Source organism: Saccostrea cucullata, unplaced genomic scaffold (assembly GCF_032062105.1).
Source record: "Saccostrea cucullata isolate Sc308-1 unplaced genomic scaffold, CSIRO_AGI_Scuc_v1 ctg3757, whole genome shotgun sequence".
In the NCBI taxonomy this organism is placed as follows: domain Eukaryota; kingdom Metazoa; phylum Mollusca; class Bivalvia; order Ostreida; family Ostreidae; genus Saccostrea; species Saccostrea cuccullata.
The window spans coordinates 90,216-162,304 of NW_026919926.1; the positions used below are offsets into that span (position 1 = coordinate 90,216).

Sequence of the window (72,089 nt, forward strand, 5' to 3'; positions counted from 1 at the left end):
GTACAGATCTAAAACATTTTCACGTTTCCCGTTACTCCCAAAGTCATATTTTTTGTCCCCCGCTTTCGCGAAAGCGAGGGGACATTAAATCTCATTCGTCTGTCTGTCTGTCCGTCTGTCCGTCAGTCTGTCCGTCAGTCTGTCCGTCACAAAAACTTTAACCTTGCCCATAACTTTTGATTTAGTGGAGCTATGACTTTCATATTTCACATGTGTATTCCTTGTGACAAGACCTTTCTTTGGGTATCACCAAATCTGACCTTTTGACCTTGACCTTGGAGTTTGACCCACTTTTACACAAAAATTTCAAACCTTTACTTTGGCCATAACTTTTGAATAGTAGGTACTAGGACTTTAATATTTCACATATGTATTCCTTGTGGCAAGACATTTCATTGGATATCAACAACCTTGACCTTTTGACCTTAACCTTGGAGATTTACGTACTTATGAAAAAACTTTAACCTTGACCAGAACTTTTGAACGGTGGGGGCTAGGGCTTTTGTACTTTACATATGTAATACCTGTGAGAAGACCTTTCATTGGATATCAATAACTTTTACCCTTTGACCTTGACCTTGGAGTTTTAATTACTTTTTAAAAACTTTAACCTTGGTCACAACTTTTAAACAGTAGATAGTCGGACCTTAATATTTCACATATGTATTCCTTGTGGCAAGACATTTCATTGGATATCAACAACCTTAACCTTTTGACCTTGACCTTGGAGATTTACGTACTTATGAAAAATCTTTAACCTTGACCATAACTTTTGAACGGTGGGGGCTAGGGCTTTCGTACTTCACATATGTTTTCCTTTTGAGAAGACCTTTCATTGGATACCAACAACTTTTACCCTTTGACCTTGACATTTGAGTTTTAACTACTTTAATAAAAAACTTCAACTTTGAACACAACCTTTGAACGGTAAATACTAGGACTATTATATTTCAAATATGTATTCTTTGTGGCAAGTCCTTTCATTGGATATCAACAACTTTGATCATTTGACCTTGACCTTAAAGATTTACGTACTTATGAAAAAAACTTTAACCTTGACCATAAATTTTGAACAGTAAGGGCTAGGGCTTTCATACTTCACATATGTAATCCTTGTGAGAAAACATTTCATTGGATGTCAACAATTTTGACCCTTTGATCTTGACCTTGGAGTTGACCTACTTTTAAAAAACTTTTTACTTTGGTCATAACTTTTTAATGGTCAGGATTAGGGTTTTCATCATTAAAAAAAATCAACTTCAATGTTACTTTCTAAATAAATGACATATGATAGGATGTTCATATTACACACAATATGTCATAAAGATAACATCTCACCCACAAAGACACCGAAAGCGGGGGACCACAATTCTTTGAATTTGCTTGTTTAGATTAAATTTTTACATGAATAGCTATTTTTAACTCGTATACAAAGGGACAAATATACTTAGTTCCATTTTGTGACTCTTTGTTAAGCATCAAATGTATCAATATGTAAATATTAATCATCAAATATATTTTAAAATGTGATTGTACTCACAATATATGCAAGAATACGAGGGTCAGTCAAAAATACGTAGACAATTTCCTAATCAACATGTGCAAATAGTTTGAATAAGATCGTCCGCTTTTTCAAATTCTATACCGCGTAACTCTATAAGTTACGCGATAGTGACTCTTTTGACAAGATTTTAACTATAACTTATTTTTTGCACACTCTCTATCGTCCGATTCATACTTGCTACCACTTAAAAATTGAACTTTCCATTTTATACAAATACAATTCTTATTTTTCATACATTTCCTTGTATATACAGAATTTTAAAGATTGTTTTAAAAAAGTTTTATTGGTACTCGCTGCTCCGTGGCGTCCTCCAACATCATGATTTTTCCCCTTTTTTATCAATCCATATGTATTTAGAAACTGATTTATTTTGAACGGAGCGATAATTACACTACCTGATAGCATTTTATGTAATACAGCAAAACTTAATTTTAACATATATATTTTTTTTCATTTACCTGATAGCATTTTAAGTAATACAGCAAAACTTATTCTTCACATAATTTTTTAAAATTTCAGCTTCATTTATTACAGATGTGCTATACATACGTTTTTATAAATATGCTCAGATAATTTAAGGAATGAATTTAATACCTAACCATTTTATACGGTATAAACTGGGTTGAAACGGTTTACGCTTTATAAACCGCAAAGCGGTTTAGAGAAAGCGTTAAGTGTTCAAACCCAGTTTACACCGTATAAAATGGGTAGCTATTAAACTCATTTCTTATTATTTTATTTTCATTCATTTGATATAAGAAAAAAGATAACTGTTGACAAAATGCCTCAATTTGAACGTCACGTCATGCGGATTGATGCATTCTTGACAGAAAGTCATTGGGACGTAGACAACCAATTTTAAACGATATAAAGTAAGTTTTTTATCCAAGTAAATACAGCTTAACATCCAGAATTAAATTATTAGAATTTGTTGTTAAAATATTTGTACTAAATTTGTATATAATATGACGTTCAATAAAAAAGTTACGACAAAACTACGAACTCTTTGAAAAACACTCTTACATAAATTAATGCAGTCAGAAATCTGTACTTAGTCGATGTTGCAAAATGGTTTGTATTCGCCCGGCTTTCCGGGGATTCGGTGAATGGCCACAACATCAGTGTCTTGAATTTTAATCCCTACTTCTGCTAACGCATTATTATCAATTTTCAAAGGATTTTATCCCTGGTGTTTCAAGGAGTCCGTGAATTTAATATTATGTATCTGCAAATATTGCTCGTTTTGGTTAGCCTTTCACAGGGCAGCCTTAGCCACATTTCATTCTCTTCAATTCAAGTCGATTGTTCAAATAGTTTCAATAGCTCCATTGCTCTTGTCAACTTCACGTTTAATTGCCTTTTTATCTGCTTCAAGCTTTTCTTTACTCTCTTTCAGCTGTCGATTTTATTGTTTTAAGATCTCAGTTTTATCATTCAACTTTTTAAAAAATCTAATCTCGATGTTTTTGAAGCACATCCTCGATTTCATTTTTATGTGCTCCTTCACATCGTCAGCTTTCAAAGTTTTATTTAAATCACTTTTTATATCTTTTAATTGAACATTAATCAGTATCCACTCAGGCTAACCTTCTTTTGCTGGTGTTTTCAATACTGGACTCGGCTTCCAGTTAGATTTATTTGGTTTTTCGCCTCTTGTGCTCAAATTTCATGCGATGACACCTGCCTGACTAGTAGATATTGTCCATTTTTAGTAACACCTCTCACTTTTCACGGCCGGCAGATCTACAAATTCAGAACTTAAAAACACTTCTGAACAAGCCTGCAAATGAAATTTGTACGTTTGCAATAGTCCAGCAGTGACAAAGGAAGCCGGAAAGTGATAAAGGAAGAATTTATTAGAGGCCATCTTTACTAATCACTCATTCCTGGCCAAAAACTCCGCACCCTACAAACACGGCTTCAAGCGCCATTTACGAACTCTTCAGCTTAGGTTAATAATTGACAAACAGCTGATGAAACAAGAATGTCAGCAGTCTCGTTTAAAGTAATAATTTTGTAAGTTCTCAGTCGATACAATGACCTTGTCAAGAAATTTATCATTGAGTTCATTGATTTCTGACTAACATTTTTCATACTAATGTTTAGGCCATTCTTTTCATACTGAAATGTAGCTTGATTTTTCCGTTATTGCCTGATCGTGACAAGGAGCACGCGGCGGGTGTGACCGGTCGGGAGGGGATGCTCAGTCCTGCCAGGCGCCTGATCCCAACTCTGATGTTTCGGAGGACCGTGTTTGCTCTGCTCCTATTTTGTGTTGCTTACTGGATTTTGAGGTTAATTACTGTTCTGTCTCCATATATTTCATTATTTTACTCAATTTCGCATTATTGTTCACGCAGGGCTTATCGTTTGGTGTTCCCTCATGGGGTTAAAATGTTTTGTTAAAGACAAGTGTTGAGTTTAATTGTACAACTTTACTTGATATTATTAAAATTGAGATCATTTTGCAAAACTACAATTGTAGTATGAATACATGTAAACACAACGGTTGCTTGTTAAGTTCTGTATTTTTGGGCAGGACAGGTTTATACATAAAATATATGATTGCTTGATTGATTGTGTGTTGTTTTGCGTCCCGTTTACCATATAAAGACGTAACCATATTCTGTTGAAGGACTTCAAATTTAAACCTTACGGCCATTGAACAGTGAACAGTGCCTTAGCACGGGGCCTTGGTTTTTAGGGTCTCATTCGAAGGACCCGCAACTTTCACTTCAAGGTACCGAGTGCATGGCGAAGGAGCAGTTGCTACCCATTTTTTATCGACTTCAGTCAGTCTCAGCGAATATTCAAACTCGTGACCTCCCGATCTCAGAGCGAGCGTTCTACCAACTGAGATACCGTGAACGGTCCCAAAAATATATTGCCTCATTGTTTAAGAAACAATCAATTTTTTTTTTCTTTTATTTATTAGTTAATGCAACTTAGTCAACATTTTTAAAATAATATCTCTTACCATGTGTTAACAAAAAAGCTTTAGGTTTCACTTTATTCAAAAACTACTGACTTTTTACATGTACCAAATCACTCTGGTTGGTTTAAGTATTTGTCTCAATAATCTTTTTATATGACTGTCAACTGTCCTCTATGTTGATATTTGGAAATATTGCCATGCAACGCCTTGCACTTTCCTGCAGTTTTATGTATATTAAAATGATTAATCAGGGAAATTAATTTCTATGTTTTTCTTTTGAGTGACCCTGTCAAAATGACGTTATATACATTTACATCACAAGTATTCACAGCTACAAGCCGGTAACAAACTATGATTTTTCGTAATTTCTATGCTAGCTAGGCTTATTGTCTTTCCACAAATTTTATTTTGAAATAAACTTTGTTGTTATGACTACTAAAGTAGTAAAAAAAGCAAAGTTTATTTTTAAACTAGAGGTACTGTGAGCAATGAGCTCACTAAATGATAGCCCACCCCACCCCACCCCCATCCCACCCCGCATCCCATATGATTATAATGGCAAAGTCCGCTGGAAATTTGACCTACCCTGGTCACTTCCATTCGACGCCTTTTACAATAAAATTTTTCCTTTATATTTACGGGTATTTTGTTTATTTAATTTCATTATTGTATTTTCTAAATTTGAGCTTTTTTCCTAGTCTTAGAATTTATACCTTCTTCATACGCTTATTTTTATAATAAACAGTAAGTTTTTGTAGATTCTGTTATTCAAATATTACTAATTGCGTATAATTTAGAGTTTATTTTGTTAAAAATAATTTTAAATTTATGAACTTTAGAGGGTATGTTGTTACATATATCGTTTACCCCTCTGTATAGTAACGATACTTTAGTTTAAGAAATATCTTTATAAATTTAAAAGATTTTATATTTTATTTATAACTGGTGATTGATGTTTGTAAATATTACTTCCATGCGACATCTTGAACAATAATTTTTTTAATTTTTATAATCTTATTTTTCCTTTGGATTTACAGCCACGACAGATAGATCCAGAATCTACGTTAGTAGAGCTGTCATCAAGGAATATCACAAGCCAAGCAATCGAATCATGCCCCTCACCAAGGAATATCACAAGCCAAGCAATCGAATCATGCCCCGATATAATAAAAATATATTCCCTAATTATTTGTTAGTAGTACACGTTCAAAAAAGGCAAAGAATAGGACGTGTCATTATGTATACAAAAAGGGAAAGAACGTCAGCTTATATTGGGTCAAACTAAAAAGAAAAATCCCTACATGTAACCACAATAAAATATCATTTAGACAGTGGAAACCCTTGGAATAATTCAGCAATAATTATTCTTTAACAACACGCCCCTGAGCCACAACGCTCTTTTACAATGCATTTTAAAAATGTATCCACTGTGAAATTTATTCAAAGCGCTTTTAATTTTGTGACCAAGTAATATACAATTAATTACCCCTTGTGATGTCAACATGGTGAAATAAGGACCCGAGACCTGCCCCACCGTCACCAACATCCCTCAACTCAACACTTGGCCTGCACTCTGAGGTTTTCCCTCAAATATCTCATCTCACCCTCAAGTCACCGTCACCAAAAAAAATTGAGGGATTATCCTGAGGAAATCCTCAAATATTTAAGGATAACTTTATAGCAACCTTAAAAATTTCCTCAAGCAAATTGAAAATGGCTGGCAGACGTCGTAGATGACGTAGGTTTCAGAGATATCGCAATCGACCGTCAAAAAGGGTGATACGAGACCGACTGGACCCCTTAGAAGCCTACACAGACGATGAACTTTTTGACCGCTATCGATTTAGACAGGCTTCAGTCGTGTATTTACTGGACTTGATAGGTGGGACTTTGATAGATAGTAAAAAAAAACAGTGCCTTAACTCCGCTCTTACAGCTCTTCGTGTGTCTGAGGTTCTTTGCGACAGGCGCCTATCATTAACTGATAGGTGATAGCATGAATATGTCTGAGTCAACTGTCGGTAGATGCTGTAGATCAGTCACTAATGCCATCCTCACTGTAAGACAACAATTCATTCTTTTTCCTAGAGACGAACAAGCACGGAAAACGAAGCAAGAGTTCCTCAAAATTGCCGTTATGTTGTTCGTCGTTTTGTTTTCTTTTCTACTTTCTCTTTCAAAACTTACATGTAGGAAGGATAACTCGTTCTTTTCGATTTCGTGCATGTACAGGGTGCATCTCTGTGTCGAACCAGAGTTCTTATTGAACAAAGTTTTGGTAGTCTGAAACGGAGGTTTTTCTGTACTCAAGGAACTCTGAGGTAAAGAAGCTTTGCATTATTTAGATGAAATACATGCAACTTCTAAAATAACATATCGGGTATTTTGCTATATTCAGTAAATAGTACCCTCTATATTTTTTTAACAGATAAACCGTCTAAATATTTCATATTGGCTCCAACTAAAAATATTGACGGCCATCTCTTGGGGATTAACACAATCGAAATACATGTAATTAATTAAAAATTCAAATCTATTTTGATTTCTTTTTACAGAAAGGCCCCTGAACAGGCAGTAGCATACGTTGTCGCTTGCGTCATCCTTCATAATCTTGGGATTCGAACTGGTGATGTGATGGATAGATTGGACCAGCAAGTGGATGCATTTGATCCAACGCCCCCCCCCCCCCAAGTTGTGTGCAATTCTCCAGAGGGAAGTAACTTGCGAGACTATATCGCACAGACGTATTTCGGGTATGTAGATTTGCACATATTCATAAACACTTGCATATTTTTGAATTCATAATACCGAAAATCACACAACTTACGTGTATGTATACAACTATACATTGATTCAACCAATGACAAATGATTATTAATATAACAATCATTGTGCTGATAAACATTTTTTTTTTTGTCTATTTCAGGTCATCAGGTCAAGTGGTTGACGGTTTATAGCGACATATGTTTCAGAATTTCATTTGATATACTGAAGTACATGCGGTTCCCGATTACGAATACATTTTAAAATAAAAATTTAGTCGATATTTCCATTGCGCACCTTAACTGTGCTGCGCAGCTTGTTCAAAACGTCTCCAAAATTAATGTATGGTGTTTCGATCAAGTCCTGCTACGATATTCTGTGCCATTCCTGCTTGAAGCATTCCAACAGCAATATTACGTTGGTTTTCGCTGAGTCGTGGCATGACAGAATAGTAAATTTGGTCAAAACTAAAGTGCTTTCCTTAACGAATAGAGTCCAAGTAAACATTAAACCGTTATTTCTCCAAACAATATTGGCCAGTAAAACTCGTGCGTATGAACACTTAAAAAAAACATGTGATCACTAACCATAAAAAGTCCGTGCAACTGAGTCGGGTACTATCCGATATTGATAAAAAGAAACATCACCTTTATCGGTTGTTCAGATTGTTTTAATATGAACAATAAATATATGAATTTTTTTTACTAAATCTTATAATGCAGTTTCTTTTTTCCGTTAGTATACATTGAATTCTTAGAAAGCTTCCATCTGCGGTTTTTCCAGGATAAAGATTCTTGATTATTGTTTTTCCTATATGTATACATTCGGAGAGTCTTTAGTGTTGTAGTGTTATATACTAAAAATAGCGTCATGGAAATAAGATTTAAATCATTATAATCTTATACGGTATTCCTTTTTCATTTCAGCAATGAGCTAAAATCATTACATAATAAAGAACACTGTACCCAAGTTTAATCATCTGAAATTACATAGATAATAAAGCATTCAAATAAAAGCATAAGATTTACAGTAGCATAGAGAAAAAAAAATCGTATCCATGTAAAACAAAAGACACATTTGATCAGTAAAACTAAAAAAAAACTTACTTTGTATGGAAAATCGTTAAAAGAAATGTTTAGTTTATTGGAGATCAAATATTTAAAAAACTAAAGCAAAGCTCGTTGCAAAGCAACGAGTTGGTCTTCCGTCCTCTTTCACCAGAAGTAGCTTTCATTTTTAACAAAAATGAAAAATAACGCCCAAAAATGCTTTGAATCCTCTAAAGCTATGTTAATTAATGCAAAAAAGCCATTTTTTGCTACATCAGGTTTGACCGCAAGTGACGACAACGCACGAAAACTTGATTTTTAAGCTCCCAGAGACATATATTGCCCAAAAACTTGTCAAAACTGGCAAAAATACGGGTTTTCCGACTACTTCCGGTTTGGCAGGAAGTAACAACGCTGGATGTATTTTGACGACTGCATTAGATTAATCTTGATATTTTCAACAACTTTGCTTCTTTGATGTATAACAAATTCCCAATAATTTTTAGATATCTGGAAAAGAACTTTCGGCCCGTCTAGATCCATTAATTTAGGGGTCAGTCCTTTTTCCGACATATCATTTAAAAGATCTTCTAATTCTGCACAAATTATGCTGTATATATTATAACAAAATATTTCTAGTTTAGAAGATAAGAAACAAAATATGATTAATTTTTGGTTCTTTTAAGAGTTCTAATTTTTGACCCCTATATAGCACCATATTGAATAGAGAAATGGAAAAACAAAAACCAATGTGCACAACTTCAATCCATCTATTATCTAAAATCAGTAGAATTTCTTCTCCAGCTTTAGCCCTCTCTGAGCCTTTGTCTGGAAACGAAAGGCTATAAATATTCGTTTAAAGGGAACTAACTCAAAACCGGAAGTTACTTTTTGAAATTTTAGTCAGCATTCTGATAGAGTTTATTAATGTCTATAAGCTCTGAAAATTTGAGCGAAATCCGTTGAGAAATGAGTGAGATAAGAGGCTTCAAATTTGGCATCTAGGAAGCAGAAAAAAAAAAGAATAATAATCTTTACCAACAGAATCAGTAGAAGGTCTTTCGTTGGAAAAGGAAGACCTTAATTACATCTCTTCATGAGTAAGTGTATTAATTCTTAAAAGTGTCGCTTCCTGAATCCGGTTACATGGTATCTGCTGTAACGAAGATTGATAAGACTCCAGTGATCCCAAATAATCCCCACAGATTTGTTGACAGATACCAAGTATTTGCCATGAAGTATCTGTGATATAAGTATTTACATAAATCCCATCATCATAGAGTAGCAGAGACTTTAGATCCTGTAGAGATTGTTGTGACCTGACTGTGTCACCCAATCTGTGGTGATTCAGTATTAGCAACATGTGTAACATAACTAGGTTTTGAATATATAATACAGGCGTGCTATTCTTCTTACTGATCACCTGCTCTACCACTAATTCATCAATATAGGTGTGATCATTGTGTAATGTTATTTCTTTAACTACAGCTGTTCTTAATTTTTTATCCAGGGGCATCCAACTCACGCACTGTATGTACTTTTTTATATTTACAGCATTATATATTATATAGTGTGGTGACATTCTTTCCTGTGCTCTTTTTAAAATACTGAGTGAAAGTTCATGCCTACGTGCTCTGTAGAAGTACATAGCAAGATACAGAATGTCAGATACACATCCAAACGTGCAAGACACCTTCAGCAAAGTAGATATTTTATTAGTTTTGTAATACACCTTATTGCGATTTTTATTCAGAGGAATCAAGAAGGCAACATCACGTAAGACACCTGATGTTAAATATTGTAAAGTAACAATCTGGTGTGTTGTTAAGTTTCCAATAACAATGTTCGATATGTATTTCAAATAAACTTGGAATTCTTCAATTGTATGGATATAGAAATCTGTCTGTAGCTCTTTAAAGAAGCTGATATCTAACTCTGTGCTAGATATGATACTACTCTCGTCTGTAGAGACTCTTAATGTTCTGTATAAAATAGCCTGACTGAGGAATGGTCTCAGGGTTCGACTTAACAGAAGACATGATATCCCCTTACTATACAAATCGTACAACTGACTAAACAATGAAGTTTTTACAGAACCAGCGACTTTCACTCTGAACATGTTGTTTTGAGGAATGAAGAAGTTCGGACATTCTCCAATATGTACCCAGTGTAACAATAATGTAAAGCATTTCCAGAAACAAAATAACAAGCTATCAGGTTTCCAGACCAAGGAACGAACGTTCTGAATTACCCAAAATACAAGTGTTTTCATGAAATATGAACATAAAATAGTAGTATTACTTAACATATTAATAACTTCTTTCAGAAATAGTTTGAGAAGACCGTAACACAAAAACTGACAGTGATTCATTGAATACACAAGTAGTTGTTCTGCTTGAGAGAACGAGATTCTCCATTCTTCTCTATTTTCAGGTGTTGTACCGATAGGAACGACGTGGAATCCTGTGCCGACTATTTTTGAAAGAACAAATTCGAATGGCCAACCTTTTTGACGACATCTCTGTACCCATGGTCGAGCTAGTGATGGCCAGTGATGTGATTTGAAACAAAAAGCATGGTCAGATTCATCATTGTGGCCTAAAATGATTGTAGAACACGGTCCATGATGGAAAAAAGAGACGCCAAACATGGAATTAAGATCTCTTAAACAGGTTTCTCGGAATAGTGCACTAGATATATAAATTTTGCCTTTCATAAACACACAGGCGAATCTGAGTAATCTATTTTTTGAAGGACTCATCAGATTAAGTCTGGTAAATCCCGGTGGTACATCATCACACTCCATCAGAATCACAGTGTGTTGTCGGATACTGTAAAGACTGATCTGAGAAGGGTCACAGATGACATTGTGTCCTAATGGCCATATCATCCAATCTTTATCAGAAGTTGTCAGTCTAAATCCATCACGTGTACTTCCACTTAATATTTTATCACATTTTTCCATATTCGTAGGTTTCTCCGCCATCTCCATAGTGTCCATAACTTCTCTCCTTATCCTCACTTCTGTAGGACTCCCTATCTTATGACACAGTCCCACATAGACTGCATCTGAAAGTCGCGGAATGTGATCCATATTTCCCAAATATTATTGAAAATTAAGTAGCATTAATCTGTAAAAGAAAGTGATGCGTTATTTATTCTGCAATGAAAATTTTTGAAGACCACCGAATGTCATAATTATTTAAAATTTATCAATTTCTAGTGGGTAATGAAGAAGCATGTAAATGTTCTTAAAATTTTGTTGAAAGACAATTGGAATGATAATAATTTATCATGATACCAGAAAATTTTGACGGACACATAAATTCCCCGGAATTATAGGAAACCTTTTTCTAATCCATACAAACAATTATTGGAAGTGTTTAGGAAATAATGGAAATCTGTACCTGTTTTATTTTACAGGTGCAAAACATTAAATTATTGGAGTTGGAATATTTTTATACAAAATTAAGGATAGTTTTGTAATTCGTGAAATTCAGATCTCAATTTTTTTACTAGTAGGGCTACATATCAATGACTGCACTCCCTTGAATTGATTTATTTTGCATGCCATGGCATGCTTTTTTATAAATACGGAAAAAAATAAAAAATAAACATCAAGAAAAATATTAGACAATACACTTTTCCATTAAATACAATTAAAAGAAAAAGTAATAAATGATATTTTAGTTAACAAGCTTAAAATGTGTATACTGCATAGTTAATTTCTAATTTCTAAGACGTTCCACATTTATGTACATTCTTATTAAATAAATTATGAGTAACAAATAAGTACATATGTGTGAAGTTAAGGCCTTGATCGGAGCATAAAATCAACGAGCTGTTTGTAAAGACTAAAACCAACCACGACCCTACAAGACAAATTTCGATTTACAAAATGAATGGTAAGCAACGGCAACACAGTTGATCGAAATCAAAAACCGATACACAGAATTTGGTTTCTAAGTGTAGTCTACTTGTGTGCCAAGTTATATTGAAATCAGACAAAATCTGTAGGGAAGAAGTAATTTGAAAGAATTTAACTGAAATTTCTATTTTAGAAACCACGGCAACACCGTTCATAGGAATCAAAAACCTATTCAGATTTATGTATTTTATTGTAGTCTACTTCAGTGCCAAGTTATCTTGAAATCAAATCAAAACTATAGGAGAAACAGCTTTTGGAAAGAATTTCCCAGAAATTTCTATTTTTAGTTACCACACAACATCGTTCATCGAAATCAGAAACCGATAAACAGAATTATGTACTTAAGTGAAGTCTACCTTTGTACCAAGTTATGTTAAAATCAGACCAAAAATGAAGGAGGAGTAGCATTTTAAAAAACAATGTTTACAGACAGACAGACGGACGGACGCCGGACGCATTACTATTGCATAAGCTCTTCTGGTCTCTGACCAGTAGAGCTAAAAACTATAGAAGAAAATATTTTATAATACAGCATCTTGAAAGATTTCAAAGAATTTTTGTTTTTGTCCCCCGCTTTCGCGAAAGCGAGGGGACATTAAATCTCATTCGTCTGTCTGTCTGTCCGTCAGTCTGTCCGTCACAAAAACTTTAACCTTGCCCATAACTTTTGATTTAGTGGAGCTATGACTTTCATATTTCACATGTATATTCCTTGTGACAAGACCTTTCTTTGGGTACCACCAAATTTGACCTTTAGGCCTTGACCTTGGAGTTTGACCCACTTTTACACAAAAATTCCAAACTTTTACTTTGGCAATAACTTTTGAATAGTAGGTACTAAGACTTTCATATTTCACATATATATTGTTTGTGGCAAGATCTTTTATTGGATAACAATAACCTTGACCTTTTGACCTTGACCTTAGAGATTTACGTACTTATAAAAAAAACTTTAACTTTGACTATAACTTTTGAACGGTGAGGACTAAGGCTTTCGTACCTCACATATGCAATCCTTGTGAGAAGACCTTTCATTGGACACCAATAACTTTGACCCTTTGACCTTGACCCTGGAGTTTTAACTACTTTTAAAAAAACTTCAACCTTGGTCACAACTTTTTAACAGTTGATACTAGGACTTTTATATCTCACATATGTATTTCTTGTGGCAAGACATTTGATTTGATACCAACAACCTTGACCTTTTGACCTTGACCTTGGAGATTTACGTACTTATGATAAAACTTTAACCTTGACTATATTTTTTGAACGGAGAGGGCTAGGGCTTTCGTACTTCACATATGTAATCCTTTTGGGAAGACCTTTTATTGGATACCAACAACTTACCCTTTGACCTTGACATTGGAGTTTTAACTACTTTTTAGAAAAACTTTAACTTTTGTCACAACTTTTAAACGGTAGATACTAGGACTTTTATATTTTATATATGTATTCTTTGTGGCAAGTCCTTTCATTGGATATCAACAACTTTGACCTTTACGTACTTATGAAAAAACTTTAACCTTGACCATTACTTTTGAACAGTAAGGGCTAGGGCTTTCATACTTCACATTATTATCCTTGTGAGAAATACTTTCATTGAATAAAAATAAATTTGACCTTTTGATCTTGATCTTGGAGATGACCTACTTTTAAAATACTTTTTTACTTTGGCCATAACTTTTTAACAGTCAGGATTAGGGTTTTCATCCTTAAAAAAAAATCAATTTCAAAGAAAATTTCTACATAAATGACATATGATAGGATGTTCATATTAGACACAATATGTCATAAAAAATAACATCTCATCCACAAAGAAACCGAAAGCGGGGGACCAAAATTCTTTGAATTTGCTTGTCCAATTATCAGGTCTAGGTGGCCTCTGTTTTGGGGGGATATATTTTATCCTCTAGAAACAGAGGACAGAGGTGTCGCCATCTAACGGACTTTTCAAAACAAAGGGCTGTCTAAACCAAACAAATAACAGCAACTTTTGCATTTCTCAGTTTATGTAGGCCTACCGTAGGGTGATTTTTCAACCCTTTCAGGTCTGAAAATTAATTATAGCCAAGCTCATTTTCTGGTACCATTATTCTGTGTTAAAAAAAAATAAAAAAAAAAAACATATTTTTTTCAAAAATTCAGTTTCATTAAAATTTCATTTAATGACATGATAGAGGTGTTTTTCTTTGAATTTTGCTATTCTGCACTGGACTACAGTGGTCGGAGCTATTTTCCGTTCTGTATTAGTCTTCTATACAGTTGAATAAGCCAACTATTCTCCATCTAAAATACAGCACGGTCAAAAAACAAATCTGATTCAATTAATCAAAAGCACGTTCACATATTAAATGCTGAATTTTGTAGAAATATTCCCCTGGCCATTTACGAGTATAATGTCAAAATTTTTTAATCACTTAAAAAAAAATCCACACAGAATCTACACGTTGTATTTCGATCCAATCGAAAACGAATATTCAACGTTATGGAAAAAAAATCCTATGTCTGGTGCAGCATACATTAGATGAAATGTGCCCCTCCCCCTCCCCCCATTTTCCTCTCTTCCCGTGCAAACTCATTGAAGTCCATTTGTTAGACCCTTTTTAAAATTTTATCTTCAACCTTTATCGCTGACGACTGCCGTACATCTCTTTCACTTCGTTTTTAATGTCGCATTTGAATAACGCAATAAAAATCCGTGACATCAAAGTCCATCGAAGAACTTGGGATCAATCCCCATCTACAGCAAGGTTAGACCGCCCTCCTTATCAGTTAAGACTGACTTAAATTCAATTACGTCTACCTGTTGTCAATACTTATCTGACTGAAACTTACGTTGAAATATATATACTTGGGATGCATACTCCCCGTCGAGGCCTCATCTAGGAACTCTAGCGGAGGTTTGGATGCTGCACAGCTAAACAGTAGGGTTTTTTTTCTCTTGATTTCTCTTAATAATTTTTATTTTATCTTTGCTTAAATCATCAGACAGAGTGTATTTTGTCTTACAGTACGTTTTCTTTTGTGTTTTCCTTTTTCGCTAATTTTTGATTAAAAGAAAATATGAAAGTAAGGTTATTTATGTATTGTTTGAGCATTTAAGTGCCTTTTTATTTGTCTTGATAGGAACAAAAGCATAGAAATTAAACAAAATAACAAGAAACATAAAGTAGAAATGAAGCACGAGAGGTGCCAACTTTGAAAGCGTATTGTAAAAATTCTAGATATAGAATCTTAAATCGCCACATACAATCGATAGTTTAATGTTTGATCTTTTAGTTAATTGTACTCTGCTGCTTGTACTTTTTTATTAAAGATAGGCACGAGGTGTTTGAAAACTGAAATCAGAAGATAAACTATCCGACATTGCATTGCTATTTTCGTATATGGTAAAAAATTTGGCTGCCACATTGAATCTAGCTATCCTGCAAAATCGGAGGCCGCCCAGACCTGATTATGGCAACAAAATATTTGTTAATGTGGTAGTTGTACTTAGTATACTTTTATTCTATTTTAGTTAAAGCTATTTATTTTATTTCAGGAATTTCATTCATTCATTCATTCATGCATTTACACAAGCGCTGCGCCTTACTAATATTTTGTTTAAATTATAAACATCCCTATTTAAATAATGGTTTAACCCAAAGACTATTGGTTAAGGTAAGTTTATGGAAGAGTCTATTTATAAATAAGGGTGTAGTCTATATTCATCCTTTCTATTGGTCAGTTTTTATTGTGTGGTCTGAGTTGTTCACTCAGGCGGGAAAACCTTTGTTTCAATCTATTCATAGCTACCTTCTGAGAAGGGTGTTGTCTGAGATCTGTTTTTGTGTCTATTTTAAAACCTGACAATTTGGAGTAAATTAAACACCCATATACTGTAAGTAAACATTTTCTTAAACTGAATAAATGATCATAAACTGAAATTAAAAGATTATGAATGAATAAAGTATTTTAAACTTAAACTTACTAAACAAGTATGAATGTGATAGAGTGAAAGTTTTAAAGTTATCAAAGTAAAGACTGATATATTGATATATTGAAAAGTATAAGCAAGTTATATTTTAATCTAATTCATATCGATCTTTGGAATTAAGATCTGAGTTTGAATTATTATGATTTTATTATTTGTTAATTCATTAGGTCTGTCATCATGTAATTTACTGATTCTAAATCCTGATCAAGTGATAGATCACTCAGTTCCATACACTGGTATGTTTAAATTCATATTTTTAAAGTATTGTAAATATCGATAAATGATAACTGTAAAAGAAATGCAATCTATAGTCTATTTGAGTTTCAAAGAGTTATTGCCCTTTGAATGCGTTTTGTATGAAATGTAAAGTAATGGCCTAAATGAATGTTTTATGTGTTTAAATTGAAATCGTTTTGTGTTGTAAAGTGAATGTGCGTGTCTTTATGTTGTCTATGTGTTTATATGTTGTTATTGTTATTTTAGGATTGATTTCCATTGATTTCCACTTATTTCCATTGATTTTCATTTATAATTCAACAGTATTATCTCCATGGAATAAACGAATCCAACCCCGTACCGACTTGTTCATCTTAATTTCTACAAGAACCGGTTACATTAAAGTTAACAACTCTCATAATTATAATAAATGAATTATGTTGTAAAGAAGCAGATCGACGCTTCCTTCTTCATGCAGCAAGATAGAGCTTTATTACCACAAAGATCTGTTCAGATGACACTACACTGATGTTTTCGGTATGGCATTGACATTCAGTGACAAGGTTGGAGTTCCGATGTTCATGGAATGTGGGAGAAAAATTTGCACTAGACTTGATTTCAAAAACAAATTTGCCCCCAGCATCGAAAATAAAGCATGTTGGGAACTAGTTTAGTAGCACTCTTTCACTGGATACTTTAAGTGCATTTGCAGGGAAAGGAAAGCAAGTGCACTGAAACTGATGAATGGTAGCAAATATTGATGACCAAGTTAGAAGCATTTATTTGCCATCTTTAAGCTCCAAAGGCATCATCCAGAAAGGTTAAGTATCAAAGATCCGACCTATTGTGTGCTAAAAAGGGGGAATACTAGCTTCACCTTGCTTAGACTGTTTGAAGAAGCATACCTGAGAGCAATTTATTAGACAGTAGTTAGAGAAAGGTGTCTTTGGCAGTATCCTGAAGTACATAGTCCAGTCGGAAGAGGTTGAAAGATGGAAGAAAGTGTACAGCATTGAGTAGTGCATTGGATGGACTTTCAGCCAGCTCGTGAGGCATTACTTGATTTGTTAGTCTGTAACTGTGTAAAAATGTACATTTTTGGAATGTTTGTGTATGATAAATGGACTTAACTCTACTGAAACGTGTAAACTTGCTGAATGTGAAAATCGAGAATCACTTCACAAACTAAACAATAAACTGAGTGAGGATGAAAACACGGAGGACATTGATAATGAACATGATTGGTTATGATACATTGTGAATATGTCAGGTCTCAAGTAGAACCTTTATGTAAAATGTTTTATTTAATCTAAAGCTAAACCATGGTAATAATGAACACTCGTGTGTTCTAGCTTCTATCAAAAACTGGAAATTTGATTTACATTTTTGACATCAAAAATTGAGCAATACATGTGCACGATCATTTGTCTTAAAATATATTATGTTGTCGCTTATCTTGTTCGTTAAACAGAATTATGAGGTAAGTGTTGAATAAATGTTTAGAGAAATATGCATTTTTGTTAGACATACATCCAGTAACTCAGATAATGTTCCTTAAATCCTGCCATCCTCAAATTTTTGACTAATTTCACAATCAGTCTAGTACATGTAGAACTTTCTATTACGGTTGGCGACTGTGACATAAATTTTGGAGGTTGCAAATACTTAGCTCAAGATACCAAATTAAAACAAATTAAGGGCAATAACTCCGTCTCCAGCATTGGAGCCACAACGGATTCGATACTTTCATACATTTGCCCACTACAAGGTGGGTGTTTACCTTAAAATATATCGCCATTAAGTTTATTCAACCAAAATGGTACCAACCACTCCCACTGGCTCAGAACTAAAAGGACGTAATCATCAAACAAACAAAATGCATAGGTTGCATTAGAATGGGAATAACAATCTTTTAATTCGGTATTTTCGGCCGTTAATGCTGATTTAACGGTCGCAAACATCCATTTTAATGGCTCCGCTTAGGCGTCACCGGTAAAACTCAGTTTGCGACCGTTAAATCAGCATTAACTGTCGCATATCCCAAATTAGAAGATTGTTATTCTCTAATTCAATGCTCTATCAAGGTAGGACAAAACACCCGTGGATTCTGTTTTAACGCATTTCTCAAAAAGTACTGGAGGAAAAAAATATATCACTATAATAACAACAATTAACGATCCCTTAAAGAAAAGTAATAAGTTTGGCATATTTGCGTTATATTTTGTGAAAAAATCAGAGAATCCTATATATTGGTCATTTGGGGGCTTACATTTTTTAATGAGTTGACGCTATTTAAGTGCAGTAAACAAGCATGTAACAGTCTGTTATAAAATGCAGTGCAACTTCTGTTCCATAAATAGAGGCTTGATATTTGGACATATATATAAGGAATCTCCATTCGTTCTGTACTACAAAAGTCAAGGTCATATCAAGAGGTCAAAGGTCAAATATTGTGATGTCATCTACAGAATCTTTTAGTTTTTTTTGCCATTGATTTTTTTTAATCGCGAAAATGTCTGAAACCACCGGTTCAATTTTCTTTATTTTTACAAATTTTATTTTAAGACCCATTTGAAACATTCTGTTGATTTTTTGTAAAAATTGAATTATACATTTTCTCGTAAGAAAACTTAAACTGTCGGATATTTACATGTGAATTCTCAGTTTCTTACACAATGCATGTTCTATTTTACATAGTATTTTACCCAAATTTTCCAACATCAATGTGACTCCCTAATTTGAAGTAACAAAAAGGTTATCTCTATTATTCTCAAGTCGTATGTCCGATTTCACAGCCTTCTTAGAGGGGTCTGATAGGCCATATTTCAGACTATGTGAGCAAAAAATGTGTGGTTGAATTTCTTTCATATTATATAAAAAGAGAGATTTTGTATCCAAGAAAAAAATATCAAAGTTTCAAAAAAATGAATTTGAGGAAAAATTTGACCTATCTATTCGGTCCTACCTAAATTTAATGTCGCAAAACATTTTAAAATTTATAATAAAATTCTTTGCAGGCAACGAGTTTGTCTTCCGTTCGATTTTATATGAAAGATCTGATTTTTGCTTGAAATATTATATGTTCTGAAGTAACAGTTATTTTTTAAGATGAGACGTTGACACCTAGGTGTAATGTTCAGACAAACCTAACACATTTAAAAACATCATTTTAATGGTCATGAACGCAAGAGAATAATCTTTCAACTAAAATGTTCTTACTTTGGAGTATATGATCAAGTATCCAATCGTTCATCCAGGAAGAGGCGATTTCAGAAACTAATTTACTGTCATTATTTTTATATACAGTCTTTTGTCAGTTTCCTGTTAAATTAGATCGTAAAAAATTCGTATTTTTAGCTCTACTGGTCAGGGACCAGAAGAGCTTATGCGATAGTTATGCGTCCGTCAGTCTGTAACAGTTTTTTAAAATACTGCTCCTCCTTTTGGTTTGATTTCAATATAACTTTGCACACAAGTACACTATACTCAGATACATAATTCTATTTATCGGTTTTTGATTCCGATGAACGGTGTTGCGGTCGTTAAAGAAAATAGAAATTTCTGTGAAATTCTTTCAAAATGCTACCCCTCTTACAGTTATAGTCTGATTTCAATTCAACTTGGCACACAGGTAGACTATTGGAAGGAAAAACCATATCTTGAATATACACATTTTTAGTTAATTGAAATGAGGGAAACAGGGTTAAATGAAGAGAACAAGTCGGAAAACAATGTTACGCCACTACCTGTATATTTTATTCTCAAACATCATAAATAAGGCCAACTTTGAAATATCTTGTTGGCCCTCTCCAGATTCAGGATGATAAATAGGTAACATATTTACAAAAAATGTTACAAAAAAAAATTAAGTCGGGCCATTTTAGCCAGTCCTTTGGAAGAGGATATCCAGAGCTTTTTTTTAGCTGTCCTAAGCTTTTTCCTGTGTCACATGTAATTTTGTTTGTTTAAATATTTACAATTTAATTCATATCGCTTTCAAATTAAGAACCATATATAAGCGAAGGAAGTCACTGCCGAGGTTGAGAAGCATTGAGTCAGTGAAAATGTGTCAGTGGGGGTTGGGGGGAGGGCTCAAACCGTAGAAGACCTAGGCCTGTGTTCATTCAATAATTTCCGTGTGGTATATTTTAGTTTAATTGTATCCCGTTTAATAGAGATCGAAACAAAGTTTTTTTTCAATCCCCGTTTCGGAGGTCATGATTTTTTATTTATATTTTATATCAATATATATTTATTACAAAAGTACCTGGGGGTACTGGCACATACTTTCGGTGATTGATTTTAAAATAATTAAGGAAAAAAATCATTATGTAAATATTAATTGTCCATATTTCACAAATGTTACATATTTATGACTTTCAATAAAGGCAGTATATTTACATGAATTTAGATGAGCCTTGTAAAAAGAACGAAATTAATTTTGCCTAAATTTGCTTTTCCTGGATATTTTAATACCAAAAGTAAACATCGTTTCACGGTAGTTAAATATTTAATAAAGTTAATAAGAAATACCTTTGCTCATCAATTAATTCCTTATAATATATTTTTTTGCTATTGCATCCTTTGAACTATTGTTATAACAAAACCTGGGAAGTTTCACAATTCCTCGTATTGCGGAAGTCATGATTTTATATCAATACCTTTTAAAAACGTATGTATTGGAGGAGACTGACATAGGTTTCCTCTTAGCGACTAATATAGACATTACTCAGAAGGCAAACCTATTTCAAAATGTAAATATAGTTCATAAATTTTTTTTTGCTTTAATTTTGTCTTACGATAAATGTAGGATATGTATGCATAAAATTATGATGCTCACATAATTTTAAAAAAAAGCCACTTATCTCATTATGCATTTTATTCCCGTCTTCGTTGAAATATTATCCTATCCTTTAGTGAATCTTCTAAAATACCTTGTGACAGAAGCATAATTGAAGGGAACTTGCTTCGTGACCCAGAGGTTTTGGTTCGCTTCTCGTTTCGGGACAAAAACCACATGACTTTTCTATCAGCAAATTCCTCAGCTTGAAAAAGTTCTATAAAAGAAAACGAAGTGATCAAATATGAAGATAACGACCAGTCCTCAACCTCAGAAATCACTTCAAACAATATAAATCAGGAACAGAGAAAACACTGACCTCTAAAACATCAGAGGGATTCTTCTTACAAAAACCGCTTACGACCAGGCGTAATCATAGTCCTGATTTAAAAAGTAACAGCGCACAATTCAGGCTTAGTTGAGTTTCACAAAAGGGAGGAGAAACTTTGGCAGGATAAAAATTTGGGTTTAATTTTGAAAACTTCCAGAAATGTGCTGAATTCAATAAATTGTATGAGAAATGTAATTTAACAGAAAATATTATAGTTTTAAAGGAGTGTATTCACGATTTTTGTTTTTATGACGTCACAAACTAGTCCGATTTTATATCCTTTTTCAGAAAAATGACAAAATGGACAAAATTTCAACAATTTTAGCATTGAAATTTATAGAGTGCAAGTTTGTTCAGGAATAATATTGACATATTTCATTGATTTTATCATTCTACACATTATATCAAAATATTGATCCTGAACACACATGCACTCGGTGACTTTTACTCAGAATATCGACGAAATATGTACATTTTTTTCTGTAAAATTCATAAAAAACTGAAATTTACGTCATGTTTGTAACGTCATTACGTACATATGACGTCATTTCTTATGAAAATATTCAGTGCTTTGAAGTCAGCATATACTGCCCTGTTTAAGAAATTAATTAAATATACATGTATCTCCATCAAAGTTTGATTTAGGGGGCAGATATTGGTTATTACCGAATAAAGTTCTCTGGCTTAAATATACGCCAACTCATGAATATGCTTACATTTCTAATCTATACACATGAACTTTTTGTGTTTTTATCATTAAGAATGAAATGATACAAATATTTTATACATGTCGATGATCAGATTCAAAATAAAATATAAATTGCAAAAATTATGAAAAATAAAAATTAGAAGGTACATCGAAAGTATTTTCAAAATATCAGTCGATGATTAAGAAGTTTTTTTTTTTTTTTTTTTTTTTTGTATAAAACGTTGTATGAAACGTGATAAGTGAAGCAGAGTTATATATATAATGTCAAATTTTGAAACGTGGTAAAAAAACAAGAAATATCAAAGACAAACAACAAGCAAGTATGTATAGAACAAGAGGAGGATTTGCAATTCATAGTGTTAAAAATATCTATTAGTCCCTTGTCGGTGAAACCGGAGGGGACTAGAGGTTTCCTCTGAGTCCGTCCGTCCATCTGTATCTTACAGTTGATTTTCCAAACTTTTTTCATTAACGCCTGCAGATATTGAGCTGTTTTTGGTATGTAAATATATCTTGATGAGTTTACAGATCAAGATTTAATTCCAAAAGTTTGAAGTCAACAACATTATACATATAATATTTTTACATTCTTAATGTTTGGAAAAAGCTTTCACTAAATTACATAGACGTTATAAAGTAAATGTTCTAGTGAAGCCATAAATGCTTAACAAATTCATTATTTCCCCAAAAAAATCCACAAAATATTATTTTTGCTGCATTCTTCAATTTAGCTTATTTTGGTTTATTGAGGGTAATCGAAGTTCTGTGCATTCAACTCCCTGAATTACATTTTGTTTCAACAGATCATCTCACTGTTAAAATTCAAAAGTCCAGAACTGATCAGGTAGGTCTCCCAACTTTAGTCAAATTAACCAATCATTCTGACTATAAGATCCGCCCTATTTATCAGGTTAGAGAATATATCAAATCTAAGTCAAGCAACTGCAACTTGCTGCTTCTTCATGTGAACAGCAAACCCATCACACGTTTTCAATGTCAATCAGTTTTGCAAAAAGCACTTAATTTCTTGCAGGACTCCCTACTTCAAGACACAGTCCCACATACACAGACTCTGATAGTCGTGGTATGTGATCCATTGAAAGGCTATTTACTAAATAACTAAATAGCATAAACTTAAAAAAGAATAATGTTATTTTTTTTAAATTCCAATCTTAATTTTTTTTAATTCCCCTTTTTCGATTTGACGAGAACAAATTCAAGAAAAAAAAAATCACACACTGATAAATTTCTCAATTAGAAATTTAAAACGACTTTCTTAACCTTGCTTTGATTTAAAAAAAATGAACAAATCGTTACTACTAGGGAGTTTCATCTAAACAATTACAGGAACATGAAACTGATAATATACAGGACTGACTGACGAACGGGAATATAATGTTTACCTCAAAGTCAAATCACATCGATGAAGCATGTGGAGAAGGATATGGAGATAACGAACATAATTCAGTCTCAAAGTCCAAAACAATACAAAATAAGAGCAGAGTAAACAGGGACCCCCAAAACATCAGAGGTTGGATCAGGTGCCATGGAGGAGTGAGCATCCCCTGCCGACCGGTCACACCCGCCGTGTGCTCCTTGTCATGATCAGGAAACAACAGAAAAAAACATCTGTCGTCAATTCAGTGTATGAATGATGGACTAACGATTGGTATGAAAAACGTCAGTCAGCATTTGACTTAATTATAAATTGAATTTGCTGACAAGGTCATTGTATTGACCATAGAACTTACGAAATGATGACTTCAAACGAGACTGCTGATATTCTTGTTCCATAAACTTGCTTGTCAATAATTTACCTCGTTTCAGAAATTGTTCATACGTAGAGAATACTCTTGCGTATCGAATCAACCGAGATATATAAACGCTATATGCAGCTGATGAAGGTATATTGCTGCAAAAGTAAGGGGAGTTGACGATAAAGAAGTTAAAATCATCACATTTATCATATAGCTTGGTTGTTAATTACCATTAGTGTCTTTTTCAAGTATAAAATATCCAAGTATGAAACAGAAGTGTCGGACTCTGTGGTATCTTTTATCTCAAGCTTACCAGGATATATCGTATCGACGTAGGAATGGAAATTACCATTATTAATTGACAATACGTCGTCGATATATCTAAATGTCGAACTGAAGGCCAAGGCAAAAGGTTTCTTCTTTTCACACATAAGAATTTGCATAAATTTTGCTTTATATGCATATTTAAAAAAAAGTCTGCTAATAACGGAGCGCAATTTGTACCCATGGAAATTCCAATAGATTCTTGGAATGCCTGGTCTCCAAAAACCACATAGATACTTTCAATCAGAAACTCAAGCATCTTCTTGATGTCAATTTCAGAGTACTTATGTAGAAATCAGAATCTGTTTTAACTGAATAATTTTATAATTTTGCAATGACCAATGACGATGTAATTAAATTCACGAGTCCCATTTTTATATAAGAAGCAGCTGTCTATGATTTCAAAAAGCCTGGATTTTAATTGGTCGTGAAAATATCTTTTTTTATAAAGTTGAAAAGTCGTAAGTTTTTAAGTGGATGAAGGACCTTTAGCTGAAAAAATACCTGTCAATCAATTTTTTTCATATATTGTATATCTGATATTTAGTATGTTCCACATACCTCAAAGCAGATATATCAATAGGTTTCTAGATTTATTCCTGAGATATTGAGTGACAAATACTATGCCCACAATGTCTGAGTGAAGTTTTGATTCTCCGTATTTCTGGGCCCATTACTGGGTCCATAATGGATATTTTTTCATCATATATAAAAAATTATGTCAGCGAACATTTGTCTTTAGAATATTTCAGAGTATAAATAGGGTTAAAAATTCGAAAAATCAAGATTCGTTTGTTACACCGCATCTGCAGACGGAAAATTAAGTTCTTTTTAATACAACTTAAACGACCAAAAAAAATTAATTTACAAAAAAACTTATCATTCAACATTTGAAAAATTACGTCGAAATGGAAGTTTGTCATGTTATTGATTAACTGCAAAAATATTGATTGGTGAAGCTGAGCTCAATATTGCACAGGGTATACTTAAACAAGACATTAGCATGAGAAAAACGTGTCATGTTTACATTTCTCGAATACGGGAAAACCCTACTATGACGTCACACATTTGCGAAATAAGCTAAGTAAGACATAACTACAATATATTTCCGTCAACAACCATGTAAAATATTTTTTGTGTTCTGTAATTCATAAAATATCCCACCATGTACTGATCCTGACCCATTTTTATGATATTATACTACTTGTGTTTTACCTTGTATATAATCTTACTGTTCTGAGATCCACTATGACGTCAGAGACTCGTTGGACGCACAGTGTAGAGAAACAGAAGAGTGGATCAATCTATTCCGTAATTTGAAAATATTTGCAAGAAAGTTTGAATGTTTTTTGATATTTTTATACAAGATGGTGAACTCAAACAGTCATTTTTTCCACAAATACTGCGGTTTCAATCTACTTTTGTACATATTCTTTAAGAGATTATGACGTAATTAAACTGAGTCACGTGACCATACAAACATCCTTCGTCCGCTTAAACTGTTGATTTTTGTAAAGTCTTGCGATTTCAAATTGTCCAAATGTTCTTTAGAATTTTGTAGTATCCACATCTGATTCACAACACTTCGATAACGAGATAACGAACAGTAGACTCCGCTTAGGTGTCGCCGGTAAAACCAAGTTTGCGATCGTTAAATCAGAATTAACGGTCGCAAATACAAAATTAGAAGATTGTTACTCCCTAATTTAGTGCTCTATTAATTAAATGTCTTAAAATACTTAAAATTTATAATAAAAATCTCCTTGCAAGCAAATGACCAATGATGAGGTAAGTAAATGTACGAGTTCCATTTTCATTTAAGAAGCAACTGTCTATGATATCAAAAAAGCCTGGATTTTAATTTGTTGTGGGAAATTGTCGTGTACAAAGTTGAAAGTCGTAAGTTTTTTAAACTGTTGATTGTTTTTTTTTTAAAGTCTTGCGATTCAAATTGTCCAAATGTTCTTTAGAATTTTGTGGTATCCACGTCTGATTCACAACAATTCGATTACGAGATAACGAACACTAGACTCCGCTTATGTGTCGCCGGTAAAACCAAGTTTGCGACCGTTAAATCAGAATTTAAGGTCGCAAATAGCAAATTAGAAGATTGTTAATCCCTACTTTAATGCTTTTTTAATTAAATGTCGTAAAACACTTAAAACATTTATAGTAAAAATCTCTTGCAAGCAACGAGTTTGTCTTCCATTTATTTTATCTATGAAATAAGATCTAATTTTGTCTTTTAATATTATATGTTCTGAAGTTACAGGTTTTTTTTAGTTGAGACGTTTACACCAAGGTGTAATGTACAGTCAAATTTGACACGTTAAAACATAATTTTTAATGGTCATGAACACCTTCATATTAAGCCCTTTAATATTACAAGGCGATGTCCCGTGTGAGTATGAATAAATTTGGCAAGAGAAAAATCTATCAAACTAAAAAGTTCTTACTGGGAAAGATATGATCAAGTATCCAATTGTTCTTTCAGGAAGAGGCTAAGTCAGAAACTAATTTAATGTCATTATTTTTATACACAGTATTTTTTGTCAGTTTCCTGTTAAATGGATCGTAAAAATCGTATTTTTTGCTCTACTGGTCAGAGACCAGTTGATATTTATTGATATTTATTGAAATTTTATATCAAAATATATTTATTACAAAAGTACTACGGGGTACTGTCACATACTTTCAGTGATTGATTTAAAATTAATTAGGGAAGAAAATCATTATGCAAATATTAATTGTCAATATTTCACAAATATTACATGTTTTTAACTTTCAATAAAGGCAGTATATTTACATGAATTTAGATGAGCCTTGTAAAAAGAACGAAATTAATTTGCCTGAATTTGCTTTTCCTGGATATTTTAATACAAAGAGTAAACATCATTTCACATTAGTTAAGCATTTAATAAAAATAATAATAGTCTTTGCTACTTAATCTTTTTATAAACACTGTCGCTAATTTCTCATTTTATTTATTATTTTTTTTTTACAAATAAAAAATCTATTTATTTATATAGAGAAAATTCAACAACACTAAAATTAACTATTATTTATTTGTATGTGGCGAGTACTGTCGTGGCAATAATATTCGTGGGTCGCCGAGCAAATCAAAACAACATTGGCAGACCCACTTCAGCATCAGCAACAAATCAATCAATCAGTTCAGCAATGATATAAAATGTACCATCCCGGGCAATCCGCGGACAGTTAATTAATTAATCATTCCTGTATATACAACTTACATAATCATTTCAATACAAAATGCAGTTTTCATTTCAATACAAAATGCAGTTTTCATTTCAATACCAATTGCAGTTTTCATTTCAATACCAAATGCAGTTTTCATTTCAATACCAAATGCAGTTTTTATAAGTCACAAAGCAATGCAGTTCCCATCAGCACAAAATATTGACTCAAATGTTAATCAGTATTCAACTCATTTCACATTAATGAAACTTTATATAAATATCAGTTGACTTTAGTGTGCGCAAACGTGCGCCTATGCCACGACGCTCCAGGATTGATCTTTTCCTCTTTAGGACTCCTTGCCTCTCGATACTCATCTTGATTGCACCAGTCCATGTATATCAATCCAGGCTACGACCATATGACCTACAATTTAAATCAACAGAGCAGTATCTTTGGCCCAAACAAATAAATTTTAAAATAACAGTACATAATCGTCATCAGCTGATCTCGAATAACACAACATATCTTATCCTAAACTCTTCATACACCTAGAATGAGTTTACATCTTTTAAAATGGGATGGGAGGGTGGGCAATAATAAGTTTTTACCAGTCAATTTGTTGTATTTTTACCAATTTATCACTGTTTATTCTCTCGATGGACTTTTGCCTGTTTCCTGCACAGCAACCGGATATAAGAGGGAGCTCGAACCCGATGTTAATAATGGAATCCCTATACCATTCATTGAACCCGATTTCTTTTCTCATAAAATAAGTGCATCTATTTTTGATAATCAAATAGATGTTATTATTTATATAGAGAAAATTCAACAACACTAAAATTAACTATTATTTATTTGTATGTGGCGAGTACTGTCGTGGCAATAATATTCGTGGGTCGCCGAGCAAATCAAAACAACATTGGCAGACCCACTTCAGCATCAGCAACAAATCAATCAACAAATCAATCAATCAGTTCAGCAATGATATAAAAAGTACCATCCCGGGCAATCCGCGGACAGTTAATTAATTAATCATTCCTGTATATACAACTTACATAATCATTTCAATACAAAATGCAGTTTTCATTTCAATACAAATTGCAGTTTTCATTTCAATACCAAATGCAGTTTTCATTTCAATACCAAATGCAGTTTTCATTTCAATACCAAATGCAGTTTTTATAAGTCACAAAGCAATGCAGTTCCCATCAGCACAAAATATTGACTCAAATGTTAATCAGTATTCAACTCATTTCACATTAATAAAACTTTATATAAATATCAGTTGACTTTAGTGTGCGCAAACGCCAAATGGCTGCAAACGAGTAAACGTTTGCAGTCACCCCACAAGGGAGCACCAAGTCAACTGACCCACGACAATACTCAAGCCCCCTAGTTATTTCCTTCTGGATAGACTGTTCCTAATTTTAGAATAAAGTATTCCAGCCCCCCCTGAATTGTGTTAAGCAATACTGAATTACCCATGTCAGTGAGGTGAACACCGTCTTTCAACAAAAAGAGGGATATATCGCGAAGGAGTTCTGGATATTTTATATAGCAACCCCCCAAACTAAGGACATGTTTAGCAATTGCTCTATTAAAGCGAACTCGGGTTCTTTCCATTGCTTCATGATTCTGAGAGTACCTCCACTCTAACCTAGAAAGGACCTGAGACCATATGAATTTAGAATTGGGGAAGTGATGTACCAATGCTTTCAAGTCATTTTTTGTTTCATGGATAAGTTTACACACATTTTTATCTTTCCTACCTAAATCATTTCCTCCACAATGAATCAAAATAAACTGTGGTGGCAATTCTACTCGCTTCAGACAAAACAGTTTCATTTTCAAGTCAACAATCTTTAATCCAGAGTACCCTTGCCACCATATTCTCTGTCCTATTCTCTCTAGTCCTAGATTTAATCCCCCTGGTCGATTGCGTGCAGCCACAAATGCCCTCCGTATAATTGAGGAGCCTACACACCAAACTTGATATCTTTCTGTAATACTTAGCAAGATTAAAAAAGTGTTGATTCAAATTTTAGAGAGAATTAACCTTTTGTATTTACTATCTTAATATGGCATAACAAACAATTCAAAATATACAACATGTACAACTTAAGTTAATGCTTTTCATGGTTTGCACCCAAATAAAGCTTTTAGAATAGTTTAACGAGTGGGCAACGGATGTATGACTTGTACACTTGAGATTTCCATCTACCTGCCTCCCTTATTATCTCAGAAGAACAACCCAATTCATGTGCAGCAGTGGCTGCCCCTATTCTAAAGGAATGAGCTTTAAATTTCCCCCCAACTCCTATAACTTTTAAGGCTTTTTCCAGAATTGCAGTAAACTGATATCGTGTGATAGGCTTCCCCCCAAAATGACAAAACAATGGCCCCATGATTTTGGGTCTACCAGACAAGTATTTAGTCATGCATCCCACAGGACAAATATTGCTGCCCACTTTTTGTATTTGTATTGTCACACCTTTCCCATGTTGGTCTGATTTTGATCGGTGGATATTCAAAAATAATGTTCTCTGATCGGATTCAATTTTGATATCAGAAACCTGAATAATACTATGTACATCATTTCCTGTTGATAGAGCAAATTCTCCCACCCGTAAAAATCCAAAAAAGGCTAATGTAAATGCAGCACTAAAAAGGTTTGATTCGTATGTATTATAGCATATTGCGGGTACCACTTGCACAATTTTTGATAATAATGTGGGCGTAATGGGTAATCTTGTGTCAAGAGGGCTCTTTATCCTTTTCATACCTTCTAAAAGCTTCATTACAATGAAATTTTTTGTTTCATCCTGAATATTCTTCAACTTGCACTGAAAGCTGATAGCAGCAACATATGACCTAGCTGTTGAATATGATTTGCCTGAACAGGACAAGAATGCCACAAATTGTACTATATGATTTAATGGTGGTGGCCAGATTTGTTTATAATTAAAAGAGCAACGAAACTTTTGAAAAGAATCTAATCCAGTACTGTAAGACAATTTAGTGTTTGTGGACAAGGATGCTTCCAGTAATTTTTCTACTTCAAGCTGTAGATCATTCTCACAAATTCCTCGGGTATGTTTTGTGGCGTCTCTTTTGCATTTGGTGCCAGGTCTCTGAAATGCCTCCACTGTTTACGAGAAATTGCATCTGCTATACTGTTAAATACACCTGGTATATGCTTAGCTTTAAAAATAACATTGTAATTCATTAATTTTAAAACAAAATATCTGACTAATTCCATTGTTCTTTTTGATTTGGAGGTTTGCTTGTTAATAACACTGACCAGTCCAATGTTATCAATGTGAAATAAAACTTTTTTGTTTTGAAGGCAACTTCCCCAAATTTCTATTGATAATACCACAGGGACTAATTCTAAAAAAGTGATATCTCTCATTATATCTTGATCTTTCCATTCCCCAGGCCATGCCAAAAATGTCCAGCTACCTTTAAAGTATGCACCACAACCTAACTTATTAGCACCTGCACTATCCGTAAAAAATTCTAAGACATTGGAATTTGTCCACTCTGACTCGGGAAAATATGATACCCCGTTAAATTTTTGCAAGAATTTTAACCACATTTCCAAGTCGCTTCTCATTCCTATTGATATTCTAATATAGTGATGAGGTTTGGAAGCACCACTCATTGCATCATAAAACCTTCTATTAAATGCCCTGCTTGACCTAATTGCTTTACCAAAAAAATTAAGCATCCCTACCAACGACTGTAAATCTCGCAGGGTAACCTTCTTTTTTCCTAACATGTCCTTTATCATATCTGTCAACATGACAACTTTTGGCTGAGGTATTCTTATTACCATTTCAATAGTGTCAATTTCTAATCCTAAATACGTGATATTTGTAGTAGGGCCTGCAGTTTTATCCTCAGCCAATGGGACACCAATATCTGTTGTAACACTTTTGAAATTTTCCATAAGGCGACTACATTCTGAGGTTCCCCCTTTCCCAGCAAAAATAAAGTCATCTAAATAGTGATCTAAAGTTTCTAAACCAGTTCGAAATTCTGGTAACCAATGAAGGAATGTGGCAAATGTCTCCCATATTTTACAACTTATAGCACAGCCCATTGGTAAACATTTGTCTATATAATAAAGCCCATCTTCCGAGAACCCTAGCAAATCAAAATCCCCTGGATATATTGGTATTAATCTAAACGCACTCTTAACGTCAACTTTCCCCAAAAGAGCCCCTTTCCCTAACACAGAAATCATGTCTACCACTTTGTCAAATGAAGAATAATTTACTGTACATAGTTCTGGATCAATGTAATCATTTATGCTATTTGATTCGGGGTATGACAAATGCGTAATCATTCTCCAACCTCCATCCGATTTTGGAATAATACCAACTGGTGACAAATGAAGATTTGATATGGGAAGTTCACTAAAGGGTCCTACCACCCTACCTAACTCTATTTCCTTTTGTATTTTCTCCATTAACTCATCATGGTAATGCTGTGCTGATATTAAGTTTTTCTAGGACACATGAACCATTTAAAAATCCATCCTTTAAAAATTGGGCTTTACCATGGTCTGGGTAATCATTTAAATGTTTTGAGAGTTGTTCCACTTTAATAGGTGTTTTTCCTAGGTCCCATATTTTTCTGAGGTCTATACTGTTGGGGCCTTGTACTACTGACCCCTGGGACTCGAAAGGGAGGTTGAAATCTGGGTACTCCCGGGGCGAAGGACTTGGCACTATTCTGGTTATAACTGGGAAACCCTTCCCCTTTGAATGATTGATATTGACCTGAGCTTGTTTGTTTCAAGGGACAAGAAGAGATGGGGTGACCATTGTTGCATTTAATACACGTGTGTAGATACCCACAACCCTGTTTGTTACAGAAGCCCCTGTAGTTAAAGTTGAAACATTTGTTGTGCGTTATTTGCCCAGGTGAAGATTGGGTTGAGACAGCCTGTGGCGATGGGGCATGCATAAACATAAGCCATAGTTCATGATCTATCCCTGCCCAGGAAATTGATGGATCAACACTTCGTCTTAATCTGAATTGTTCATCATATTTCTTCCACCCCATCCCTCTTGTAGCCCCTAACCTTATATCGTGCATGTATTTAAAGAGACCCTGTACTTCATCTTGATGGGCTGAAGCATAAATGCTACTATAAATCAAAAACGCGTCAGTCCATTTTTCTATTGTGTTAATATTGATTTTAGCTTTTGAACTTTCTTTAGTAACAAGTTCTCCATTTTCATTGAAGTAAATTCTTTTCTCAGCTGTTTCAGTCATGGATGTATTATCTAATAGTAAACTTATATCAACATACTTAGAATTGACAATTTTTTCTTTGATTTTCTGAGAAACATTGGACGACAACAAAGTATTGACCGAATCAATCATGCATGGTGCTTCATAATCAAGCACCCCATTGTCACCAAGACTACCTGATGTTTCTGTTGTACTAGTAAGGCCATCCTGCTGACTAGTTGTTGGGATATTTTGTGGTTCAGCCGGGGGCAAATCTCTGGGCTTTTCCTTAGTAGCTGTGCGCTTTCTTTTCGAAGTACTTCTGGCTGAAGTCTGTGCATTGGTGGATACATCTCCACCTGCTGTCTGTCCTCTAGGCCTAGCATCCCGAGGGGGGGTCTCCGACCTTGGGTTCCCTTCAGTGGCAGCAACCCTCAGTGTTGGATTTCGTTTTCTTTTTGGCATTTCTCATGCAAAATAAAAGCTTCACCAATTTATCACCAATTTTAATATATATATATATATATATATATATATATATATATATATATATATATATATATATATATATATATATATATATATATATATATATATGTATTACCGCTTAAAATTATTTCCAAGATTACAAAAACAATAAATTTCCTGAATTCTTGAACAGCTAAAGTGAGCTTTATTTTTTATAAATCTCCCATGTGCTTATGCTGCAGACGACAATCCAAGGTCATCGTGCATTTAATTATAAATTATTTTCCACTGATGTTAATCTTGTATAAAATGTTATCTGAAATTACAAAATCAATTACAATAATAAGTTTTTACCAGTCAATTTGTTGTATTTTTACCAATTTATCACTGTTTATTCTCTCGATGGATCTTTGCCTGTTTCCTGTTCAGCAACCGGATATAAGAGGGAGCTCGAACCCGATGTTAATAATGGAATCCCTATACCATTCATTGAACCCGACTTCTTTTCTCATAAAATAAATGCATCTATTTTTGATAATCAAATAGATGTTATTATTGCTTAATTCTAAATTAAAAATGTCCTATTTCTATCAAGGAAGACCTTTGTTCACCAATTAATTTCCTTATAATATATTTTTACTATTTCATTCCATGTACTATTGTTATAACACAGACCTGAGAACGTCTTTATAATTCCTCGTATTGCGGAAGTCATGATTTTATATCAATACCTTTTAAAAACGGATGTTTTGGAGCGCGCTGACATAGGTTTCCTCTTAGCGACTAATATAGACATTACTCAGAAGGCAAACCTATTTCAAAATGTAAATATGAATCATGAAAATATTGATTTTGTTTTATTTTTGTCTCACAATAAATGTAGGATATGTATGCATTAAATTATGATGTTCACATAATTAAAAAAGCCACTTATCTCATAATGCATTTTATTCCCGTCTTCGTTGAAATATTATCCTATCCTTTCATGAATAAAAATAAACTACCTTGTGACAGCAGCATAATAGAAGTGCACTTGCTTCGTGACCCAAAGGTTTAGTTCGTTTCTCGTTACCGGACTAAAACCCCAAGACTTTTCTCTTGCCAAATTCCTCAGCGGGAAAAAGTTTTAAATCAAAAACAAAGTGATCAAATATGAGGATAACGGACAGTCTTCAACCTCAGAAGTCTATATAAACAATATAAATCAGGAACAGAGAAAACACTGACCTCTAAAACATCAGAGGGCCTTTTCTTACAAAAAACAGCTTACGACCAGGCGTAACCATAGTCCTGAATTAATAAGTCAGGCTTAGTTGAGTTGCACGAAGAAGGCGGAGAAACTTAGGCAAGACGAAAATTTGGGTTTAAAGAAAAAGGCACAGAAAGTCAAGACTAAAATTTGGCTAAATTTACGCCAACTTATGAATATGCTTAAGTTTTTAATCTATACACATGAACTTTTTTGTGTTTTGGTCATTTAGAATGAATTGATATAAATATTTTATACATATACGTTGATCCTATTCAAATTAAAATATAATTTGCAAAAATTATGAAAAAAAGGAATTAAGAAGTACATCGGAAAGTATTTACAAAATATCAATCCATGATGTAGAAGAATTAAAAAAAAATCAAAAAAAATCAGAGACAAACAACAAACAAGTATGTATAGTAAATGTATAAGAGGAGGAGTTTATAACCCTCCCTGATAGTCTTTCCTGTTATATTGTGTAGTTTGGACTTATTTTCACCTTTACATGTAGTACTATTTGTATGCAGTTATGGCCTAAGAATTTGCAATTTATATCATATAACTATGTTACCCATTTTTTTTAAAATCAAAATGCTTTGTTATCACGGAGTACGATACACAAACATTGTAACGTCAAAACCATCGTCGAGAAAGTTGCTCAAAAGTACTCTGCTTTTTAATTTTATACACTGTCTGTAGCGTCTACTCCATTCATTAAAACAAATCCATAATATTTGACACCTAGTTTATAACAATTGTGCAAATAATTTGAATAAGATCATCCGCCCTTTCAAATTCTTTACCGCGTAACTCTATAAGTTCCGCAAAAGTGAGTCATATGACAATATAACATTTTTGAATAAGTTTTCCCATTATATCACAAATATAACATTTTTATCCATATGCCCTGAAAAACTGCCGAATCACGCCGGATACAGTTATGTTCCCCGGAAACAGTTATGTTGCCCTCCCGAACACAGTTATGTTCCCTCGCGTGCAATCATTCCGCATATTAATTACGTCGGGTTCGAAATTCACAGAGGCAGTTGCTAAGCAAACGTAAACAGTTCCGCGAAAGTTAAAAAGTCGAGACAACGTCTGTGATTTGTTTATTTGAATTCAGAGGAATAAGATAATTTAATTGAGGAGAAAAATTCTTTTAATACAACAAAGGTTATCAACACAAGTGTCAGCATACTGAAAACATTCTGCCGTGAGACAAGACGGGATATTTCGGAATTATACTCAATGTACATATACATGTGTACATATGTGTTCAATAAATATGTTCGATGATCGATTTGGGTTCAATGCTTAAAAATGTTATATACCATATATAACATGGCTTAATTCTCGGGCAGCAATACCAGAATATTTGCCCCTCGGTGACAGGAAAGCCCTGGAGTGTTATGTCGCCCTCTGCCTGCGGCATCGGGCTACATAACACTCCAGGGATTTCCTGTCACCTTGGGGCAAATATTCTGGTATGCTGCCCTCGAAGCCATGTAATATATGTATAACATTTTTAACTATAGCCTATTCTTTGCAGACTATCCGTCTTCCGATTCTTACTTTCTACTACTCAAAAATTGTACTTTCCATTTTATACAAATACATTTCCTAGTTTAAGCAGAATTTTAAAGATTGTTTTTAAAAAAAATTATTGGTACTCGCTGCTCCGTGCTCCAACGTCATAATTTCTTTTCTTTTTTTAATAAAATAAAATCCATTTGTATTTAGAAATTGATATCTTTTGAACGGTGCAATATATATTTCATTATTTTCACCAATTTTGCATTATTGTTCAAGCAGGGCTTAACGTCTGATGTTCCCTCACGGGGGTAAAATGTTTTGTTATAGACAAGTGCTGAGTATAATTGTACAACTTTACTTAATATTATTAAAATTGAGATCATTTTGCAAAGCTCCAATTATACATGTTAACACAATAGTTGCTTGCTAAGTTCTGTATTTTAGGGCAGGACTGGTTTGCACCTAAATATATGATTGCTTGATTGATTGTGTGCTGTTTTGCGTCCCGGTCACCATATAGAGACGTAACCATATTCTCTTGCAGGGCATCAAATTTTAACCTTTAATCGGCACATACGGCCATTGAACAGTTAGGAATCTTCATCGATTCAACACTTGCCTTGCCACGGGACCTCGGTTTTTTGAGAAGGACCCGCAACTTTTACTTCAAAGTACCGAGAGCATGGCGAAGGAACAGCTGCTACGCATTTTGTATCGACTTCAGTCAGTCCAGGTGAATATTCGAACCTATGACCTCCCGATCACGGAGCGATCATCCAACCAATTCTGCTACCTTGAATGGTCCCAAAATATATATTGACTCATTGTTTAATAAACAATCTCTTTTTCTCTTTTGTATGTATTAGTTAACGCAACATAGTCAACGTTTTGAAATAAATATTTCCTACCAGGTGTTAACAAAAACAGCTTAAGGTTTCACTTTATTCAGAAAGTACTGACCTTTAACCAAAAAACTCGGGTTGGTTTAAGTATTAGTCTCAATAATCATTTTATATGACTGTCGACCGTCCTCAAGGTGAATGTTTGGCAATATGGCCAACACATTGCGCTTTCCTACAGTTTTATGTATATTAAAATGATTAATTAGGGAAATTAATTTCTATAATGTTTTCCTTTTGAAGTAAGAGCAGTGACCCTGTAAAAATGACGCAAGATTAATAGAATCATTCATTACTACGAGTGTGGGATAGTGAAATTCCACCGAGGGGACAAGATTCACAGTCTAGGACGAGGCTTTGCCGAGTCCTAGACCGTGAATCTTGGCCCCAAGGTGGAATTTCACTATTCCCACACGAGTATGTAATGAATGATTATTTTTCTCGCATTATTTTATCCAAAATATCGGCCTGTCAATGACGTCGCCATGATAGGGCTAAAATATTTTTTTTAATTTTCCATCTAATTAAAAATCTAAATACACCATCAGAGAGAGCGTACCTGAAAATGGTTTACACGTAGTGTAAACTGATAAAATAAATTAAAGTCCGTGTAAATTAATTAGATAGATAAAAACTGGGAATAAAAAACTTATCCATCCGAGAGCGTAAAAGAAGAATCATTCCGCGATCAAAAAATAGTGCCATTTAAAAAGTGAAAATACGACAATATTTTGAATGAAAATAAGTTGATATTAATAAAGTAAATGACAACATTTTAAGTATTTGTAATATTTTTTAACATTGTTACAATGGCCGGTAACATACTATGATGTTTCGTAATCTCTAGCTAGGCTTATGTATACAAAAAGGGAAAGAACGTCAGCTTACATGGGTCAATCCGAAAACAAAAGAAAAGTTCCTTACTTCAATAAAATATCAGATAGACCGTGGAAAACATTTGGAATAATTCAGCGATAATTATTCATTAACAACACGCACCCGAGCCACAACGCTCTGTTACAATGCAGTATGAACCAGAAGTCTGTCTCGAGACTGTAGCTCTACTGGTTTATACTTAAAACAAAGGAAGAGAAAAGGAGCAGTTGCGACTTAGAACTTTAAAACAGTATAGTATTTCTCCTCGACTACATTCCTGCTGTGATGGCTGATAAACAGGAGGAAACACTATGAGAATAAATTCCGTACTTTTATTGGCTAACCGCCGCCTAATGTAATCAATATGACAATCACTTACAGATACAGGTCTGAACAGAATAGCATACAAATCAAGAGCGAGCGAGTGTGCTACGTCACACTCGCATCAGAAGAGAAACACGTGACCGGAGGTTACAGGGCAATTCGTCCCCTGCACCTCCAGGACCATTACAACAGCAATAAATAGAAAAATGATCCTTCCCACTCATCAAATCAAAACTCGATGCAGAGAATTATGTATCTGAGTATAGTCTACTTTGGGCCAAGTTATATTGAAATCAGGCCAAAACTATAGGAGGAGTAGCATTTAAAAGAATTTCACAGAAATTTCTATTTTTAGTAACTACGGAAAAACCGTTCATCGAAATCAAAAACCGATGCACAGAATTACGTATCTTAGTGTAGCTTACTTGTGTGCCAAGTTATATTGGAATCAGACCAAAACTGTAGGAGGAATAGTATTTTGAAAGAATTTCAAACAAATTTCTTATTTTAGTAACCTTGGCAACACCGTTCATCGAAATCGATAATCGATACACAGCATTATGAATCTTAGTGTAGTCTACTTGTGTACCAAGTTATATTGAAATCGGACAGAAACTGTAGGAGGAGAAGCATTTTGAAAAAATGTTTACAGATAGACGGACAGACAGATAGATGGACGGACGCCTGACGCATTACTATCGCAAAAGCTTTTCTGGTATATGACCAGTAGAGCTAAAAATTATGCCTTGTGAAAATTTATTCAAATCGCTTTTAATCTGGGACCGAGTAAAATTTTTCAATGTAAAACTTCGATCCAACCATACTCAAGGATAGCGTGATCTGAATTATTTAGATATTATACTTTGAATTCTTAGAAAGCTTCCATCTGCAGTTTTCCAGTAGAAAGGTTCTTTCGAAGACAACACAGGACAACAGGTGATCAGGAAAAAGTTTTCCCATTCAGGGTAGCTAAAAATTAAAAAAAAATACACATGTTTCTCCTATATCATTATTTCGATAATCTTTATCGTTATATTCTGAAAATATAGACATGGAAATAAGATTCAAATTGTCAATTTTATTCTGTACGATATACCTTTCATTTCATAAAAGAGCGAAATTCATTACATAATATTAAACTTAGGAACACTTTACCTCAGGTTCATCATCTGAAATTACATAAATAACATATGATTTATATCTATTGGATATTACATATTAAAACAATTACACATCTTCATGAGTAAGTGCGTTAATTCTAAACATTGTAGCTTCCTGAATCTTGTGATATTGTATTTGTTGTAACGAAGATTGATAACATTCCAGTGCTCCCAAATAATCCCCACAGATCTGTTGACAGATTCCCAGTATTTGCCATGAAATATCTCTGTATTGAGTAGGTACATTAACCCCGTCATCATAGAGCAGCAGAGTGTGAAGATCCTGTAGAGATTGATGTGACCTGACTGTGTCACCCAGTCTGTGGTGAGTCAGTATAAACAACATGTGAAACATCACTGGAGGTGGGATCACTATAAAGTGGATACCATGCTTCTCACTGATCTTCTGCTCTACCACTAATTCATCAATATAAATGTCACTATTGTGTAATATTATTTCTTTAACTACAGCTGTTATTTTTTTATCCAGGGGCATTCTACCCATGCACTGTATGTACTCATTTTCATATATAACATTATATATTAGATATTGTGATGACATTCTTTCCTGTGCTCTTTTCAAGATACCGAGTGAAAGTCCATACCTACTTGCTCTGTAGAAGTACATAGCAAGATACAAAATGTCAGATACACAACCAAACCTGCAAGACACCTTCAGCAAAGTAGATATTTTATTAGTTTTGTAATACACCTTATTGCGATTTTTATTAAGAGGAATCGAGAAGGCAACATTACGTAAGACACCTGCAGTTAAATATTGTAAAGTAACAATCTGGTGTATTGTTAGGTTTCCAATAATTATGTTCGATATGTTTTTCAAATGAACTTGGAATCCTTCAATTGTACTGATATATATAACTGGTTGCAGCTCTTTAAAGAAGCTGATATCTAACTCTGTGCTAGATATAATACTACTCTCGTCTGTACAGACCCTCAATGTTCTGTATAAAATGGCCTGACTAAGGTAAAGTCTCAGGGTCGGACTTAACAGAAGACATGATATCCCCTTACGATACAAATCATACAACTGACTGAACAATGCTGTTTGTACAGAACCAGTGACTTTCACTCTAAACATGTTGTTTTGAGGAATGAAGAAGTTCGGACATTCTCCAATATGTACCCAGTGTAACAGTAATTTAAAACATTCCCAGAAACAAAATAACAAGTTATCAGGTGTCCAGATCAAGGAATGAACGTTCTGAATTACCCAAAATACAAGTGTTTTCATGAAATATGAACATAAAGTAGTTGTATTATTTAGCATAATAACTTCTTTTAGAAATAATTTGAGAAGACCGTAACATAAAAACTGACAGTGATTCATTGAATACACAAGTAGTTGTTCGGCTTGAGAGAATGAAATTCTCCATTCTTCTCCATTTTCAGTTGTGCTGCCGATAGGAACGACGTGGAATCCTCTGCTGAATATTTTTGAAAGAACTAATTCGGATGGCCAACCTTGTTGACGACATCTCTGTATCCAAGGGAGAGCTAATGCTGGCCAGTGATTTAATTTGAAACAGAAAGCAAAATCAGCTTCCTTATCTTGGCCTAGAATGATTGAAGAACACGGTCCATGATGAAAAAAAGAGAAAACATACCTGGAATTGAGATTTCTTAAATAGGTGTCGCGGAATAACGCACTAGAAATATAAACTTTGTCATTCATAAACACACAGGAGGATATGGTTATTTCATTATATGAAGGACTCATCAGATTAAGTCTGGTAAATCCCGGTGGTAGGTCATCACATTCCATAAGGATCACGGTGTGTTGTGGGATACGATAAAGACTGATCTGAGAGGGATCACAGATGACATTGTGGCCTAACGGCCATGTCATCCAATCTTCATCTGAAGTTCTCAGTCTAAAGCCCTCACGTTTACTCCCACTCAACATTCTGCCACATCCTCTTTTCATATACAAAGGTTTCCTGACCATCTCCTCAGTGTCCATCACTTCTCTCCTGATCCTCACTTCTGTAGGACTCCCTACTTCACGACACAGTCCTACATACACAGCCTCTGATAGACGAATTATGTGATCCATATTTCCCAGATATTATTGAGAATTAAATATCAGAAATCTGTGAAAGAAAGTGATGCATTATTTTTTTCTCATTGAAAATGTTCGAAGACCACCGAATTTTATATTTATGGAGAATTTCTTACGTGTAATAAAGAACCAGGTGAAAGTTAATAAAAATTGTTGAAAGATAATTGGAATGATGATAATTTATCATGGTTTCAGAAAGTTTTGACGGACGGAATTATAGGATACTTTTCTCTCAGATCCTTACAAAACAATGATAATGATACTGAAATCCTGTACCTGTTTTATTTTTTATAGATGCAAAACATTAAATTATTTGAGCTTAATATCTTTATAGAATATTAAGGATAGTTTTGTCAAAATTCGAAATTCAGATCTCAATGTGCAGTAAGGTTTCGGAATTTTCATTTTGCCCCGGGGGAGTCAAATGGGGGTAGAAATTTCTTCTTTTATATATATATATATATATATATATATATTTGATATCTTTAATCACCCTGCTTTCAAGAACTTCCCTAATATTTTATGCATTAGCTTTAAACCATGATCATTTTGAAAATGATTGGTTTGTTTTGTGTATGTGTAAAAAAAAACTAAAAACTTTGATCCCTAATTGTGGCCTGACCCTAGCCTGTGAGGTAATGATTTGAAAAACTAGAAATATGTCTATAGGACATGAATGTCCCGCCAGATGTATATTACTAATTAATGCTACTGTACATCAAAGTTTGTATTAGAGTATAATGTTTGATGAAAATATCTTGAACAGTTTCATTAGAATTGAAACTAAAATCTTAATAAATTGGATATAGATAATAAATTCTCACCAAATTATGTATAAGTGCATGCTTAACATAAAAATGTCTTAAATTATTTCTTTAAAACTAAGCAAAATACAAATTAAAGAGGAGGGAGATCAAGGTCACAGGAATGTGCAAGGTGAAGTATTTGATGCAGTTGAATAGTTCTCACTAATACATATCAGCATATTATGTTTGATAAAAATATCTTGAATGTTTTTATAAAACTGAGCTTAACACTTTTTTTTAAGAAAAGAGAGGTCAAAGAAAATGTTGGGCTCAATACGTTGTTGCAGTTTAAAAGCTCACATCAGTATGAATTTACTATTAGCATATTAAGTTTGATGAAAATTTAATTAATGGTTTATTTAAAACTTAGATAAATACATATTTTAAAAGTGAGGTCAAGTTGAAAAGAAATTTCAAGGTCAAAATAAGTTGATGCATTAACAGCTCTCAGCAATATGTATTAGCATATGAAGTTTGATAAATAATGTATCTTGAATTGTTTATTCAAAACTGATCTAAACATTAATTCTAGAAAAGTGAGGTCAAGGTCACAGGAAATATCAAGGTCAAAAAGAGTGAAGCATTGTAAAGCTTACATTAGTAATCTATGTCTCATCATGTGAAGTTTCATTACACAACTTGAATGGTTTCTTTAAAATAAAGCTATAAACACTAATTTAAAGAAAAGTTAAGTGAAGGTCAAAGGAAAAGTCAAGGTAAAAAAATATTGCTGCAGTTGGATAGTTTACATCAGTATATGCATCAACATATGAACTTTGATAAGAATATCTAGAAAGTTTCTTTGAGCTCAATGGAAAGACAGATGGAAGGGTGGAGGATGGACATGACAAACACTATACATGTATTCCTAATCATGGCGTGGCATAAAAAACTTGAATCTACATTAAATGAGGATGTTTCCATATCAAGATTATACAAGCAAATTCAAAGAATTGTGGTCCTCTGCTTTCTGTATTTTAGTGAATGGGATGCCATAATTTATGGCAGATTGTGTGTCAAATATGCACCCCTATCATATGTCAATTTATGAAAATTAGGTCAAAGGGGAAAAATCATAGCATGCTCGGAAATATTTTGTTGCAGGTAATGTACATGTCAAATATGAAAGTCCCATCTCTTTTCAATCAAAAGTTATATATTATATAATATAATATTTTTGAAAAGTAGGTTAAACTTCTAGGTCAAGGTCACAGAGTCAAACGTCATGATATATTTAGAAGTCTTTTCACATGTAATATACATGTATAATTTGAATGCCCTATCTTTTCTCTTTTAATATGATCAATTTAAAATGTTATTTTTTGAAAGTAGGTAAAACTTTAAGGTCAAAGTCTCAATTGAGTTAAAAAATCATAGTACATTCACAAAGTTTTGTGGTAATATACATTGTAACATGTGAAATATGAAAGCCCTATCTCCTATTATTCAAAAGTTATGACCAAGGTTAAATTTATTAAAGATGCACATGCTGTCAAAGATGGACAGACTCAGACAGACAAATGAGATATAATGTTCCCTCCCTTTTCCAAAAACGGGGGACAATAATGCCCTTGCTGTTCTTGAGAGGAAGACATATGATGGAAAAATCGATCCCCTTAATATTTCTTAACGCAAATCAATATTGTGTTTTATGTCATTTGTTTGTTTGTTGTTAAACATCCCTCAGTATAATCCCTGTTTACCGCCCCTGCCCCTATAAGCGCCCCCCTTACATGTAGGTATTCATATATGCAAACTACTACTTGTTTTTACATTTTTACAAGTTCATATATACAAATAGTTTAATGTGGTCCATCTCTTTGAATGATTTTCATTCCTAATCATGTAATTCTACGAGGATAGGTTGATGAATAAAATGTCAAGCAATCTATCATTGATGCACTTTTATTTAATATAATGCAGTCATATTGTGAACATTTCCAGTTCATTAGGAGAGTGGGGATGACCTCCAGGGGTTCCCAACCTTTATACTATTAAATTTACATAACATAACACAAAAAAAATTATGTATAGTCAAATGGAAAAAGTTTCCTACTAGCCTATTAGGAGTCACATGATCATTTGTCATTTTTTTTCTTTTTCTTTTTTTTTTTTTTTTTTTTTGCTTCTCAGGAAATTCTGGTCTGGAAATCCCCCTCCCTCCCAGAAAAAAAATTCTGTATCTTGTAACTGAATGTAACGTTCAAAACGGGCGATAACTCTTCAGAATGTGAAATTCGTCTTATTGCAGCATCGGATGACCTTTGATTCTTTAAACTTTAACCTAACCAGTTGCATTTCAGACTATTTTACCCAAATCTATACCAACTCTTGTACTTACCGAATGTCATAGGTCCCGTAAACTTCATGAATCATAATGCAAGTAAAACACAAAATAATTCCTACTGACATATATGCAATGATGTTTACACCACACTAGTACTGCACGTGCAGTCCAATCTAAAAATGATAATGGTAAAACTAGTACTTAAGTTGGGTACGTGACGCAAGCCCAATGTGATACATTTATAGTACAAGAACAAATTTAAAATTATCATTTACAAAAGATGTTTTATCTTAACTTTGCCATCTAGGCTTATTTCCAAAAACAGGCAAATAGGGTGTGTTTGTGTCTGTGTGTGTTGATCGGAGAGGGGTGGGGGATTGACTAAATTGATTGGGTATATGGCAGCTTTCAAGGTGTTTCTGCCTAATCAAATATAAAAAAGTTTGTACATTTTGAAAAAATCATCAAAAACGCTTTGCACTAATTTGAATAATATTATTTGTTGTTAATCTATATGAGAAAATAGATTTAAAAAGTATTAATTATGGGCCAAAAATTTATATCCCCCCTTTATCAAACCTAATTTACATCATTAATTAAATTCTGTTGTTAAATTTCAGACTGGTAACGAATTAAGAAAATGAAATACCTATAAGATCGAGGCCCATGGGTCACATGGTCACCTAAGCATATTATGCTCCAGGGGCGGATCCAGCAATTTTTGAAATGGGGGGGGTTCCAGGGTTGTGTCCCTCTACCCCCCCCCCCCCCCCACACACACACACACACTCCCCTTTTACACACTTTCAGGCAAAGATTCACACACACATGAATGGAAAAATATAAGATTGTGCAAAATAATATCTTTATTCTACGTCATTTTTTCTTTGAAAAGGTACCCCCTGTCTGTATTAAGCCTTATAATTGAATGGATTTGCAGCATTTCCGAAGAGTAGAATGAATTTTCTTCAAGAATTTAAAATCCTTTTTGGACTGGGTATAAAACAATGAATTAAATTTTAGTTCCTTCATAAGATTTAGTTTTAAAAAAAATGGCACCTTCTTGTATATAGCCAACACAGCCAAATTCAGATCGCGGGAATCTAATATCAAAATATTAATTTAATTAACCTCGCATGTTACATATCATACATAAGATATATAAAAAAAAGTAGAATATTTTCTACCATTCACTCATAAAAAGTAATAGTGAAGGTGAATGGAAAAAACTAAATGTGTGAGAATCTATCTATTCAATACATATTTCAGTAAGACGTACAAATACATATTCTCGGGAAACGTTTTATCCCCCTTCTTTCTATCTCTTTCTCCACTTGGCAAAAAATAAAAGGGGGGGTCCAACCCCCGGAACCCCCCCCCCCCCTGGATCAGCCAATGTGCTCAATTTGATGAATACATGTATTATGTAAATTATTGAATTATATTGACTTTTTCCTTGGTAAAGCCCAATTTGAAGGAGTGTGCATTTAGAGACAAACACCTTAGTGCGGGTATTACTGTCTCATGACAGCATCTAGTTTTGTATGTCATGGTATTTTTTATTATATATACGAAAAAACTTTGAAAAATAAACATCAAGAAAAAAAAATTAGACAATAGACATTACCATTATATAATATTTTTTAAAAAAATGTAATAATATTTTAGTTAACAAGCTTTAAATGTGTATACTGTATAGTTAATTTCTCAATTTCTAAGACCTTCCATATTTATGTACATTCTGAAAAAATAAATTATTAATAACAAATAAATGTAAGTACATATGTGTAACCTTAAGGCCTTGATCGGAGCATAAAATCAACATGCTTTTTGTAAAGACTAAAACCAACTACGACCCTAAAAGTCGAATCTCGATTGACATAATGAATGGTAAGCAACGGCAACACAGTTCATGGAAATCAAAAAACCGATACAAAGAATTATGTTTCTAAATGTAGTCTACTTGTGTGCCAAGTCATATTGAAATCAGACAAAAGCTGTAGGAGGAGTAGCATTTTGAAAGAATTTCATAGAAATTTCTATTTTAAGTAACCACGGCAACACCGTTCATCGAAATCAAAAACCGATACACAGAATTATATACCTTAGTGTAGTCTACCTGTGTATAAAATTATATTGAAATCAAACAAAAACTGTAGGAGGAGTAGCATTTTGAAAGAATTTCACACAAATTATATTAAAATCAGACACAAAATTTAGGAGGAGTAGCATTTTGAAAAATTGTTTACAGACAGGCAGACGGACGGACGCCGGACGCATTACTATCGCATAAGCTCTTCTCTCTGACCAGTAGAGCTAAAAACTATAGAAGATATTTTATTATACAGCATCTTGAAAGATTTCAAAGATTTTTTTTCCAATTATGGCAACAATATCTTTGTTAAAGTTAACGACTCTCATAATAATAATAAATTAATTATGTTGTAAAGAAGCAGATGCACGCTTACTTCTTCATGCAGCAAGATAGTGCTTTAGTACCACACAGATCTGTTCAGAGGACGCTGATGTTTTCGGTATGGCATTGACATTCAGTGACAAGGTTGGAGTTCCGATGTTCATGGAATGTGGGAGAAATATTTGCTCTAGACTGGTTGTCATAAAGAAACTTGCCCCCAGCATCGAAAATGAAGCATTTCAGGAACTAGTTTAGTTGCACTCCTTCACTGTATACTTTAAGTGCATTTGCTGGGAAAGGAAAGCAAGTGCAATTGAAACTGATGACTGATAGCAAAGATTTGATGACCAAGTTACAGTGCAGGGAAATAATTTTGTTACAGCATCAATGCTGATTTTGGTGCTTCCTATGCTTGCTGATTTTGATGCTTCCTTTGCTTGCTGATTTTGATGCTAGTTATCCTTATCATGATCCTGGTTTGATCCTTATCCTGATGCTGGTTTGAATCTAGGTCAATGCTAGTAATGCTACTGGAAGTAGGATTATCCTGCAGAAAGTGGATAATTAAAAAACAGCATCGCTATTTTAAGCCATTAAAAATAATTTTTGGGGTAATTTTTATTTGTAATTTGTATTAAATGACTTTCCTTTATCTGTTTTCACTTTGGTCAATGCTAGTTCTATCCTTTGCTTGCTGATGCTGATCCAAGTAATGCTGTTTTTTTAAATGCTGATGCTGATGCTAGTTCTATCCTGATCCTACTTATGCTGATCCTGATGCTGGTTTATGTAACAAAATTTGTTCCCTGCACTGTAGAAGCATTTATTTGTCATCTATAAGCTCCAAAGGCATCATCCAGAAAGGTTAAGGATCAAAGATCCGACCTATTGTGTGCTAAAAAGGGGGAGATACTAGCTTCACCTTCCTTAGACTGTTTGAAGAAGCTCTACCTGACAGCAAATTACCAGAGAGTAATAGGAGAAAGATGTCTTTGGCAGTATCCTGAAGTACATAGTCCAGTCAGAAGAGGTTGGAAGATGGATGGAAGAAGTTGTGCAGCGTTGAGTAGTGTATGGGATGGACCTACAGGCAGCTCCTTAGGCAATACTTGATTTGTTAGCCTGTAACTGTGTAAAAATGTACATTTTCGGAATGTTTGTGTATGATAAATGGACTTAACTGTACTGATACGTGTAAACTTACTGAATGTGAAAATCGAGAATCACTTCACAAATTAGACAATGAACTGAGTGAAGATGAAAATACGGAGGACATTAAAAATAAACATGATTGGTAATGACACATTGTGAATATGTCAGGTCTTAAGTAGAGCCTTTATGTAAAATGTGTTATTTATTTAATCTCAAGCTAAACCATGGTAATAATGGGCACTTGCGTTCTTCTATTAAAAACTGGTAATTTGTTTTACATTTTCGAAATCAAAAATTAAGCAACACATGTTCACGATCATTTGTCTCAAAATATATTATGTTGTCGCTTATCTTGTTCGTTAAACAGAATAATGAGGTAAGTGTTGAATAAATGTTTAAAGAAATATGCATTTTTGTTAGACATACAGCCAGTAACTCAGATAATGTTCCTTAAATCCTGCCATCCTCATATTTTTGGCTAATTTCACGATCAGTCTAGTACATGTAAAACTTTCTATTACGGTTGCCGACTGTGACATAAATTTTGGAGGTTGCAAATACTTAGCTCAAAATACCAAATTAAAACAAATTAAGGGCAATAACTCCGTCTCCAGCATTGGACCCACAACGGATTTGATGCTTTCATACATTTGCCCACTACTAGGTAGGTGTTTACCTTAAAATATATCACCATTGAGTTTATTCACCCAAAATGGTACCAACCACTCCCACTGGCTCAGAACTAAAAGGACGTAATCATCAAACAAACAAAATGCATAGGTTGCATTAGAATGGAAATAACATTCTTCTAATTTGGTATTTTCGGCCGTTAATGCTGATTTAACGGTCGCAAACCTCCGTTTTAATGGCTCCGCTTAGGCTTCACCGGTAAAACTCAGTTTGCGACCGTTAAATCAGCATTTACGGTTGCAAATACCATATTAGAAGATTGTTATTTTCTAATTTAATGCTCTATTAAGGTAGGACAAAACACCCGTGGATTCTGTTTTAACACATTTCTCAAAAAGTACTGGAGGAAAAAAAAATAATATTACTATAATAACAACAATGAACGACCCCTGAATGAAAAGTAATAAGTTTTGGCATATTTGCGTTATATTTTGTGAAAAAATAAGAGAATCCTATATATTGGTCATTTGGGAGCTTATATTTTTGAATGAGTTGACGCTATTTAAGTGCAGTAAACAAGCATGTAACAGTCTGCAGTGCAACTTCTGTTCCATAAATAGAGGGGTGATATTTGGACATATATATAAGAAATCTCCATTTTTTATGTATTACAAAGGTCAAGGTCATATCAAGAGGTCAAATGTCAAATATTGTGATGTCATCTAAAGAATCTTTTAGTTTTTTTGCCATTGATTTTTTTAATCGCCAAAATATCTGAAACAAGGGGTTCAATTTTCTTTATTTTTACAAATTTTATTTTCAGACCCATTTGAATCATTCTGTGGATTTTTTGTAAAAATTGAATTATACATTTTCTCCTAAGAAAACTTAAACTGTCGGATATTTACATGTGAATTTTCAGTTTCTTACACATGCATGTTCTATTTTACTTAGTATTTTACCCAAATTTTCCAATATCAATGTGAATCACTAATTTAAAGTAACAAAAAGACTATCTTTATTAAAAGTATTACAAAAGTTTAGAATAGATCAATAGAAAATTCTAAAATAAGACTTATTCTCAAGTCGAATGTCCGATTTCACAGCCTATTTAGAGGGGTCTGATAGGCCATATTTCAGACAATGTGGGTAAAAAAATTTGCGGTTGAATTTCTTTCATATTATATAAAAAGAGAGATTTTGTATCCAAAAAAAAATATCAAAGTTTCAAAAAAATTGAATGTGAGGAAAAATTTGACCTATCTATTTGGTCCTACCTTAATGTAATGTCACAAAACACTTTAAAATTTATAATAAAATTCTTTGCAAGCAACAAGTTTGTCTTCCGTTACATTTTATATGAAATAAGATCTGATTTTTTGCTTGAAATATTATATGTTCTGAAGTAACAGGTATTTTTTAAAGATGAGACGTTAACACCTAGGTGTAATGTTCAGACAAACCTGACACATTTTAAAACATCATTTTAATGGTCATGAACGCCTTCATTTTAAGCCCTTTAATATTAAAAGGCGATGTCCCATATGAGTAATAAATTTAATTATTTAATAAATTTGGCAAGAGAAAAATCTATCAACTGAAATGTTCTTACTTTGGAATATATGATCAAGTATCCAATCGTTCATCCAGGAAGAGGCGATTTCAGAAACTTATTAACTGTCATTGTTTTTATACACACTTTTTTGTCAGTTTCCTTTTAAATTAGATCGTAAAAAATTCGTATTTTTAGCTCTACTGGTCAGGGAACAGAAGATGCTTATGCGATAATTATGCGTCCGTCAGTCTGTTACAGTTTTTATAAATACTGCTCCTCCAACAGTTTTGGTTTGATTTCAATATAACTTTGCACACAAGTAGACTACACTAAGATACATAATTCTATTTATCGGTTTTTGATTTCGATGAACGGTGTTGCCGTGGTTACTAAAAATAGAAATTTCTGTGAAATGCTTTCAAAAATGCTACCCCTCTTACAGTTATAGTCTGATTTCAATTCAACTTGGCACACAGGTAGACTATTGGAAGGCAAAACTATATCTTGAATATACACATTTATAGTTAATTGAAATGAGGGAAACAGGGTTAAATGAAGAGAACAAGACGGGAGGGAAAATGTTACGCCACTTCCTGTATATTTCATCCACGGTAACACCACAAACATCATAAATAAGGCGAACTTTGAAATATCTTGTTGGCCCTCTCCAGACTCAGGATGATAAATAGGTAACATATTCACAAAAAATGTTACAAAAAAAAATTAAGTCGGGCCATTTTAGCCAGTCGTTTGGAAGAGGATATCCAGAGCTTTTTTGAGCTGTCCTAAGCTTTTTTCTGTGTCACATGTAATTTTGTTTGTTTAAATATTTACAATTTAATTCATATCGCTTTCAAATTTAAAACTATATATAAGCGAAGGAAGTCACTACCGGGTTGAAAAGCATGGAGCCGGTGTTAATTTGTCAGTGGGGTTGGGGGGGGGGGGGGCTAGAAGACCTAGACCTGTGTTCATTCAATTATTACCGTGTGATATATTTTAATTTAATTTTTTCCCGTTCAATAGAGGTCAAAACAAAGTTTTTTTTCAATCCCCGTTTCGGAAGTCATGATTTTTTTTATATTTTATATCAATATATATTTATTACAAAAGTACCTGGGGGTATTGGCACATACTTTCAGTGATTGATTTAAAAATAATTAAGGAAAAAAATCCTTATGTAAAAATAAATTGTCCATATTTCACAAATGTTACATATTTATGACTTTCAATAAAGACAGTATATTTACATGAATTTAGATGAGCCTTGTAAAAAGAACGAAATTAATTTTGCCTAAATTTGCTTTTGCTGGATATTTTAATACCAAAAGTAAACATCGTTTCACGGTAGTTAAGTATTTAATAAAGTTAATAATAGTCATCCCATTTTAATCTTTTTATATATACTGTCGCTAATTTTCATTTCTTAATTATAATTTTTTTTTTACAAATAAATAACCAAATTATTGTTTAATTCTAAATAAAAAATGTCAACGGTCCTGCATGTTTCTATCAAAAAAGACCTTTGTTCATCAATTAATTTCCTTATGATATTATTTTTTTTTCACAATTCCTCGTATTGCGGAAGTCATGATTTTATATCAATACGTTTTTAAAACGTATGTATTGGAGGTCACTGACATAGATTTCCTCTTAGCTACTATTATAGACATTACTCAGAAGGCAAACCTATTTCAAAATGTAAATACAATGTATGAATCATGAAAATATTGTTTTTGTTTTATTTTTGTATAACAATAAATGTAGGATATATATGCATAAAATTATGATATTAACATAATAAACAAAAGCCACTCATCTAATTTTGCATTTTACGAGGGTCATTAGAAAAGTTCGCGGACACATTGAATTACGGAAAATCTATTGTGTACTGTGAAGTATGACCTATGTCTGAATAAATTCCTACAATTTGTTTATTGGTATGTAAAATATCAGGTCCATACAATAAAATCTTGAAAATTTACAACGATTTTTACTATGAGTTATGGGATTCCGGAGCAATCACTTGACCTGAGGCGACGTAACAACCAGATTTAAACCTTTGTCGCAGTTCTATGTAATAGTAAGATCATATGAAGAGAAATCTTCGTCATGAGAAGCGAAGCCCATTCTTCGTGACGAAGATTTCTCTTCATATGATCTTACTGACTTAGAACAGAACCTCAGCCAATCAAATGCATGGATTAAAAATACACTCCTCCCACGGCTGTGTCATATATAAGGCTCAACTTGACCGCTCGTTGAACATATCGAGCACGCTATCAATATCGAACACACGCGGTTTCAGAATGGACTCCCAACCCATTCAGGTTAGCACGGGATTATATGAAATACCCTGATTTACTGGGGAAATGGTATGGTGAAGATATTAAAGTTACTGAACTAATGAATACCATAGGCGTCGGAAGCAAATTGAAAGGGGGGGGGAGGTTAAACCAACAAAAAAAGTAAACCCTAATTTTCAATGCCTATATTTTATGTATATATTTGCAAGAAAAGTGGGGTGCTAAGTCCTCCCCCCCCCCCGGTTCCGACGCCTATGAATACCCAAGAACAAGAATTGTAATATCTACATTTTTGAAAAATGATGGTGTTAAGATGACAAGGCCTTAGTAAGCAGGAGTGGGTATATATAACTGTCTAATATCAAATAAAAATTTGATGAAAATTGTGATTAAATCTGTTTTCAAAGGCAAGGTTCGTCTCTGATATACATGACGATGGTTGTATTTTCTGTATGTACCGAAATGTGTAAAAAATAATATTCAAAAAGGCGACAAAAGATTACATTGGGGGAAAAATGTAGCAAGGCCTAGAAAGTTTTAAAAATATCATGATTGTAAACAGCACGTGGGTTTTGAATAGATTCTTTTTGTGTGCTGAACACAGACCAATGAAGACACACCCATATAACTGTCAAGTGAACCAATCAGACACCGTTAAATATTTCAGAAATAGAAGAATTTTTCACCATGAAGAATCAATTCTTCGAGAGAAATGGAAGCATTTGATTGGCTGAATAAGTAGGTTATGTTCTAAAAATCTTTAGATTTTTCTGATATTTTTTCTACTTTAAAATTGAATATCTATATCAAGAAATGTTACTTTTCTTCTACAATGTCTTTTGTACTGATTCGGATATTATTGAAATCTTGAAAAAAGTTTATGCACTAGTTAATCAGTTAATCGATCAGGTATGGAAACTGTGCAAAACCATATAGGCGCAACGCAACGTCCATGCGATACGGGGATCTTGAAGTATCGCTGGAGTTAATCTTTTAAAATGTCAATCCTTCCATTCTTATAAATCTACAACCATTTGAAAACTTCTCCTTTGTATGTGTAGGAAATTCCCGGAATCATCTTGAACATTTTAATCTCTTTTTAGACATTTTCTAGTCTGCATAGTTACATAATTTTTACGTAGTGTAATGCTCCATGACGCTCAATGACCAATGACGTTCCGATTTTTGACTGTGTTTTTAGGCAATGATTATATACAAACTTGCTATAAAACAGTCATATACCCTCCAATTTAGGTAATGGTTATAAGACGAAAACTGTCCATTATGTCAGATATTAGACGACCCGAGGCGCGTTAGCGCCGAGGAGAGTCTAATATCTGACATAATGGTCAGCTTGAGGCTTATAACTTACTTAAAACATTTCACCATTGTCGAACACTTCCATTGTTAACTTATTGGACAGCCACAGTTAAGGTCTCGTTCTGCTTGGATGACTACCTGGCACTGTTCATCAAGTTAGGCAAAAGAAAACCAGTTTTGGTTTTTCTTCTGATTTCATTAATAGTAGGAATCATTGAGAGGTGTTTTATATCGATAAATATGAACATTAACTTTGTTTAGTCTTATTTGTCCGCATTGCGACATTTTTTATCTATACTACGCATGCGTAAAAGTCAGTTCTACTAAATTCTTTACAATTTATTCATATTACAACGCAACGACCACGGATGACGACGTGCGTTTCGATTTTGAAAAAATACCTTCAGAATCGGGTGTTTTGACGATGCCATTTATCGATTACACCAAGATGCCTCAGTTCAAGTTTTTACTATGAAATCCGGATACATATTCTTATGTTTCGGAGTTTCCCGTTAACAGGTAATTTTTGTAAAGCAATAGGATTTGAAGTATTTTACTCCTACAACTGTTTAAGCATTTTTCTTTGAAATTGGGAGATTATTTCTGATGTATTTTTTAAAAATGCAAAACTTTCTCTTTTGTGTGCAGGTTTTGAACTCGGAAGGATTTTTTCTCCAGCCACTCCTTAAAACAACGACAGACACTCGCTCAAACAACGCAGGACTTGGTGAACAAATGGTCATAATTCACCGAACGAAATTACAGATTCCATTGGAATTTCGTGAGCTAAATTTTGTGCTAAATGCGGAAAAATGGATATTTCAATAAACAAAAAGCCCAAGGTTGTGTGTAAGAAAACGCATTCTACTCATTCATTCTTTGTGTCCATTGGATTCTATATTATGTTCCGTGAATCAAGCATTGGGAAATGAATCTATTATATAGCAATGAACGATGAATTTACGAAATTTATGATCGGAGCAACGGATGCGTCTACAATAATGAATCTGAGACATTCAATTCACTGGATTTTTTGTGCCATCTTCAATAGGAATTTTTTGTGACATATTAACATTTAACGCTACGAATTTCCTACATTGTTCATATTAAATTGTTTGATTTGTCATTGCCTTTTAAGTACTGTTTACTTATTTGCCTCGCTCTTTGTTCTCATTTTAACGTTACCTGTACCTGTCCAATAAGTTGAAACTTATTGGACACCTACAGGTAACTTATTGGACGGGTTGCAGGACAATAACAAATTTATTGAACCAGGTTTAACAAAAGATGACGTCACAAAAATGTTTTAATTCAAAATATCTCCCAGTGACGTTTAATGAATACTTTAGCGGCAGGTAAAATATCATATCTTTGCGCTACAATTGTGCAATTTTTAATTTTAATAAAGAGTCTTTGTGATGTAAACGTGCCAAAATGTAGCATGCTCCGTGAAGCAAGTTTTATCAAAATAAAAAAGCTGTAAATGTAAAGGTTATAAGCCTCAAACTGTCCATTATGTCAAATATTAGACGACACGAGGCGCGTTAGAGTCTAATATCTGACATAATGTTCAGTTTGAGGCTTATAACTTACTTAAAACATTCCACCACTACCGAACACTTCCATTGTAAACTTATTGGACAGCCACAGGTAAGGTCTCGTTCTGCTTGGATGACTACCTGGCACTTTTAATCAAGTTAGGCCAAAGAAAACCAGCTTTGGTTTTTCTTTTGTCTTTTTTAATAGTAGGAATCATCGATAGGTATTTTATATCGATGAATATGAACATTAATTTTGTTTCGTCTTATTTATCCGCATTGCGACATTTTTTTTACATACAACGCATGCATTAAAGTCAGTTCTACTTAATTTTTTTTAATTTAATCATTTTACAACGCAACGACAACGGATGACGACGTAAATTTAAATTATATAAAAAGGGTGTTTTGACGATGCCATTTATCGATTACACCAAGATGTCTCCTCAGTTTAAGTTTTCTACTTTGAAATCCGGATATATATTCTCATGTTTTTCGGAATTCGCAAGAAACAGTTTCCCGTGAACAGGTAATTTTTGTAAAGGAATAGGATTTGAAGGATTTTACTCCAACAACTGTCTCAACATTTTCTATGAAATTGGGAGATTATTTCTAATGTATTTTTTAAAAATGCAACACTTTCTCTTTTGTGTGCAGGTTTTGAACTCGGAAGGATTTTTTCTCCAGCCACTCCTTAAAAGAACGATAGACACTCGCTCAAACAACGCAGGACTTGGTGAACAAATGGTCATAATTCACCGAACGAAATTACAGATTCCGTTGGAATTTCGTGAGCTAAATTTTGTGCTAAATGCGGAAAAAATGGATATTTCAATAAACAAAAAGCTTAAGGTTATGTGTAAGAAGTGAAAACGCATGCTTCATGTTCATCTTTTGTGTCCATTGGATTCTATATATGTTCCATGGATCTATCATTGTGAAATGAATCTATTACTTACTCCAGCATATCGCAATGAACGATGAATTTACGAAATTTATGATCGGAGACACGAATGCGTCTACAATAATGAATTTGAGACATTCAACTCACTAGATTATTAGTGCCATTTTCAATAGAATTTTTTGTGAAATATTAACATTTAACGCTACTAATTTCCTGCATTATTCATATTAAATTGTTTGATTTCTCATTGCCTTTTAAATGCTGTTTACCTATTTGCCTCGCCCTTTTGCCTCTCATTTTAATGTTACCTGTACCTGTCCAATAAGTTGAATCTTATTGGACACCTACAGGTAACTTATTGGACGGGGTGCAGGACAATAACAAATTTATTGAAATGGGTTTAACAAAAGATGACGTCACAAAAATGTTTTAAATTTTAATAATCACCGGAGAGCAAAAATTTCTTTTATATTTATTGGAAGAAAGGTAAAGATTTTTTTTCTGGAAAGGTTGACCGGTTTCGTGGAAATGGCGCGCTCACAATTGAACTTGTCCGCGAACTTTTCTAACACCCCTCGTATATGCCCGTCTTTGTTGAAATATTATTCTATCCTTTCAAGAATAAACTAAACTATCTTGTGACAGAAGCATAATAGAAGGGCACTTGCTTCGTGACACAGAGGTTTTGGTTTGCTTCTCGTACCAGGACTAAAAACCCAAGACTTTTCAAAGTAAAATATAATTTGCAAAATATTATGAAAAATAAAATTAAGAAGGTACATCGAAAAGTATTTTCAAAATATCAATCCATGATGTAGAAGAATTTTTGTAAAAATCTGAAAGTTGAAGGATAGTAACGTTATTTATAATTTCAAATTGTGAAACGTGGTAAAAAAAATCAAGAAATATCAGAGACAAACAACAAGCAAGTATGTAGAGTAAAAGAGGAGGAGTTTGCATATAACTCTCCATGATAGTCTTTCTTGTTATATTGTGTATTTTTGACTTGTCTTGACCTTTACATGTAGTACTATTTGTTTTCAGTTATGGTGTAAGAATTTGCAATTTATATCATATAACTATCTATTAGTCTCTTGTCGGTGAAACCGGAGGGGAGTAGAGGTTTCCTGAGTCCGTCTGTCAAGATTCATGTCTATAACATACATGTATATGTCACTACTCAGTATTCTTTTATTGAGAAAAAGTAATTTTTATGTTCTCATTGCTTACCAGTTTTTGTATTGATAATAAGTCGTCATTTGAAAATAAGAATGCTTTGAAAAAAAAGCCCCCACTTTTTTACCAAAACCTAAAATATCTGCGGCTTATTTTCAGAAACATTGAGTTATCTTTTTTATGATAGTAAACACGTAATCATCTTTTGGAAAGATTTGGAAAATTGGAATCAAGCTATTGAAAATGATTATGTTATTTCAAAACAAAAGGTGAACTGGGTAATACCCTAAAACCTTGTTTTAAATAAATCTCCCATTGTAAAGTTTTTAGATTCTAGATCCACAAAATTCTTATCTTATATAATTTTATACCGAAACTTTATAATTGTTACAGACATCATTTTTTGTGAAACAAATTTCTATGGTGCTGAAAATTGATTGCCTCTTTCTGTCATATAAACATTTACTTCCCTTTTGACTTTTACTGATACTCTTCATACAATATTAAAATAGTTTTAAAAGATATTAATAGGGTCTTCCGTTTCCAACGGAAGGCATTCTACTGATTCTGTTGGTAAAGATTTTTTTTTCTTCTACTTCCTAGACGCCAACTTTGAGGTCTCATATCTCACTCATTTATCAACGGATTTCGCTCAAATTTTCAGACATTATAGACATTATTAAACTCCATCAGAGTAGTTTCTAACATTTCAAAAATTCACTTTCGCTTTTGAGTTATTCCCCTTTAAAGGAAAATTTATAGGCTTTCGTTTCCGGATAAAGGCTCAGAGACCACAAACGCTGGAGCAGAAATTTTACTGATTTTAGGTAACAGAAGGATTGAAGTTGTGCACATCGGTTTTTGTTTTTCGATTTCTGTATTAACAATGGCGCTATATAGGGGTCAAAAATTAGAACGCCTAAAAGAGCAAAAATTTACACATTTTTTCATTTTTATCTTGAAAACTAAAAATATTTTGTTAAGACATTATGAAAAAAAGTTGTGCATAATTGCAAGGGCTTTCATATAAAAATACTCAAAAGGGGCTGGCCCCTATAATTAGGGATCAAGGGACCTTGAAAGTTTTTGCTTTATAACTCAAAAACGGTAAATATTTCGAAATGACTATCGATTATATAGTGCTTTAACATCTTACTGATCTCATGAAATTGTTATTGTGTTCGAGTCTTTTTTTAAATGAGCAGGAGCATGACCTCTATATGCACGGGTAATTCTTTTCACTCAGCATGTAAACGAGAGCTCCTCGTGCGTGTAACCAAAGCAAGCTTACTATAAATAATAAACATGGCTACATTGGATGCTAATATTCTTAGGAATAAAGTTCTCGAAGTGTTTGTGCTTTTTTTTCTTACAAATTATCATGTTTATTCACTGACAACTTTCCCTTTTATTTCATTTTTTTAAAATCATATAAACCAAGTCTACTAAAAAGGGAAGAAAATATAATCTTTTCTTCTTATCACATAAAAACAAACAATATAGTGAGAAAATAAAACATAACTAAAAAGCACATATACTATTCACAGCCATTTAGTGCACGGCTTTAACATTCACCTTGTTTGTTTACAATTATATATTTGCATATCCATTGCTCTCTCCCACATCCATTGCTCTCTCCCACTATATGAACATGTTGCCATCTACTGCGTTCATAGTACTATAGACGCAACTGCTTCTGCTATGAGTGCAATTGCTCTATCACACTCGTGTAGAACAATCTCTAGTACACTTGTAAAACTGTGTTGAAAAGTATATACATGAAATGTTTCATAAGAGGAATAAAAATAAGTTTTTAATAATATTCTTTGAAAAACAGGAAATTCAGAATATTTTAAATTGCCGATTTATATCTTTAAAAATTCAATTTTGGTCAATGTATTTAATTGTATAATAAAACTTTTTTAAAATTATAGAGAACTGCCATATTTTTATTTTTTCGTATCAAACCATTCTACAACAGTAAACAAATATTATTTTCTCTAAGTAAATTAAATCTTTCAAAAATATCTTAAAATGTTTTAGGTTTGACTTTAGTATAAAATGCTGGGGCATTTATTTTACATTAATCAGTCTTCAATTTTTTAAATATTCGTTAGCTCCATGTGTAATTTGACGATTCATAGCGCAAGGACTGGCGATCCTCAGTTACTTTACCTCAACCAATATTTATTAAAATGCACAAGCTTTGCTCTTTTCACACACAAATAAATCCGTTTTCAACACAAGTTTTCCGAAACACATTTTTTTTCATCACAGATATTAACCATGACTATACCAATTTTTAACTTTTAAAAGGAATCTTCCGAATCGTAAGGATAGTAAAATTATACTCAATGAAATGGATTAAACATCGATAAGTAACACCGCCGCGTGTAAACGTCATAAGTGACTTCTGTGCTGTACACTGTCTACTTATATTACAGGTTTTAAAGTAAAGTTCAAGAAATAATGATTTGAATGCAATGAACTTAATTTGTTTTTTTAATTTTTTCAAAACCCGTATAAATGATAAGTTAAGTGTGCTAACATTGTTAAATATCAGTAGCAGGTTATACAATGTACATTCAAGTAGTAACAAACCCGCATATGTCGAGAATCGAACATTTAAGAACTTATATACCAGGGTAACAATGTTATCTGAATATTACAGACTTTAGAATGTAATTAAACGCTTTTACAAACAAAATTAAAATCATAACCGGCACCAAAGTCAAACCATTTGTATCGTTTACCATATATAACTCAGTATTTTCTGATGAACTTATATCTAGCGTAAATTACTTTCCTTGGTTTAAAAAATACGCATACGAGAGAAAACGAGTGAGAGGCATTTTATTCAAGTACATTCAAGTTTTTACCAGCGAGTCGCTGTATCAAGTATTGTCTAATTCTTTATTCTATTAAACATAATCTCCCTTTCCTATTTAAATTAAATTTATTTGATGATTTTACTCAACTTCAAGCACAATATCATTATGTAGTACTAAAATGTACATTGGGAATTTTCTTTAATCCTTTATCCATGCATTCCTCCTTCAAGGAAAATAATTATGGATAAATTGATTGAATAACGTGTATAAAACCATGTTGTTTCGGTTTGTCAACGTGTGTTAGATCATGATCAGCAAATCACAACTCCTCGGGTCTTCCTGTCTAACAGAATAATAACCTCGAATGTATTACGTATACATCATGACATCCCCATGCCCCTCACCCCCTTTACCCAAACTTTGAAATAAATAAGGAAAGATATTTTATTTGTGGACTTTTGAGTTTAATTTTATTGAAAGTAAAGCTATTACCCTAAAATACGTATTATGGAAAGGACTTTCAACCCCGTCTATCTTTCATAAATAGAAACTCCATGTTGTTTGAATATTAATATCCGGTGATGTTTTAAAATACTTCAATGTTGTTTTTCTGACCTGTGACAAAATGGTGCGAGATAATGCATTTCAAACATCTATATTGGCCAATGACAGAAAAGTTGTAAAATTCCTGTCAGGGATATGAACTTCTAATCACTAAAAGGTGTTTGTCTTGACACAGAGCTAAGGTTATTCTGTTAAGATCAATGTCACTGACAGAAGAAATATTTTCTTTACTATGCTATGAATTAGTAAATGAAAATCATTGGAGACTCTTACTTGAAATTAGATTACTTATGATTGGAGGTTTTGTCATGACCCTGATCAAATGTCTTTCCGGCAAATCAAGGTCACTGACAAAGACAAAGAAAAAAATGTTTAAGCATAACTTTATAATCAAAATTTACTGTAGGCTCATGCTGGGAAGAAATGTTGTTGACATAAGAAGTGCAGTGACCTTGACCCAAGGTCTGTACTTCCTGTCCACAGCTCCAACGGAAGACCTACTCGTTGCTTTGCAACGAGCTCGGCTCTAGTTACCAGTTATTTTTCTAACAACATTAAATAATATAGATTTCCCACCATCAGTTTTTCAGTAGTTTAAAACTCTTTTTCACCAAGTCGTGTAAAAACTCCATTTTTAATATCAATTTCTTATATCAGTAAATAAATAATCTGTAGAACGCAAAGAATCTTCCTTAACAATTCTAAGAACTTTTTAAAGATCTTTTCAAAAACCATTACCAATATAATACAAAAATTCTGAGAGTTTTTCTTTGGTTAAATAAAACACAAGCTTAAAATTTTTTTGATTAAAAATACAGGATAATAATTTCTGCCATGCTCAACTATTGACTTTAAGGACTCTCCTGACCCATTTAAGTTTTATACATGTATATGAAATGAATGAGGATAAATGGATCATGGTTTAGTCCTTCTTCTTCAATTTTTCCTATATATCCTATCAATATCAATGTACTTCTTTTTACTTTTTTTGAAAAAAAAAAATTATTGATCTCATTTAGTAATTATTTTGATGGATTTGGGAGAGCTGAGAATAAGTGTACAAATTTTGGAACAACAAGCGTTTAAATGACTGAAATCTTTCCTATTAGGGTCAAATCGCTTGTCGCCCATGATGCAAACAAGCACTTTTTTGATAGAATTTATTTTAGATCGAAAATGAATAAACACAATAGTATTTTGAAAAAAACTAGTCTTAATACTTAAAGGTATCAGCACTCCAATTAATTTTAAGTCATCACATGGCGTTTGTTTTGATTCTGTCTTGCTTTCCAGCCACACTGCTTGAGATTTTGAAATATTAAATTTTAAACCAGAGGCATTTTCAATTTTTTCGATTATTTTCATTGATTCTCTTAAAGATTTTTCACTTCCATCTAATGTTAAAAATGAGTCATCTGCATATTATCCTTGTTTATTTTCTTTCCAATCAACCAATAAACCTTTTATGCTTTCATTATTCTTCATTGAGATTGCAAATAGTCCAAAAGTAATGATAAAAATGTATTGTGCCAAAGGGTCCTTGTCTACATCCACGTTCAAGATTAAAAAAGGAGGACAACTTTCCATTATTTATCCCACGACTTGTGCTGGTTGAGTAAAAGGTTTTAAACCATTTTACTAATAAATCTCCAAAATTAAAAGACTTCAAATCTTTAACAATTAAATCCCATTCTTATGAATCAAAAGCATTTTCGAAATTTAATAAAACGAGCAAACTAAATTGTTTTTTACCTTTAAGGTAATCTATCAAATCATATAAAAACCTGGTAATTTCACTTATGAAACTTCCTTTTATAAAACCTTTTTGGGTATCACTTAAAATACTGGTCAACGCATTCTTAGCGATTTGTTATGGTACTAGAACAAATTTTGTAAACTACATCTAATAATGAAATAGGTCTCAAACTTCTCATATATCTTCTATCCATTTCCTCTTTTGGAAGGCATGTAATGCGTTATATTTCCATAAATGAACTCTTCAGAATTAGAGACGTGTTTGGTCCTCAGACATGGACAGCATGGCGTTGCGGATAATACAAAACATGCCAGTCTTTATCCAATCTTAAATTTTAAGTGCATTTGTCATTCTAACTGAAGAATATAAGAACTAAAAGACATATGTAAGAGAGCGAAAACCCTTACTTTTATCGTCCATTGATAAATAATACGACATTTCCGAGGTATGTGTATTGTCTTTTAATGTACCATTACAATAAATAGATACACACGAACACCAATAGATGTAAATTGATATTGTTGTCATCTCTACTCTTGATTGAAATAAAGTCCACAATAAAATATATCATATTATGCATTTTGTTAGGATTTGTTCATTGACATTCAACATAATGTTTACATGTTTATGTTACGTTTGTCCCAGAAATTCCGCGAGATTTGTACATTCTCAGACTTTTTCACAAAAAAGCGCACTAAGAACAATAACTCTTCAATAGTGGAAATAGATCGTATTACCCCCTGAGATTTGAACTGGGAACTTCTTCCCGTTAAATGCCTTTAATTTAAAGATTTCAATACAGAAATACATATATTTTTTCCAGAAAAACTTATAAAATTCCACTTTAAATCCATTTGATCCTGGGAATTTTTGGTTTTTTGTATTTTTGAATGACATTTTGCATTCCTGAAGTTTCAAAAAACCTTTACAATTGTCTCTTTGTTCATCAGATAATGTGATATTATGTTATAAAAAGATATTTTAACACAAAAATGTTTCGTCGTTATTATTATTTTTTATTTTACTTTGTACAAGTTTGAGAAAAAAGACCTCTGTTATCCGAAATTACAGAATGGTCTGCCATATGAGTTTATTAATTTATATATTGTTTTAGGTGCATAAATTCTTCTTTCTTTACAAAAGAAATCGGATTTTTCCCATTTCATACCAAGTAGATTTTGAGCGTAACATTAAGAAGGAATGTCCCACAATTTAGTTTTTTATTTAATAGATTCACTACTGGACGAAAAAAGTGCTGAGAATCCCAAATTTTTCTGATAAAGTTTGATAATTACTGATACTGTGCTGTTGTTGCTGATAAATACTGATATTTACTGTTATTATAACTGTTGTTGCTGAAATTTTTTTTTGTTTCTGATAAATACTGATAATTACTGCTGACTTTTACTGTTGAGTCTGATAAATACTGATAAATACTGTTGAGGTACTGTCGTTGCTGAAAATTGCTGATAATTACTGTTGAGGTACTGTCGATGCTGAGATTTACTGATTATTACTGTGGTCATTGTTTTTAACCTGGTAATTGGTTTAAAATAAAACAGAGGGCTATAAAAACCTACAATTATTACTTTCTTTTACTTGAATTATCATGACAAAATTTTCATATTTCTTTAAATGTTCTGCCGATAACAAAATTACATGACTGTATGTATGTATGCTGATCTCAATTTCTACTATTACCTTTGTGAAAATTTTGACAATAATCAAATGAATTATCTATAGAATAAATATATAGAAATAGAATTAATAAAAAAAAATTAATTGCAGAAAAAAAATGGAATTTTACTTTTGCATTAGATCTTCTTGAAAAATAAACTGTAAATAAAAAGAAAATTAGGCTATCTTAAAAAGGATCCATCGCCGCCTTTCCCGACTCCAAGAAAATTATGTAGTGAGATCGGTGATTTTTTTTTTTCAATAATAAGAAAATAGTTCTTAATGGGTGGAAAAAAATTGGGATAAAAAAAGTTTCCTGCAGGTTCTAAAAGTTGGATTTGTTCCGTTTTCACTAGGTCAACTGGTGGAGTTTGGACAACATTTTGTTTTTGAAGGCTTTTTTTTCTCGAAAACAATTATATTTATCTTGTTAAATGTTCAGTTTTCTGGTCTCTGTTTGTCAAAATATTTGAAAATTTGCTCGAAAATTAGAAATTTTATCCCTTTTAAAAAGTAACTAAGAGGTGAAAACAGGTTTGAATATGTTCAATCTGTGGGCACTGATTTAAATTAATAATTTATTTATTTATTCATCCTGTTTTAATGTTATGTAGACGTTTGTAGATCGTCCAAGAATTAAACTCCTCCACATGTACATATGTACAAGTACACACTGTATGCATGTGCAACCGGCAAATGGGGCGAGCTGATTAAAAATAAGAGGATAAGAATCCCTAGTGCAAAGGTACATATGTTTAGTTTGTCTCTCAAAATTTAAATACAAAATCATTTTTTATTTAATCAGTTTTGAAATCTCATTAATTTCTTTTTTATTTGATTTTATGGAATGAGAAATAAGAACTGAAATGAGACTTAATTTAATATGTTACTATTAGTATATGATCAAATTCATCGATTTTAATTTTGCATGATAAAAAGATGAAAGGAAAACACCTTTAAATTGATTTCAATTGATCAGAAATCGGTGATCGACCTGTGATTTGGCTGTATTGTGTACATGTCTTCAGCCCCGGGGTAGAACGGGGTACAACTTGTATATTCCATGCAAATTGTAGTGGTCAGCGTAACAATGGGCACTAATTACCTATTGTTCTTCGTCTGCGGCTACCGGTGTTATCAATAAACAAACTACCTACACTGTACATGTACTCGCTACTTTGGAACAATCTTAAAGTTTATGGTCGCACGAAAAAAAAAATCCGTAATATTGAATTTGATGATGAATAAAATTCATAGAAAAAATATTTAGAATAGAACACTTTGGTACTATAATAAAAAAAAAAAAAAGACATCATGTACGCTGTACAGACTTATTTTAATTATTAATTCAATTCTCAAAGATCTATCTTTCTTCAGTATTTAATTTCATTTTTTAGTTTTACGCATATTTCTTCAATCAATCAATCAATCAATCATTTATTTGAATCTTTTTACCATTTCATATTAGTATACATAGACCATAAAAACAATTATTAGAAGTGTTATGGAGATAATGAAATCATGTACCTGTTTTATTTAATATTGGTGCAAAACATTTAATTATTAGTATAGCTTAATATTTTTATAGAATATTAAGGATAGTTTTGTGAATCATGAAATTCACATCTCAAGTTTTTAAACAGTAGGGCTACATATCAATGACCGCACTCCCTTGAATTATATTTATTTTTTTTTTCTATGCAGTGGCATGTTTTATTACACAAAATCTACGAAAATGTGTTAAAAAAAATAAACGCATATCAAGAAAAATAATGAGACAATAGACTTTACCATTAAACATGTTATATACAATTATAAGAAAAAGTATCAAATAGCATTTCAGTTAACAAGCTTAAAATGAGTATACTGCCTAGTTAATTTATAAGAAGTTCCACATTTATCTACATTCTGAAAAAATAAATTATGAGTAACAAATAAGTATATATGTGTAACCTTAACTCATTGATCGGAACATAAAATCAGCATGTTTTTTTATTGATCGGAACATAAAATCAACATGCTTTTTTTGAAGACTAAAACCAACCCTGGCCGAAAAAGTGAAAGCTCGATTTACATAATGAATGGTAATCGGTTACGTCAAAGCGGTTATGTCACACACTTCAAAAGATTATTGATTATGTTAATATATCACCGAGAGAACTTAGTATATAAATTTGCCGTACTTATTTGTGTAACATAAAAATTCATATCAAAACCGACCTCGCAATGTTATATTATATTTTGAATGTATTTTATAGATTGAGGACACCTATTTCTCTTGTTTTTGTTTAAATTTCGTATTAAAAATCATTGCAAAATGTTTTTTGATATTTTTTCTTTGTATTATATCATCTATCAAAGTTATTTAGCATATATACTATACCACTTCTTTTCATTGTGTTTATTTCTACTTCTCTTTTTTTAAACCTTTCCCATAAGTCCATGTATCCCCAATATAAGAAAAGAGTACGAGTCGACAATCAGACGAAGATTCGCTCAAGTGTATCGAGCTTATTTGAGTATATACAAGTCATGTACATGTACACCTTTACAACAAATAAGATATCTGAAACAAATATGGTAAAATACGGCAAGTTGGTATCTTGGGGCTGCATTTCATTTACAGATTTTTATTTTCTTTTTTTATGTAATTATCAACTTTTCATTTGCCACAGTTTTTAGTGTTTATATCCGACATTTTTGGTGGTTTTTTTTTAGATAGTACCTTTAATAATAAATGTCAAGACTTTACGTATGAAATATATAAAGGAATAAATCATAAATAAAGCATTGAAATCAAATTTTTGAGTTTTGTAAATTGATAAATGAAGCGACTTTGAAAATGGAAAGAGAAAACAATTATCAGCACTGAAATTTGATCGATTGACTCAATGTTTACTCTGCGCAGATGTGAAACAGAAAAATTATACAGTTCAGTGTAGAGCAGAGTAATATATATGCATTATCATCCGGAGGAAAAACTCGATTAGAGTACATTAAGTGTCTTAGAAATAAGTTTGGTGCTGTCACAGTCATTTAATTTAGTGCACATTAAATGTGGTTAAAGGCAGAGATTTTTTACCAGGTGGTAAATTCCAGGTGAGGGAGGGGCTTATTTTGTACAGGTGAATGCCTTGGGGGCCAGCAGTCTACCTGTGGCCATTTGTCTCCTAATCCCTATTCACAAGAAGTTATTTAATACACAGTGAAATACCCAGGTGTCAAACTTTACCTGTGTTGGGGATTTTGAGACAATTTTAAATATGGAGTAAAAAGTTTCTCAATAACCTGTATTGATTTCTTTTTAAATCTTTGAAAACTCCCCAACCTACTTAAAATAATTATGATGATATCATACTATAAATTCAAATATTACAACAAAGATTATTTAAGATGTTAATGTATGTGTTAATTTAAAAAAAAAAAAACTCAAGTATCAACCAAATTAGACTTATTTAAGTCATTCCCGGGATCCCATCTTTTAAATGAAAAGAGAGCCGTGTTAACTACATTTCATCAAAAAGAAATCTAGGTTTAACCTATTCTTTGTCACCATGAAACATACTAAAAAAGACTGCTCATAAATTCTTATCTGAATAACCAAAAAAAAATATGTTACCCCGTGATTAGAAACATTTTTAAATCTAATAAGTTACTTCACAAAGTGTTGCTCTAAATTTAATGACATTTTTACTTTAGGTTACTGTTTAGCATATTAAAATCAATATAGAAATTTCATCAGAAAAAAATATTTTTATGTATCAAATTTTAATATTTTTTTTCAAAATTGATATTATATTATAATCCTTTCATTAGCCTTTCAAATACTAAAGGTATATTTAATTCATATAATCAAGGTAAAAAAAAATATTATTATGCAATTTCTCTATACCCTGTGTGGTAAACATCAAAGGATCAAAAGTTAATTTAAAGGTCCACACTAGTGCCAAACAAGGTGTACATGGTATACACAGGGACCAGTAAGAAAATGTCAATCATGTTCCAGCATCCAATGATGGACCTTCATGCACTTGACTGACAGGGCTACCCAGTCTAGGTATTTTTGAAGGCGGTGCTAAAAATATCTGCCTTTAAAAGTCGTATGCTCATTGAACTTTGTCACCTAGACGTATAGTGCACATATTACATGTATATATGAATAATAGAGGAATTTGTATATTTTTAATCAATATTTTGAAATAAGTAATTTAAAATTCCAACTTACTTTCTTGGAAAACATAAAGTTGCCACACAGGTAAAAAATTCTTAAAATGAAAACAAAATTTTGTCGATAATGAAAATAAAAAAAAAATCGGAAATGAAATTTAAAAAAATGTTGGAATGCTATGCAGCGATGAAAAAGGGCCTTACATTAATAAAAAGTACCGGGCATTTAGGAATTCGTGTCAATATATAATGCCAAGATTATTTTACATGAAGCTAATAGTGAAAAGTTCATAAAAGTAGTTTGTCTCGTGTTACATTGGCAATTTGTTACATTTATTTGACACCTCAGATGGAATCAGCTTTGATTTGTTTGCGTTTTTAGGTCACCTGAGTAGCTCAGGTGATCTGTTGTTATCTTTTTTCGTCCGTCGTCGTCCGTCGTGTGTTAGCATTTGAATATTTTCAGCTTCTGCTCTAAAACCACTAACCAATTTCAACCAAATTTGGTATACAGTATCTATGGGTGAAGGGGAACAAAATATGTGAATTTCATGATCCCTGTGCCCCTGGGGTCTAGGGATGGGGACAAAACAACTAAAATTAATAAAATCTTTAAGATTCTTCTTCTTTACTCCTCAACATCAAGAAAGTAAACTGTTAGGTGAATGTCAAGAGCATTGTGTCCTCTACCAAAATTATGAAATTCATGGCCCCAGGTTCAGGGGTTCTAGTGCTAGGGTTGGGCTTTATAGATTACATTGTGAAAATGCATTATTTCTTAATTTGAAAAAAAAAAAATTCTGCTCCTGGGTATTAAATAAACTAAGTACATTGTTATGTATGTTTTCGTTTTTCTCATATATCGTGAAATTTTCATTTCTTTTTTTTTAACATGAAAAGAAAATTGGAGGTAGCCTTTATTGTAGTGAAAAAGGGCCTAACAAAAGACAAAAAAAAGCTTATTTTAATTCAGCTAGATATTTTATGAGTCGCAATGAGTTTACATACCATCAACAAAGTATTGTAATACTGTTTTGGTTTTTAAAAATGAAATAATTCTTATATTATGAAATAATTTTCTTGCCATGCTTTATTTTATTCTCTTATCACACGACGTTGTTTTACGTGGAAAAAGGGGGAAATGTTGCGGCAGTGAATAGTATTGTGACGTGCCTGAACGAGAAAGCATGCTTATTTTTTAATTATGACAAGCAATGGTGCCTCTTTCAAAAGTGTGAATTTCATGGCCTCTGGTTTAAAATGGAACCAAATTCAATTATTGGAAAGTTGTTACATGATACTCAGGTGACCTATAAGGCTCGTAGTAACAAATGTCAATCGATATCAAGAATCTCAATTATAATGAGTTTTTTATTTTAGAGGTATGTCCAGTGCACGATGTTTTTTTTACTAGGTAGAGTCTTTGTTGAAGTTTCCGTTGTCGATAGGTAGCGCCTTATGGAAGTTTCCGGTGTCGATAAAAATCGGACACATGCCATAAAGCGGCTAGCGAAGCTAACCGCTTAAAAATGTGAAAAGTTTACAACAACGACTACGACAACAGCAACAACAACAAAGCCTTCGGCTCAGGTGAGCTAAAAACGGTTTTTTATATTAATTTTCAATCTTAAATTAAAAATGATAACATGACCAATAATCATAATATGCCTTGTTATTTTGATTAAAGACAAAAATTTGGCAGAATCTCATTCCAATAAACATATCCTTTTGTTGAGACTAGATAAATAACATGAAGGAAGGAATAAGAAAACGTCCAGCTGGTTTTATTCAATGATGAAGAGTGCTTTTAAACAGAGCAATGAAGAAAGACTCAAGGTTTCACAAATTTAAAAATGTAATCAAAATTTCCATTCCGTTTAAAAACGTACCTATATTGAGTTTAAATACATTAAATGTATATCGAAACCTGACATGACGACTTTTAAAGATAAACAATGTGAACAATAAAGATGGGATCAAGGACACTTTGCTCAATAACGAAATACATAGAAAATGAGAAATTTTGCAGTTTCTACTTTATATAATATAGCTTCAAAATGCGAAAAATACGCATAAGGAATGAATGCTATTAAGGACAGATTAGTACAAGCATTTTTATCTCTTTGGAAGAATATTAATATCATGTCACAAATTTAGAAAAGTTGATTATTCTTTATTTTGTTTGTCTCCTTGTTTTTAGAGAATGAAAAACCTTCCGTATTTCTCCTTAAAGCAAACAACTAGCGTAATCACGCTAAAATTGTTTAGTCTTTATTCTTTTACCCTCTTCTTGCCTTCCTGTTTCTTAAGGAGGACAAAGTCAATTGATTATACATTCAATTTTTTCAATAACCTGATGTATCTTATTACATAAAAGAAATGACACTTGGAAAATATTAGTGAATAAAAAAATGAACAAAATTTAGAAAAATGACATGGGCTGATTTTTATTATTTTGCTTTTTCCTTGTAAAATTTATCTATATTGGTATATTAAGATCACTTGGTCATTCCGTGTCCACTTTACCTAGAGGTGTTTGCCTAGGTAAATAGATGTACATAAAATTCCAGGGACATCGTTAAGCCCTCAACAAAAACGTTTAGCCCGTGGGATAAATCAAATGGATGCTTTGATAACTTTACAACAAAATTACCCCAAAAGCTTGCGAATCCCGTTTTAGAACAGACCTTTTCTCTTTTTTAGAAGATTGAACAAAGAAACTTCGACTTTTACAAACCCGAAAAAGTAAATTTGTTATGTTCAATAAATAAGATCAAACTTTAGAACATTCTGACAGAAGCGTAAGTAAATTATATTTTTTAAAAAAATCAGCACAAAAGTCCATTAATCTACAAAATTTGATCTAATTATAAAAATTAATTATAGAACAATATATTTCAAACATGAGAAAGTAAATGATTTGGATTGTTTAACTTCATCAATTATTTCATAGATTAATAAATCTGTTGAAAAAAACTGTTATATTTTCTCTATCAATAACACAGATACGTCACATAAAGCAGTCAAACTTGCACATATGCTGTAAACTGCGCATCAAATCAACATTCATTTCAGTTCCTCCTCGGAAGACTTTTCAGTGGTTTCATCCTGAAAAAACGACAAAAAACCTTGTAGACGAACATAGAGTCAATCATTATCATAATTATACAAATGTATAAACAAAAGAGAGTTGAATTACTCATTTAGGTAGCACGCCCTCGTATATGGTGTATGGGGAGACTGGGCGATTCCCATTGTATATTACTATTTTTACAAGAATGATCTCGTACTGGTTAAAATTGCTTACCCCGAATTCTTCAGAAAACAAAATAGTTTGTGTTTTGTATAAATATCTATATTCTCAATATTTTCAAGGAGGTCCAAAAAACCCATGGGTAGATTTCATTTTTAAAATTTTAACCTCTTGTGGGTTCTCTAACATTTGGTATGAACAAAGTTCCATTGACAGAAATTGGATACTTGTAGCAGTGAAGCAAAGATTAAGAGACCAGTTTATTCAAAAATGGCATAGTGATATTAATAATTCATCAAAAGGTCAAATTTACAAAATTTTT

The 72,089-nt window shown here is 32.8% G+C and overlaps 1 protein-coding gene across 9 annotated transcripts; it reads right to left on the reverse strand.

Annotated features, from left to right (window-relative positions):
• Positions 1 to 27,438: 27,438 nt before the first annotated feature.
• On the reverse strand, positions 27,439 to 33,878 carry LOC134240321 (uncharacterized). 9 transcript variants are annotated; one of them, XM_062722471.1, is made up of 3 exons: positions 33,660 to 33,878; positions 33,035 to 33,321; positions 27,439 to 28,016 (listed from the first exon to the last, which is right to left on the reverse strand). In XM_062722471.1, the coding sequence occupies exons 2-3, from the start codon at positions 33,300 to 33,302 to the stop codon at positions 27,964 to 27,966; spliced, it is 321 nt and encodes a 106-aa protein (XP_062578455.1). In that variant the 5' UTR covers positions 33,303 to 33,321; positions 33,660 to 33,878; the 3' UTR covers positions 27,439 to 27,963. The 9 variants fall into 5 exon arrangements, with proteins under 9 accessions (XP_062578455.1, XP_062578427.1, XP_062578448.1 ...); XM_062722443.1 differs by having other exon boundaries at positions 27,439 to 33,304; positions 33,683 to 33,878; XM_062722440.1 differs by having other exon boundaries at positions 27,439 to 33,321; positions 33,683 to 33,878.
• Positions 33,879 to 72,089: the final 38,211 nt, after the last annotated feature.

Bases quoted from the DNA above. Each gene is read 5' to 3' on its own strand.
- LOC134240321 (XM_062722443.1), bottom strand. From the start codon at position 32,067: ATGGAGAAAATACAAAAGGAAATAGAGTTAGGTAGGGTGGTAGGACCC.